At 48.7% G+C, this 70,825-nt stretch overlaps 1 protein-coding gene and 1 pseudogene across 1 annotated transcript; one reads left to right on the top strand and one right to left on the bottom strand.

Moving 5' to 3' along the window:
* Positions 1-25,803: 25,803 nt before the first annotated feature.
* On the bottom strand, positions 25,804-26,156 carry LOC116069674 (annotated as a pseudogene).
* A 4,227-nt stretch (positions 26,157-30,383) lies between these two features.
* Positions 30,384-62,055, top strand: Igfn1 (immunoglobulin like and fibronectin type III domain containing 1). Its single transcript, XM_031340505.1, has 24 exons — positions 30,384-30,412; positions 30,639-30,734; positions 32,678-32,811; positions 33,216-33,338; positions 35,054-35,193; positions 36,727-36,826; positions 38,073-38,117; positions 38,318-38,363; positions 38,945-39,122; positions 40,176-40,289; positions 41,589-41,757; positions 42,942-43,214; positions 48,909-49,033; positions 49,662-49,803; positions 50,145-50,444; positions 51,040-51,339; positions 51,864-52,037; positions 52,978-53,106; positions 55,042-55,344; positions 56,091-56,179; positions 58,056-58,251; positions 59,136-59,435; positions 61,072-61,398; positions 61,944-62,055. The coding sequence occupies exons 1-24, from the start codon at positions 30,384-30,386 to the stop codon at positions 61,955-61,957; spliced, it is 3,846 nt and encodes a 1,281-aa protein (XP_031196365.1). The 3' UTR covers positions 61,958-62,055.
* Positions 62,056-70,825: the final 8,770 nt, after the last annotated feature.

Raw genomic sequence — 70,825 nt, 5'->3', positions numbered from 1 at the left:
TTCTAGGCCAGCAGAACCTAGAGCTGTGGAGACAGAAAGCAAAAATTTTCCTAGAGGGTCACTAGGAGTGATAATGAATGGAACTCTTCCCTTTTCCACCCCTTGATTCCTGGGCCCATGGATCCTGGCTATGGGAGAAACTGTACCATATACCAGACATTGATTCAAAGTATATACTGCCTTCTGAAGAACTCTGCCCCAGCCTTCCATACATCCAGGCAGGCATGAGCTAAGAGTTCTGTCTTCACCTGAAGGCTGCTGGTGGTATACTGACTTCCAGGCATCTAGGATGAGGGTCTTAAGCCCACACCCATAGTGACATAACTATTCCAACAGGGCCATACCTCCTAATAGTGCCACTCCCTGGGCCAAACATGTACAAACCATCACAATGGTCAATGAGCCATTAAAATTTAAGATAGTAAGAGTTTTGCTGGGAAAAAAAAATTGTAAAAGTTAGTGGGAAACTTAGACCAAGAGTCAGAAGGGCCTAGAGAGGTAAAAAAGAAACTTTGAGGGTGGCAAGGGACTCCCTGAGCTGGCGGAATGTGATAAGAATATGGGCACCACTATCCAAAAGGTCCAAGTGCCACTGCTTCATCCTGTGGCTAGGTTATCTTATCTAGCAAAAGGACTGTGTAGATGTGTTAAAAAAAAAAAAAGAATTAAGGCTTTTAGGGTTGAGAGAGTATATTGAACTATTCTGCAAGGTCCTATCTAATCCGGGGGGGACCTTAAGAGAGGAATTTTCTCGCTGTAAGTCAGAGGCAAATGTGACCATATGGCTGGTGCTGTGTTGCTGGAAACAGAACATGAGTACTTTTGAGGAAGAACAAAGAAGTGGCTTTCTCTAGACCTAGAAGCCCTAGAGGTACATATACCTTGGTTTTAATCCACCGTCACTCGGGTCTACAGAGATGCAATATGCTCATGGCACTTTGTTACAAAAGCAACAGGTAAAGGCAGAGGTGGCAGGGTACATCTGCAAATAGAGGGGGATGCTTGCAAGAGAAGAGTGAACGGCTCAACATGGGTCTTATACCTTTTTTACCCCAACAATCTTAGCATGAATTTGCACATATAAGCTAGGTCTTAGAATCCGTGCTAGAACAGAGAGTCTGAGTTCCTCTCCATCCCTCCTCCTACTGTTGGTGCTCCTAGCTAGGGACTGGATGGGTGTCATCACCTCTGAACTGGGCATCTCTCATCGGCATCAGCCATATGCCCTTACTTTCCCCTATGATGCCCAACAAAGTGCATCTGTCCGGTGTCCCCATAGCCTCAGGCTCCTAGAGGATGATGACCTTCTTAAGCCACACCTGAGCCACACCACAGGATCACCCGACCTAAACAGAATAAAGCCCAACACATAAATGCCAGTCATTCACTGAAGACATGGAGTGGTCTTTGATCCATGGATTTACAAAGTTGTCACTCTGCTTACTGATGTTGGGGCAGGTGCATGGGGATCATCCTTGTAATGGATTGGGCGCCATTCTCGGATTCCTAAGTAAATGTCTCCTCTCTAGCCAAAGCAGGATTTATCAAGCATCAGGGAACCTGGGATACTGATGTGAGGGCAGAGGAGTCCTGCTGTGCAGGTATTCTCTCTCAGTGTCTCACAGAGACATTCCTCATTCTCAACAGCATCTCACCAAAATGAACATTACCAAAGAAATAATCATCCTAAATATTCTGCCCAAATTTAATAAATGATGTAGACCCTCCAGTCTATTGCCTACGGCTACAGAGTCATGCACAGCACACATTTCAGCCGTGTGCTCTCCTAGCCATCAGTCACCAGGATCGCAATGCTCATGGCCTCAGGTAAAGGTTTCCCTGCCCAGTGTTGTTTTCCTTGGCTCAGCTCCTGCCTCCGCACATATGCTTCTGAGTGTAGACAGTGTAAGTGTGAGATAACAGCTTACTTTGGAGTTCCAATTTTCTTACCCAAGCCAAATATTTGGGGCTTTCGTTTTGTGTTTTAGTTCACAGTAGTAGGCAAGAGTGCTGTTAGGTTAAGTCCATGGAATCAAATCCACAGACTGGTTCTACTTAAAGGAACTCCTGCTGGAACACAGGACCTCAGGTTCCCTCTATGGAGATTTATTTGGAATAGCATTTTTAAACATCTTCGTCTCACATCCTCTTACACTCTTTTGAAATGATTTAGAACTCCAGAGGCTGTTTGTGAGGGTTCTAGCTAGATTTTCATTATCAAAATTAAAACAGAAAAATGATAAACATTTATTTTAAAGCATACACATAGGTACCTTTTGGTAATCTGAGGGGCAGGCATGGCATTTGTTTTTTGTCACCCCTTTAATTCCTGGTTGAATGTGACAGAGCTGGCTTCTCACATTTACTTCTCCACTTAATCCTTTGTGATACATCTAATCTTGGAACACCTCCATTGTAGGATGGTAGGGGAATCAGACCCCAAAGGGCGAATCACTTCTTTGTGCTTCTAAGGGGAATATGTTCTCAACTTGTGATCTCTCTGCAAGTCCCTAGAGACTCACGGAGATCCCAGGCTACTGACTAAGGAGACGGGTGAGCTTCTGACAAAAGATGCCAGTCTCTGGCCTTTCTGAGACATGGCAGCAGTTTTCAAAATACAGTATTTTAGAAAACACACTCTTAGGAATTATATCAGAGAATGTTGCTATAAGTTGGATACAAACTGTATAGGGGAAAATGTGAATCCTATGAATAAATTAGTGTAGGAACTCTTAGAGTAAATTCAATATACATATGTATTTTGCTTTAGGACCTTCTAGATACTTCAATGTAATGAATACATTGTAAATTTCCTTCTTTTTCTTTTTCTTTCTTTCTTTCTTTCTTTCTTTCTTTCTTTCTTTCTTTGTTTCTTTCTTTTTGTTTATTTTTTTCAAGACAGGGTTTCTCTGTGTAGCCCTGGCTGCCCTGGAACTCACTCTATAGACCAGGCTGGCATCAAATTCAGAAATCCACCTGCCTCTGCCTCCCAAGTGCTGGGATTAAAGGCATGCACCACCACTGCCCGGCGTAAATTTCTTAAGCTATAGTATTACATAATAGTTTTTGGCCATTAGCTGGATTTGTTTATTTGTTTGCTATTTATTTTCAAGGTATTTCTTTGTTTGTTGAGGCAGGGTCTCACTATGTAGCCTTGGCTGTTCTAGAATTCCTTATGTAGATAAGGCTACCCTCCAACTCACAGAGATCCACCTACTTTAGCCTCCCAAGTGCTGGGATCAAAGGCCTGCGCCAGTACACCTGGTTCCTGATTTATTTTTTGCCTTAGCCTTGCTGTGTGTTTACACATGAACTCCAGCTGGATCTTTGCAGTTGGGAGGTCATGGGTGTACAGTGTCTACAGGGATCAGCGACCACATGATTTAATGGTGGGGATTGGCTACTCAGACAGCTGTAGGCCACCAGCATGCCTTATAAAAATACAGTTTGGATGGGTAGATGACTAATGCCTCCCATATTAGCTAGGTCTTGTTTTGAATAAGATTCTTTGAATTTTTCTAACTAAGCTGATGGATAGCAGCCACCAAAGGCCTAAACAGAGAAAAGCAGCAGGGAGTCCACCTCAGGAGGCCAGACCTGGAAGATTTAAGACTTTACTCCTTACAGACAGAAGGGGATATAAAATGTTTTTAGAGATATCCCTTACACATACATGTGAAGAGTTGAAGGAGGAGGAGGAGGAGGAGGAGGAGGGGGAGGAGGAGGAGGAGGAAGAAGAGGAAGAAGAGAAGGAGGAGGAAGAGGAAGAAGAGGAGGAGGAGGAAGAGGAAGAAGAGGAAGAGGAGGAAGAGGAAGAGGAAGAAGAGGAGGAGGAGGGAGAGGAGAAGTAGGAGGAGGAGGAAGGAGAAGAAGGAGGAGGAAGAGGAAGAGGAGGAGGAAGAGGAGGAGGAGGAAGAGGAGGAGGAGGAGGAAGAAGAGGAAGAAAAGAAGGAGGAAGAGAAAGAAGAGGAGGAGGAGGAAGAGGAAGAAGAGGAAGAAGAGAAGAAGGAGGAAGAGAAAGAAGAGGAGGAGGAGGAAGAGGAAGAAGAGGAAGAGGAGGAAGAGGAGGAGGAAGAAGAAGAGGAGGAGGAGGAAGCGGAAGAAGAGAAGGAGGAGGAAGAGGAGGGGGAGGAAGAAGAGGAGGAGGAGGAGGAAGAGGAGGAGGAGGAAGAGGAGGAGGAGGAAGAGGAAGAAGAGGAGGAGGTGGGGGGAGGAGGAGGAAGAGGAGGAGGAAGAGGAAGAAGAGGAGGAGGTGGGGGAGGAGGAGGAAGAGGAGGAGGAGGAGGAGAGAGGGGTGGGGATGGGCTGAGTGCTAGCGAACTGTGGCCAACACACAGAAGGAGATGTGTCATGTGTTTCCTTTTTTCTTTAACTGCTCTTCATGGAGCTGTAACAACTGTACAATAAAAATGCACATGCTGGCCCAGCTTCCTTCTCAGTGACAGAACCCTGAAAAAGTCAGCGTACAGAAAGAAATATTGACCTTGGCTCCCAGTTACAAAGTGAGTGAGCACTTGACTCCATCGTTTTGGGAACTATGACAATGTTGTTTGCCATGTCTGGGGTGGAGTGGGGCATATGATAGATCGAAACATTCCTCTTCATGGACAAAAAGGAAAGAGACAGGGAGGTTGGGAGGGAACTCATGAGTTAACTTTTCTAGCAAAGCCCTAATGCTGTGACCCTTTAGTATTAAAATGAAAACAAATTCTATCTAGATCAGTAGTTCACAACCTCCCTAATGCTGTGACTCTTTAATATAGTTTCTCATGTTGTGGTGACCCCCCCCATAAAATTATCTCCTTACTACTTCATAACTGTGTTTTTTCCTGTTATGAGTTATAACATAACTAGCTGTGTTCTCCATGGTCTCAGGTGACCCCTGTGAAAGGGTCATTTGACTTCCAAAGGGGTCAAGACCCAAAGATTGAGAACCACTGATCTAGATTAAATAATTCATCCACATAGCTGAGTGCTGTCTTCCATTTTGAGACACAGGCCATAAAGAGCACATACAAGAATGCAGTTAGACAACGGCGAAGGCAACGGATGCCTTGAACACCATAAGAGAATCCGGGGGAACTGACAGCCCTCTTAACCATGTGAAGGGATGCCCTGGGGAAGAGGGATAGAATTTGTAGTGCATGATGCCTACAGGAGACAGAGGATTTTTTTCAGTTTAGCATCAGGAAGGATGTGTACCAGGTTGTCTAAAGCAGGGATACGTGGTTGTGACTCCCACAGTTAGGATGCTTCAGTCCTGAGCAACAGCAAATAGTTAAACACAGAAAGTTAAGTGTGAAATTCATATAGCCTAAGCAATGGCCAAAGAACTAGACACGAAGAGGGAGAAGGAAGAGGCTTCCTCATGGTATTCCACAGGGGTAAGTCTGCAGTGATGGGAGGGGGCGACCTAGGCATTCCACAGGGGTAAGTCTGCAGTGATGGGAGGGGGCGACCTAGGCATTCCACAGGGGTAAGTCTGTAGTGATGGGAGGGGGCGACCTAGGCATTCCACAGGGGTAAGTCTGCAGTGATGGGAGGGGGCGACCTATAGAAGAGAGTAGTTGTACGCTCTGAGCGTGGTCTAATGCCTGTTGATTAGCAGAAAGGTCAGACGATAGACCCAAGGTCATCTCCCAAGAGGTCATCAGAAGCTGCTACTAGTAGCAGAAGAAGCAAACGACCAGCGTCCCCGCGGTTTTCACCCTTTTCTGTCCCACTTGCAAGACAATTATTGTGATTTGTGTTTTTTTTAAGAGATGAGTTTCACTATGTTGCCCAGGCTAGCTCCAAAATCCTGGATTCAAGCAATCTTTCTGTCTCAAAATTCCAAATAGCTGGTGTCATAGACTCCACCAGCTCAAGTTATTAGGTTGATTAGAAATAATATCGAGGAGTCAGAGAGGTGGTTCAGTGGTTAAGAGCACTGACTGCTCTTCCAGAGATCCTGGGTTTAATTTCCAGCAACCACATGGTGGCTCACAACCACCTGTAATGACACCTGATGCTCTCTTTTGGTATGTCTGAAGACAGCTACAGTGTACTCATATAGATAAAATTAAACAAACAAACTTTAAAAACATTTAAAAAAAAAAAAGGAAAAACCGTCGATCTCATCTAATTTATCTTTAAAAGTGATAAAAACGCCCATCTGGATGCTCAGCACTTTACTTAGCGGCACACATGACAAGTCAAAACTGTGTTGAAATACGTGTTAGTCTGGGAACAGCCCTTCCCTAGGAGACAGACAAGCTGATGGACTTACACATTCAACAAACAGGTATCGGGTGCCTACTATGTGTCAAACTCTGCAGGACACCCAGACTCACAAGCCACTGCAAAAATGGAAAGGTTAAATATTTGCCCGTGTGGACGCAAAGGGCGAGTGCAGCATGTGCTTCAGGGATAAAGTAGGTGGGGCTCTCCAAGTGAGAATTCCTTCTAGGCCAAGTCCTACCCTAGCCTCGCCTACAGGTCATCTGACACTCCATCTGTCCAATCCGGGTCACCCTGTTCCGAGAGGCTCCACCTCAATCTAGACTCCTGGGTCCTTTTGCAGCTTTGTGCAACAGGTGGCGCCCCCAGAATAAGGGCATTTCTGTCCTGGGCCAGCAGCTGCCACCTGAGAAAGATTAAGATTCTCCCACCAGGCGACAAGGCTTGTTGTGCCCGAGACAGATACGGCTCAGATTCCCAGCCTGAGGCAATTAACCCGGAGAAAAATGTGACACATCACCCGGAGCGTCTCGGTGCAGCGGGCTGCCCACTGGCTCTGGCCTTTCCCAGAGCTTGGAAGGATTTCTGAGAAGGGAGGATCCTGCTGCAGAGCCTGTGTTTTCCCGCTGTGGGGGTGCGCGAGCCCCCAAGTCAGGACCTCAGCCCATAGCGTCCCTGCCCAAAATGCAAAAGGCTACGGTCGCTGCGGAAAACCGGCTGAAGACCTATAGCAGAGTGTGCGGGATTTCTGAGCTCCAGGCGCGAGCGCTGGTGGCCTTGCGTTGCATTAGAGAGATCACCGCTTTGTGTCCCGGGATGGGGTAAGAGGCTAGGTCCTGCTGATCCCAGGAGACATAGCTGCACGGACACACTAATCCGCTGTTTTTACACATAATCACTTCACACTCAGAGATTACCTACCTCAGATTGCGTTCATAGTTGGCTGGGTCTCCTGGCTTTAAAGGCTTTCAGTTCGCGTTCTGGGGGACATTGAGAGACCAGAGGCCAGCCCAGACTCACTGATCCTAATCTCTCCAGCTGCCACTCAACCCGCCTCCCCCCATCAAAGTGTCTCTGTGGGCCCGTTTTCTCATCTGTTCAAATGGGTTAATGCCTCCTAGGCACGTCCTTATTCTGTGGGTTAAAGGAGAGAACCTTTAGAAAATTATTGGTTCTTCTGGACTGAGGGTCTCACATCCTCCGCTAGATGCTCCCCGCAAGAAATTGTGGTTGCCTTCATTCTGGCTTTCCAAAACTCTGCCCCACTGAAACCAATTTTAAGATTCTGGACTTTGCCCCATAGGTTTGCTTCCTATTTCCGAAGCATTTTGAGTTCCTCTAGTAAAGCCATTCTAGTAGACCGTGTTCCTCAGGCTGGGAGGAGCAGGAGCCTCAGGAGTTAAAGAGTCGTCATAGGGTGGCAAGGGGGTTAGGGAGGTGAGATCTTCATGAGCACTGTGTACCTGATCTGTTTACAACTTGCTGTTAATAGATGCCATTAATCATAGCCAACTGCAGCTGGCTCAGCCTGGGGAAGAGCGGCAGCCTGCCATCTTTGAGATGGACAGGCAGGAGGGAATATGGAGGAGGGGGTTGGCTTCCTATAGTTACCACGACCCATGAAAATCAGTCCCAGAGGAACATGGCATGAGGACACATGTACATATAATTGTGTCTCGTTCAGCCCAGCCAGTCTTCTACTAAATGTCCCAGCATGAATGAGATACTAACACAACGTCTGGTAGACATTATGTGCTTAGTGGATACCTTTATTTTTCTTTGTTAAAGGATATTTATTGGCTTATTTTATGTATGTATACCTTTAAGAAGTTACAGGACTATAGTCTGTATGAGTGAGGACCTAGATTTGATCCCTACCATTGCAAATAAAAAAATAAATAAATAAAGCCTGGGTGCTGGAGAGATGGCCTGGAGAGATCAGCATACCGCTGATTTCTAGCATCCATAACAGGTTGTTCACAACCATCTGTAATCCAGTTCCAAGAGGTCCAGCGCTTTGGTCTCCATGGCCATCTGCACTCATGTACATATGTGCCTTTCTATATCTATAATTAAACATAAGAATGAATTTTTTTAAAAAAAATAAATAGAGCCTGGAATTTGGAAGGCTCTATTACACTAAATATCAAGGGACTGTGGGGGAGAGTTCGCTAGTCTCAATTGCTAGAGGAATTACAGAGGAACCCTACTGTGATTTTTCTCCCATATCAGCACGAGCTGTCACTGGACAAGCTGTCACTGGGTACTCAGAGAGGTCTTTCCTGGTAAGGGGACAGTATGATATGAGCAGTCAGGTCACTGGGCTCAAGATATAATAAGTCCCATGTCAAAGAGCACACGTCTCTTTCTATGACCTCTGATGGTGACTGTACTTCTCCAAGCCTTAGACATTCTTAACACCTACCGCTGAGATCCTAGACCCTTCTTGGGTCTATTAGGGTCAAGACCAGGACCCTGGAGGACTAGATTTCCTAATACTCCAAAGACTATTAGATATCTAAATATCTGATTATTAACTTAAAGAGATCTAGAATCACAGGAAACAAAATTTCAACATGTCTGTGAGGGATTTTCTAAACTAATTGAGATGGGAATACCCAGGAGAACTGTGGGTAGCACTATCCTGGGGCCCAGGGTCCAGGACATTGGCTCTTCATCTCTTTCTGCTTCTCCACTGTAGATGCAATGTGATTACGTATGTCGCTCCTGATGCCGTGACCCCTGCATGATGGACATGTCCTGTGCATCATGGTGACCCTTCCTTCCTTATGTTGCTTCTGTCAGATATTCTTCTACAGCGGCCAGAAAAATAACTAGTAACCAGAGTGAGGTTGTGGCTGGGATGAATCTGACCGTGTTAGAATGGTTTGTGGGAAGAATGTGGGGGTAGGGGGAAGGATGGAACTTGGAGCTGAAAAAGCACTAGAGCACCACAAGCCGAGCTTAGTAGGGCCATTCTGATGGGAGTTTAGAAGGCCAGGATGTTGGAAGAGATGTAGACAGTGTGTGTGTGTGTGTGTGTGTGTGTGTGTGTGTGTGTGTGTGTACTTGTGTGTGTATGGGGGGGGGTTGCTCATGAGGTTTCAAAGGGAAAGAGGAGTGTCAAGAACTGGACCATAGGCCGTTTATGTGGCAAAGAATCTGGCTATATCTGCCTGTGTCCTGAGAACTTGACTGGGGCAGAATTTTAAAGTAATCAGCTAGTTAGTCTGGCAGAGGAGCTCTCAAGAGAAGATAGCAATAGCACTAGGCAGTAGCATGGCTGCTGTTCACTGCACTTACATGTGCCTAAGATGGCAGGACTAGTAAGGAAGCAAGATTTAAGGAATGTGTCCCTTGGAGATGAGAGGGTGGAATTTAACATTGCGGACAAGGCTGACACTGAGAAAGAAGCTCTGCTTGTTAAGGAAGCTAGCCATTGTATGAAGCCAGGAAGATGAAACTTAAGTTAGAATGGAGATGGGAGGATATTGGAGATGATAGGACCGTGGGATGTCCACCAAAGAAAGCTGTAGGCACAAAGTAACACCAACCTAAGAAATAGGATGCCTGTGTGCAGGTAAGGGTGTTGAAATTCTACTAAATCCCTTTGGAATCTTTTCTCTCTTCCTCTTTGTTTGTTTGTTTGTTCATTTCAAGACAAGTTCTCACTTTGTAGTTCTGGCTGTCCTGGAGGTCACTATGTAGACTAGGTTGGTCTTGAACTCATGGAAATCCAGCCACCTCTGCTCCTGAGTGCTGAGATTAAAGATGTCCGCCAGGATGCCTGACCTTTTGGAATCTAGATGATTATTCCATCAGGAGCTCCAGATAGTGGACAGAACTCTGCGTTTGTCTTGCTGGTACTTCTTGTTATGGATTCTTCCCTTCAGGAGTGGGAATTTTACTGTGGCACAGAGGCTCATGGTTAAGAGACTGCCCAAGTTTAAAAAAGACTCTTCACTCTCACATTTGAACAGTATTAGAACTGTTAAAGATGGTGTACTGGCTAGTTTTGTGTGTCAACTTGACACAGGCTGGAGTTATCACAGAAGAGAGCTTCAGTTGAGGAAGTGCCTCCATGAGATCCAGCTGTGGGGCATTTTCTCATTTAGTGATCAGTGGGGTAGGGCCCCTTGTGGGTGGTGCCATCCCTGGGCTGGAGGTCTTGGGCTCTATAAGAGAGCAGGCTGAGCAAGCCAGTAAAGAACATCCCTCCATGGCCTCTGCATCAGCTCCTGACCTGCTTTAGTTCCAGTCCTGACTTCCTTGGTGATGTACAGCAATATGGAAGTAAGCCGAATAAACCCTTTCCTCCCCAACTTGCTTCTTGGTCATGATGTTGTGCAGGAATAGAAACCCTGACTAAGACAAATGGATAGCACTGTTCTTTCAGAGTGTGGTGGTTTGAATAGGAATGGCTCCAGAGACTTAATGCTAAATGCGTAATGTTAAATGCTCGGCCCACAGTGAGTGGCACTATCAGGAGATTTGGCCTTGTTGGAGGAGGTGTGGCCTGATTGGCCTGATTGGGCTAGCTTTGAAGTCTCAGAAACTCAAGCCTGCCTAGTAGGTCACAATTCACTTCTGCTGCCTGCAGATCAAGATGTAGACCTCTCAGCTCCTTCTCCAGCACCACGTTTGCCTGCACACCGCCATGTTTCCTGCCATGACGATAATGGACTTAACCTCTGAAACTGTAAGCCAGCCCCAAATAAATGCTTTCCATTTAAGAGTTGCCATGGTCATGGTGTCTCTTCTAACAGCAATAGAAACCCTACTAAGACACAGAAGACCCAAGCTTGGATCCCAGTACTCATGTTGGGTGGGCCACAACTACCTGTAACTCCAGCTGTGGGAGACCTTCTTCTGGCCTCTGCAGGAACCTGCTCACAGATGGCATACCCTCATATACACATATACAAGTACATTAAAAAAAAAACTCACATAAGGACTGTGAGTGTTTATGAAGTTGGGCTGAGTACATTATAAGATGTCCATGAGCTTATGGGGACAAGGGGTGGAAAGTTATTACTTAAAAGTGATGTTTTGATCTTACTCTTGCTTCCCTCTTGATCTCTTGAGCTCTTCCCTTCCCCCTCTCTCCACGTGCTCATGGCCATGGCTGGCCTCTACTCTATTCCCTTTCTCTGCCTCTACTACCCTCTTAACTCCCCCCCCCCAATGCCCTAAATAAACTCTATTCTAAACTAAAAAGAAAAAAAAAGTGTTATTTTGGTGTCAAGTACACAAGGAGTGGACTTATGGTTAATACTGATTTTCAACTTGACAGGGTCTGTAACTACTTGTCTGTGAGAGTTAGTTGAGGTTTGAAGACCTCCCCTTGAGATGGGTGGCACCATTTCATGAACTTGGGTTCTCTAATATAAAAACAGGAGAAAGTAAACCAAGCTTCAGTGCCCAGTGTTCCGCTTTCTGGGTGCAGATGTGTGTGACCAGCTGTGTCGCACCTCAGCCGCCATGATTTCCCTGTCATGAATCAAAATAAACCTTCCCTTCTTTAAGTTGCTTTTGTCAAGTATTTCCTCACACCAAGGAGAAAAGAAACTAATACACTGGCCTAGTGTTAAGGAGATGGTAAGAAAAGACCCAAGATCTCAGGGCATTTATTCTACTGTCAGCACTCAGGGTGTACTTCAGCCAACCAGGGAGCTCCCAGGATCCATCACTTGTTGGAAGTCATGGGGAATTGTGTTGTTTTTGTTAAATGGCTATCTTCCTTTTCTATTTGTTTTTGTAGTGTTGGGGATTGAATCCAGGCCCCTTTGTTCACTAGACAAGCATTCTGTCACAGAGTGTGTATTTATTCTTGACTCTAGAGCAAGAGCAAGTATGTAGAAGTCAGGAGACTTTCCCATTATGCTGAGGAAGTCATGAGAGCAAGTGCATGACACAGATGGTTACATCGTACCCAAAGCCAGTAAGGAGAGAGCAATGAACTCTTAGCTATCGTTTCCCTTTTTATACAGTCCAGGACTCAAGCCTAGGGAATGGTGCCACCCACTTTTAGAATAGGTCTTCCCACCTGGATCATCTCTCACAGGCATGCCTCGAAACTTGCCTCTTAGAAGCTTGTTTTGTATAACTTGTCAGGTTCATAAGCAGTATTAACCATCACAACTATAGAAACCGATATGCCAAGAATTTCAATTACATGGCAAAAGTCATAGAGCAAGTATGTGTCAGAGCTGGGTTTCCAATGCAGACTCTCAGACCCACCTAGAAAGAACGGGTCTGGAGCTTTCTACTCTAGGTGTGTGCAGCCCTCTTACAGTTGATCACCAATAAACTCTATCTCCTTGGAGGATTCCATCTTCTCAGAGTCCACTTGTTTCTCCTTCTATACCACCTAACAGTCTGGTCCATGCTCCCTGATTGAATTTGGTTGTTGCACCAGGAGAGATTTGTACCAACTCTGTAGGATTAGGAGTGCTGATTAGGGCTGGTGTGATGGCTCAGCGGGTAAGAGGATAAGAGCACTGACTGCTCTTCCGAAGGTCCTGAGTTTGGATCCCAGCAACCAACACGGTGGCTCACAACCACCTGTAATGAGATCGGACAGACGCCGGTGCGTCTGAAGACAGCTGCAGTAAATTACGCCGGAGTGAGTATGGCCTGAGCTAGCGAGCGGGGACACCAGAGGTCCTGAGTTCAACAGCAACCACACACATGATGGCTCATGGCCATCTGTACAGCTACAGTGTACTCATACACATAAAATAAATAAAATAAATCTTTTTGGAAAAAAAAAAGGAGTGCTGATTAGACAGCTAGTAGGAAAATTTAAAAAGCAATATTTGACAGGGCCTCTCTGCTTCACAGGTCACAGAATGTGGAGTTCTCTTGCTGACCTCCCTGTACCTCAGTACTTCTCGTCACCTGACACTTCTTGCTCGTAATCTTTTGTCAGACCTTTAAAGTGACCCTTGCATCATCTCACACAGAGCCAGGAGTTAAGATAAGAGCCCAGTTCTCACTGCTTTTCAGAATGCCCTCTTGAACACCCAGTTGACAGCTTTCCTTTATAAAGGGGATTTGGCACAGGCAGTAAGTAAGGCACTCGTATGAGCATGTGAGTTTGATCCCCAGTACCCATGTGAAGGAGCCAGGCCTATCAGCTCACACCTGTAATCCCCAAGCTGGAGAAGGGGTTGGGGGTGCCAGGACTTGCTGGTCAGCCAATCTAGCTAAATCGGCGAGCTCCAGGTTCAGTGAGAGATCCCGTTTCTAAAATTAATGTGGTTATCAATTGAAGAAAACTCCTAACACCAACCTCTGGCACCTGCATGGGCACACAATGTGAATCTCCCCAGAAGGTTCCTCATGTTTCTTGCTCATGTGTTTCAGGGTTGACAGTTTATGAGGTCAGGACATTTTGGTAAGATGGAGTTTCTGAGGCAGATTTTCAGGGATTTGTTGGGGGCACATACAAGGATTTAAAATACACAGTTTATCTAGCCCAGAGTTCTGCAAACTTCTCTCATGAAGTGTCAGAGAGTGAATATTGTATGCAGACCACACTGCGTTTTGCAATTGTGATGGAATGTTCTGTACAGTTGAAGAATGAACTACAAGAATCATACTTCTAGTTGGTTTTTGTTTTGTTTTGTTTTGTTGGTTTTTCAAAACAGGGCTTCTCTGTTTAGCCCTGGCTGTCCTGGAACTCACTCTGTAGACCAGGCTGGCCTCAAACTCAGAAATCCACCTGCCTCTGCCTCCCAAGTGCTGGGATTAAAGGTGTGTGCCACCACTGCCAGGCCACACTTCTAGTTTTGAGTAAATTTAGTAAGTATATGGCAAACCAAAGTAAAAAAAAATAGATAGATGATAGAGTTAGATGATAGATAGATAGATAGATAGATAGATAGATAGATAGATAGATAGATATGGATAGATAGATGCATAGATACATAGATAGATACATAGATACATAAATAGATGATAGAGAGATAGATGGATGGGTGGATGGATGGATAGACAGACAGACAGAGATGGATAGATAGATGATAGAAATAGATTATAGATAAATATATGGATAGAAAGATGATAGATAGGTAGGTAGGTAGATAGATAGATAGATAGATAGATAGATAGATAGATAGATAGCAAAACTTCCTCAAATCAAATACTCAAAATATCCAGCTAAAATCAACAAAGGAAATCCCTCTAAGACAATCAGCTGGAATTCCCAGGCAGTCCAGAGTATCCCCTGGGATGAAACTTCCAAAGAAAAGAACAAAGAGCCACAGATAGAGATAACATCGGCAAATTGTCCATCCTTAAACATCCAGCAGAAACCAACTGGGAAAGTTGAGGCAGTCCTGATGGATCTTTCTCTTCATGGCTGAACTTCACAGGACTCAATCCACTTTTCTCCCCTGATGCAGGCACTTTTATATCATGGGACAAACAATTGTAACTTCCATTGGAAATAGTTTACATTCGAGCTGCTTTCAAAGGGTACAATGCTCTTGGACTAACTCACTGTTCTCTTCCCTCCTGTTACAGTTGGAGGGGCATCCCCAGACTTGGCTCTGAAGTAGAGGAGGAGTCATCTCTGCTTCCAGAATCATTTCCTCAGTGAGATCAAACAACGATTTATGAATATAGTACACATTACACAGAAACACCACTCTAGGTGATGTCAAAACAGCATAATTGGTCTGTGAGCCGTAGTTTGCTGCTCCCTGATAGGAGGTAACTTTGGATGGGAACTGTGTGGGCACTTTAGCAGGCTGCAGTCGTGTGCTAACAGTTTCTGTGTATGATGCTAACCTGGACGTGTACCAACAGGGAATACTGCCTCTCGTACACACCAGAGACCATGAGTAGACAGAAACCGATGGCTAGGATGCTGTCTCAAGAGTAAGGATCCCTGTAGATGTTTAGGCAGCTGTGTTCATCCCCTGACCTATTTAGACAGCTGCCTCTCTAGGGAAGGAGTGCCACAGGACAAACACTTTATTTTCTGTGTTAGAGCTCATAACTTCACTACACCTTTTTCTAATGTACTCAGAAAAAAAAAGTGAAAAGTAAGTCCTCACTAGCTAGTGTGTGGCTGCTGGGGAGCTCATTGTCTGGGACCTGCACTCAACAGCATTCAGGAAGTCCTTGCTAGAGAGGAGCCTTGCCGGATCATCTCCAATGGGCTGGACTTGCTCTGATTCCTTTGGGACACTGAAGCATCTACATCTTGGTGTCTTCCAACCTCAGCCCTTAGCTTAACCCCTCCCCCCTTTTTTTATCCCTCCAGTTCCTCCAGGAAGCTTCCCAGATTGCTCCCTTTCTGAAGTCTTGATTGGGGTCACTATGTCTGTTCCCATCAGATCTTCCAAGTTCTTCACCACTGTCATTGTCACACCCCTGGAATCACTGTCTCCTCTTGATGATTCTTCCTCCCTTCCTTTCTTCCTTCCTTTCTTCCTTCCTTCCTTCCTTCCTTCCTTCCTTCCTTCTTTGTTCCTTCCTTCCTTCTTTGTTCCTTCCTCCCTCCCTCCCTTCCTTCCTTCCTTCTTTGTTTCTTCCTTCCTTCCTTGTTTCTTCATTTCTTTCTTTCTTTCTTTTTCTATTTATGTGCATTGGTGCTTTGCTTGCATGTCTGTTTGAGGGTATCAGATCCCTTAGAACTGGAGTTACAGTTGTGAGCTGCCATGTGGGTGCTGGGAATTGAACCAGGGTCCTCTAGAAGAGCATCCAGTGTCATACCTCTGAGTCATCTCTCCAGCCTTCACTGTCTCCTCTGAATGCTCTCCATGAGAGCAGATTGGACCCTAAACCACATGGGGACAAGGACACCAACCCTTAGCACATTACATGGCATATGGCAGTTGCTCCGTAGATGGTTATTAAACGGTGTCAGTGTGTGAGTAACTGTTCCCATAAACATCATAGCAATGTCTCCATTATGCTCCCTACAATGTCTCTGAGAAATATGAAGGAGCAGAGGCCCTTCCTTGTCATAGAACCAAACTTTCCCTTTTATCATTGGAAAAAGTTTCTGGTTTTCTCTGAAAGGGGTGAGTGAGGACTCACTGTGTCCTTCAGATGGCTCCAGTTGTAGTTAGGGTTAAGAGCTTCATGCTTTGGCAACTTAAAGGAAGCCTTCAGCATCACCTCCCACCATTGAGGAGGACATGGGCCAAGGCTGTACTCTAGAAGTTCGGGTGACATCCCTGGGACATAGCAATGTCTCCTACAAGGCAGGAAGAACTTTCCAGATACTGTCATGTAAACCTATCAAATGCTCCTAGAATGAGGGAGAGGCAGAGATGTCTATTGTAGAGCCTGGGACATAGGTGGAAGGTGACATTGAGGACTTGGTGCCCCATCTTGTCTCTGCTTAGTAACCACCTAGGACAGGGATGGGTAGAAGAGAGGAGAGGTCTGCTCTGACCACTTCTCACCAAGCCTATCTCTCATCTCTTTGCAAACTAGCCCTCTTTTAGGCCCACCATAAGTGGCCATAAGGGCGCCCCATTGTACAGTATCAGGCTTTCTGCTAGGCATTACAGCCTTTGGTGAGATGACCTTTGATGTATTCTTGGGAGCAACCATAATGAACCATCCTGGCACCTCAGCCTTGGTTACAAGCCTTGGTTACAAGCAACGCATGTTTATTGGTATTAAAATTGAGGGCAAACAAATACAATATTTTCATTCTGTCCCCAAACCTCTGCCTCCTTGATCAGCCCTTGGGACAGTGGCTTGATTTTTATTTTTCCAGGTTTCCTTTATCCCAGAGTTTTCACAACTCCATGTCATGGAGGAACCCCCTTCCCCCACATCTCAAGTAACCCCTGATGACTCTGGCTTCTTCTTTCTCCTCTTCTTACAGGCCATACCTAGCAGAAGAGCTGAGCAATCAACTCAGCACCCAGACAGCTCATTCATGGACACAGTAAGAGGTGCTAAATCTGTAGTCGGTCAATGGCAGTTGCTACAGGCCAGATCTGTAGGGCGGGTCTGTCTCAAGTTCTGAGATCAACTTTGCGGGGCAGTGAGCTTAGCCCCAGCACCTGTAGTCCAGGGTGTCCATGCTTACTAACCTGCCCACCCCTTGCTGTGCCTCAGTGCTATCATCTGGTAACCATGTGATATGCTTAATCTGCTCTGATCTCTGCCCTTAAGGATCACATCCCCTGGCACAATCCTCAAGGCCGAGTAATTCCTGGGCAGCATCCAGACTGAGGTACTGTGGTGGAGAGCAGAGAGAGAAGAATTCATCCTCTCCTTGGAGCTCTCATGGGGATTGGGATGAGTGTGTGTGGGTGTCAAGATGTGCAGCCAGTGCTTGGCCAGTGCTCATAGGATGCTAGGGAGGCTAGAAATGGACTGAAGAGGGAGTCAAGGCACGGGGAGCTGAACCAAACAGTTTCTAACAGATGGGCCTTCTTTGAAAAATGATGCTCGACAGATAGATAGACAGATAGAAAAACAAAAATTCAGGGCTCACACATGGCTTAAGGGTAGGAAGGGGGTCCTCTGTCAGAAGGACTAGAATGTGGTACTTATAGATTAAGCTGGAATAAAACTCAACAGTACCAGGCTTTTCTCTTTTGAGCTCAGATACCGAAGAAAAGTGATGAGAAGGAGGCTCTGAGGACTTACAATTATCCTTTAAAGCATTATTATGATTATTATTATACTCTTAAGATTAAATCTCCATGAAGTCAAAGGAGTTGGTGTGTGTGTTCATATGTGTGTGTGTTCATGTGTGTGTGTGTGTGTGTGTGTGTGTGTGCATGTGGGTGTGTGCAAACATGCGCATACTCATACCCACACATATTGAACAAAGTATGGGGTTTTTTTTGAGTGAGTGAGCCAACTGTAGCAGTGTAAACTGTAGCTGAGGCATGAGTGACCACAACTGTGACACCATGAGCACCTTGGAGTCCCTGCCCAGGACAGGGATCTAAAGTGACCACCATGCCTAAGGATCACTAGCTGTTTGGGTTTGGGTTTGGGTTGGAGTTTTTTTTTTGTTTGTTTGTTTTTCAAGACAGGGTTTCTCTGTGTAGTCCTGGAATTCGTTCTGTAAAACACCTTTGAACTCTGCCTTTGAAGATCTGTCTGCCTCTGCCTCCGGAGTGCTGGGATGAAGGGCATGCGCCCCACTCCCACCCCTCTCCCACCAGCTCTCCATGTTTTAAAGAAAGAATCCATGACACGTCTTTCAGACAGGGGACCAGCTCCACTTTCTGGCTCCTTTCTGTGGCTCCCTTGCTTCTCCTCCTGCCGACCCCAGTCACAGTCTCCTCTTGGTTCTCTCGGAAGCACACGCACATCGGCAGCATATCTCACCCTTTCCAGCATCCTTCACCCTTGCTCTCACCCTTCAGCCCTGGTATCACTACCCTCACGTAGCCATTTCCTCCCTCTCCAAGAACTACCAGGCTACCAACAGCAAGCTGGCATGGAACTTGGACCCTTAGGGCCTATGGAACAACACATGCCCACAAATGCACAGCTCTCAGAGTTCCTGAGGCAGTCTGTCCCTGCTGGGCCAGTGAGCCCGCGTGGCCCATCTCAGTGCAGAGCATCTCCACCAATGCTAGCCATGGGTTATCATGTGAAAAAGCTGAGGCTCCATTTCCTCATCTTTGGGTCTCAACCTTGTGACTTACTACTCCATCATACACCACGCCCCTATCAATGTCACTCTCGTCTCCCCTCCCCTCTGCTTCTGTCTCTACACTTCCCTCACACTCTCTGCTGCCTTTGTCCAGCGGCTGCATCCCCATCCAGCTGACTCTAGCTAACCTGCACTGCTGTAGAGTCAGAACAATTGGGCTGAAGGGGAGGGTGGGGAAGAGGCCATTGGTATGTACAGCTTGCCAAGAAGCTGCCCGAATACATCTTCCTTCACTAGGCTCTGAGTTAGACTCAGTGCAGGAAACTCATGGTCGAATATGATAAGCATATGATCCTTGCCCTGGAGAAGTCTTCATCAGTGGGTTAGACAGCCCCTACCAACAATTACTCCATTATAGAATGGTAAGCTTGGATGGCAGTAGATCCTATGCCCCGCCCCCCACAGGCACTGGGCCTGCTCACCACCTCTGCCCATGCTGGTTCTCTCTCTTCCAGACGGTGTGGGCTACAGATCTACCCTCCCTCTACTTACCTCTACTTCCAATAAACTTTAGTCCAGAAGCCAGAAAACTCCTTTAGTAATGTGGTATGTCTCATCATCCTTCTGCCCAAAACCCTGCAGTGGCTTTCCATTCAGGGTCCAAGCCAAAGTCATTTCTCTAATCAGACCCTATAGTCTAATATGGCTGCCATTCACTTGCCTCTCCCATGAAACCCGCTCACTCCCTCTCTGTTCAGTTAAGTCCTCCTCATCCATTCATAGCTGGCAGGTTTATGTAAAGTGCAATTCAAACCTGAGGTCTGTCTGGTCCAAATGCCCACACCCTTCCCACTGATATTGTCTCCTTCATAAGTAGGACATTATCAATGTGTTCAAGTCATATGACTGGGAAATATCAGAGATAAGTCTTGAACCCAGGTTCACAAGATTGTAAACCCCTCATAATTTCTGGAGGATCCTGAATATCCACAGTGTATGTTAAGAAGTGATGTTGTTGCTAGTTCAAGGCACTTGGATCATAACAAGCTTTCTGCTATCTTAATTTCTACTTTGCTTGTGGTCTTGGTCTGTTTCAGCCACAGTTGGTTTAAATTGATCTCAGGAATTTAGCCAGAAATGGAGAATTATTTTGTTTAAATTCTCATGCCATCCAGGATATAAAGGCCATTTTCTTTGCTATGAAGCTCAGGCTAACCTGGAACTCACTATGTAGCCCACTTTGGCCGCACATTCATGATCTCTGTGAATATTGGTGGACAGATAGGCCCGATTAAAAAAATAAACATTTGAAATTGCATGGGGTTTTGTTGTTTGTTTTGTTTCTCTCTGCCGAGGGTTGAGATGTCTCTGTTTCCTACAGGGAAGGTGCCCAGAACCAGGATAGAAGCTGAAGAAAACCTTCATATGGCAATCTGTAGATGCACCATGAGGAGACAGAGAAAAGGCAGCAGATGAGATAACCCTTGGGGGAACCCCCGATGCTCAGCGAACCATCCCTCACTCCTGTGGGTCAGATCACACTGTACAAGGCTAGCAAATAGGTCTGAGAGTCCTGGAGAACTTCCTCTAGCAGGGGGCGGGGGGTGAGGGGAAGCACAATCATTAACTCCAGGAGAGACACAACCATGAGCATCAGTTCTTCAGGTGCTCAGTTCTTGTGGCACACTGCCAAGTGAGTCCTGGTGATCAGGGGCACCAATCAGTCACTAGGCGCCAAAGTCCTTTTCCGCCAAGGAGATTCAGCTGGCTCCTGTCAGTACCTGGCAACAGGCGTCTAACAAAGCAGGATCCACTCTAAGTTAGCTGAGGAACTCCCTGGGTACTTTCCAGAATTAAAAGCTGGGAGGTGGGAGGGGGAGTGTTTTAGGAAAGGGGAGAAAGGGACCTAAGAGAGGGGAGCACACTGTGTGTCTGAAATCAACCAATGCAGGCTGGGCAGCTGGACAGTGCCGCAGTAAGGGTATCAGAGAGCTAAACAAGGCCTTCCTGCCGTTGACAACCAGCACCAACAGTAGTTCTCTGATGGTGAAAGATTCTCTCTCTCTCTCTCTCCCTCTCTCCCTCTCTCCCTCTCTCCCTCTCTCCCTCTCCCCCTCTCCTCCCCTCCTCTCTCTCTCTCTCTCTCTCTCTCTCTCTCTCTCTCTCTCTCTCTCTCTCTCTCTCTCTCTCTCTCTCGTTTTTATACGTGGCCAAGGCCCCGCCCAGAGAGTAGAGGCTGTGTGCTTGGCTCCACCCCCAGTGGTCCTGCATCACTAGTTGATGCTCATGGTACCCTCACTTCCCCTCATCCTACCAACAAAATGGGGACAGGAAACCCACCTCCTGAGGAATGAGCCATACTTATGTGACACTGCCACTCAGGGCACTTAAAACCACACATACTGACTTATTTGTCACTTTAGGAGGTGTGCTTCAGCACTTGTATGAAGTCAGAGGGCAGCAGGCAGGAGCTGCTTCTCTTCTTGCATCATGTGGGTTCTGGGGGACTTGAACTCAGGTCATTAGGCTTGGCAGCAATCACCTTTACCCCCTGAGTCATTTTGCGAGCCCTCTGTCAGGTGCTTAGCTTCTGACCTTTAATAGCTTTCAGATCTACCAGACCTTGTCATCGCTCACTGGACTCTGAAAACAGGTCAAACCTTCTCTAGAATGTTGGGTTTGACTTCTGTAAAAGAAACCCAACATCCATTTCCAGTCTTGACTGAGAATAAATGGGTGGTAATCAGTTATAGTGAGGGCACACATGCTAAGAATGAAAGAAAACAGGAGTTTTAATAGCAAGACCTCCCGCTTGCATCTTGCAGAGCCTTCTATATCCCAAACGCACTCCACATTCTCACTCATACTTCACGGTGGCTCACCTAGCATTTGTGTTGGGGATATTTAAATATTTGATGGACTTTAATTAATTTGCCTCTCAAATTCTGAAAGGGTAGTTGGCCCCGCCTTGTTTTGCCAAACCACTACCAGTAGAAAGCCTGCTCTCTGCTTTGCCCCTTTATCTTTTATTCTTCCGCTGCCAATCAGCTCTCTCTTCAGGAGCTAGGAGGGATGGCTTGGGCAAGCCACTTGGAAGCCTTGTGACTATAGGATTATGTGGGCTGAGTCAGGAAAGGGTTACTCCATCGATCCTGTATTCTCCTTCAGGCCTACACCTCGAGGATTTGACCGAGTACATTTCTAAACTGAATTTCTAATCACAGTGTAGTTCCATTGGGTCCTATTGTTTCCTAGTAATTATAATTCCCATTTTCAGACAGACAGACAGACAGACACACACACACACACACACACACACACACACATACACACACACACACAAAGTGGAAACTTAATTAAGGGTTCTTTGGAGAGTCAGTTGTGTCAGTTGGTGTTTTGCTGGGGCAGACACATGAAGGAGTGTTTTCCCGAAGCAGACACAGCACGTGAAAGAACACAGGATGAAGGAGTCTTTGCTAACGACACCTGTGTATTGGTTTGCCTTACATGCTCTGTTGAGCTCCATGTGTCGTAACTTCATAGAGAGAAATGCACCAAAAAAACCTTCTGGTGGTGGGTTGGCGGCTTCTTGCTGCTTCCTCTAACTCAGGCCGATTGAGAGAGTGATGCTAGCTAGCTCAGACAGATTCATGTGGAGTTTTTGTTAAGGCAGACTCACGTGCTGAGGCAAGGCCCGTGGAGGACACATGATATTTGGAGGGCGTGTAACTAGGACTCAGTGGACTGGGAGAGGGGCTTGCTTGTAGAGCTAGCTCGGCAACGCTTCTTGGGCTTGAGTCTTTGCTGATCTTTGCTTCATTAAGAGAGAACTCCTCCTAGCGTCCCTGGTGGTCTTAATCCTCCTGCTGACTCCTGCCAATTCGGCAGAGGCCTGCCTGCTCCTGCTGGCTCATGCCACCGCTGCTGCTATCCCTACTACTGAACTGGACTGCTGGTGTATCCAAGAAGAGTTTTCGAGTGGATTGAGCTGCTGACTTGCAAACTGAACTGCTGGTTTCCTGACAACGCAGATGGGATTTGCTCCAAAGAACAATGTCTAAACAAGTATCCTAATAACCTTTGTTTTCCACTACCTCTGGTGGGTGGTGGGTCAGAAGAGAGGTTAAAGCATTTAAGAACCATCATTAAAAGCAGGATTGAGAAAAATTTAAGCCTACACACGCTCGGCAGTCTTGTTATACAGAGCCGTTACAGGGACCTTCTCCCCTTAAACATCACAGTTACAGGCAGGTCTCTACATGTCTCCTGACATAAGAATCACAGAGTCGTCACCACGCAGAAACTATTCTTTAACACCAAGTGAGAGTCAGGCATGTCACATAGAGACTGTGCTTGTTAGTGCCTTTGTTTGGGTTTCTATTTTTGTTTTAACTCAACACAAGCCAAAATCATCTCATAAGAAGGAAGTCAACTGAGAAACTGCCTCCATCGGATTGGCCTGTGGGTATGTCTGTGGGGCAATTTTTTCATTAATGATTGATTTTGAAGGGCCAGCCTACAGTGGGTGGTGCCATCCCTGGGCAGATGGGCCTGGATTGTATAAGAAATCAGGCTGAGCAAGGCATGAAGAACAAGCCAGTAAGCAGCACTCCTCCCCAATCTCTGTTTCGGTTCCTGCCTCTGGTTCCTGCCTTGAGCTCTTGACCTAGCTTCCCTTCACAATGGACGATGACTGTTAAACCAAACAAACCCTTTGTTCCTCCAGGTTGCTTTTTGGTCAAGGTTTGATCAAAGCAGCAGAAACTTAACTAGAACAGAAAATCTCCAAGTTTCTCTTTTCTCCAAGAACTATTTTCAACTCAATGAACAAGAACCCAATCCCTCTTGAATGGGCTTTTACTTTAAGGTGAGAAGAGAACCAATCAGCACAGGCCCTCGTTTAATGTTCTTACATGGGTAAAATCATCGGGATGGCAAGAGCTCTGTTACTTTGCATTGACTATCAAAGTCCACACTGGAAAATCTGAAAATGAGTGGGCAGAGCCGAGACAACATTGGGCAAGCATCTTTCCTCTAACCCATGGTGGAAAGAGAACAACCGAAGGAGATAACAAGAGGTCCCAACACCAAATGCCTTGCACAGTTATACACTGTGCATGTTTAATGCATTTCAGTTCTGTCTTGGTTTCAGAGAATAGCTGTGAGAGTCAACCACAGCAGTAACAGATGTTTCCCGTGGTGATCTGATAGTGAAATTGTGTCTCCTCAGACAGCAAGTATCTGCCTCTGACATCACACACAGGAATTAGAGGACTCTCTTTTTTATCATGGAGGGGTCCTTCTATCTTCCAGCTCTTGCAGGATGGTGCTGTGCCTGAATTTCTTAGTCAGGGGACTTAACTTCCAATGGCATAGCTTCCCCAAAACATAAGAGACCCAGTCTTTCCTAGCCGGCCCCCTGCTGAGTCCTCAGCCTAATGTGTCTCTGGTACCCAACACTAGCCAGAGCTACAGGGCCAAGCCGCTGGACAGGGATAGGGTTTCAATCTGATCTCTAATACCAGCTGCCTGTGGCTGGTCTGCTGGGAATCTGGGAAGTTGGTGCCAGAGGAAAACCAGCTGATCCTAAAGGAGAAGCCATGGTGGAGGGGCTTAGGGGATTGGGTCATGGAATCTCTCTCCCATGATCCTGGGTCCCACCTGGTCAGCAGGAGTGAAGGTTCCCGATGACAACACATGCCCTCTCTAGGCCTCAATTTTCACACCAGCTCCATCAGTCCACAAGCTTCAGACCTTCCTTGAATGTGTATCCAGGGTTAAGTACAGGGGTTGGGAGTCCTTGTCCTTCCCCTTGGCACCCTCAGTCTATTATAGGAGATGTTGCCTCTGCCTTCAGGAGTGTCAAGCCAATAGATGGAGACAGGGCAACGTTACTAGAGGGCTTTTTCTAAGATGGTGTATTTTATTTTTCTGCTTATGCACCTTTGTGGCTCCTCAGCCATTCTTAAATGAATACCAAATGCCACAGCGAAGTACAGAGGGCACCTCATAGCCTTCCTTATGAAGCCCACAAGATAGATGCAACATTGAGCTCTTTCCTACTCTGGAGGAAGAGAGCTTGAGGCTCCTATATGGTATCTGTTAAACAAGTGGTTGACCAGGACTCTCTTCTTTATAAACGGAGCTCCTCTGTCCAGGATGGGACAGGGAAAGAGTATAAAGCTTCTCTTTATTACTGGGGCTCTAGCCTAGGAAAAGGCTCTGTTAGTGAAGATGCCCTGGGGTAGAGTCTTGTCCAAGGAGAGAAAGGTACTTTCTGTCCCTTGTGATACTCCCAGGACTTAGGGAGACCGAGCATGCCTCTAGGACCATCCTGAGACATGAAACGCAAGTGAACGGATACAGTCATGTGGAAATGTCACTTGATATGAGGATCACAGGGCAAGGACAGTTAGCCTTTCAGACAGGAAGGAGAATGAAGTCAGGAGACAGGTCAGCTTGTTGAGTTGGAGAACAAGTCAGGTGAGGAGGGGGTCAGTGGGCAGAAAGGCTTTGAATGCTATAGAAAGCTTTTATTTGTTGTACACTGGATCCTCATGGTGGGGGCGTGAAGAGAGATTCCTCTGCAAACTTAGCCCTGGTGGAGTTTGTTTCTAATAGTCTGTCAGGCTGGTCTGCTGGGCCAGTTCCAGAGATCAAGGTTCCCAACTCCCCCACTCTTTGTCTTGGCTGTTTGTTTAATGCGTTTTATGCATTTATTTTTATGTCTCACTAGTTCATAGTCCAGCTATCCTGGGACTATGTAGACCAGGATGGCTTGAACTCACAGAGATCCACCTGCCTCTGATTAACTATGTGAGCCATCAAGCCCAGCACCTAGCTCCCCCGTTCTTATCTGCCTTGGGTTCACTTGTGTTTTACCCAGTTCATCCAAATGGCCTCAGTGCTTCTCTTCTTTCCCTTTCTCTTCTTTTCTTGTCTTTTTTTTTTCTTTTGGCCAGTCAGTCTTGCACTTTATTGCCGTTGTTGTCTCAGGTCTTGACTGCATACTCGCACAGTGGGTACAGCCGCTCCTTCTGCTGCTGCTTTTTGGTCTTCGACTTCTCTTCGTGCTTGGTGAGCTGGCAGCAGCACACGGCTCTAGTCTTCTTGGGTTGCAGGTCCAGGGGCTTGTACTTCTCGCCCTTGTAGACTTTCCTGAGGTTTTCCTTTTGAGTCTGGTTAATGACAATGAGGACTCGTATCTTGGAGAGCTAGGACTCAGTGCTGCCTATCACTTTGGCAACGTGAAGCTTGGGACAGTTCCACCTTCAGATGGTCCAGTTGTTTCAACAGCTCCTCCTTCATCTTGCCCACCCAGGTCCCAAGCCTTAATCTTAGCCATTGCTGCGTTGTTCACGGCTCAGCCTCAGTGCTTCTTATTCAACATCCCAAGCACATCCGGATCTAGTCCCTCTACCTAATGAAGCAGTTTTCGAGGTTGCTTCAAGTGTAATCTAGCTAAGAACTGGGTGAGGATTCCAGAAGCCTCTCCAGCAGTGCCTCTGGGTAGCCTCCTCCTCCTCCTTCTCTTGCACACCCAAAGCCTCTTGTGGGGAGGCTGACGTACCAGAGTGACAGGCATGTTGTCATGGGCATGTTGCATGGTTGCCATGACGTCAGAGTGGGCTCCACCCTCATCCCAGTTCTAGGGGAAGATGGTTCAAGGGCATCTTCCCAATAGACTTGTTCCTCTTGCATCATGGTCATGGTGAATGGGGCGTGGCTGATAGTCTGGTCATAGAGAGGGGAATGATGACTTCCTAGGAACCCCAGAGACCTGCTCTCCTGCTTCCTGCCCAGGGGGAACCTCTTCTGGTGTTGATGTGGGTGTGTTTCCCCAAGAGCCCCCAAAACTATTTTCAGTGGGTTAGTCCCATAGCTTCAGAGAAGCCAGTGACAGGAATAAAGGAGAGGATGATCACTTCCACCTGTCCCCAGTATCCCTGTATCAGCCCACAGGCAGGAACCAAGCATTAACCACCAAATAAACCCTGTCACAATCCATGAATGGCACAATTACATGGTAAGGCATTTTGTATTTGTGAGTTAAATATAGCATTTGGTTAAATGGAAATATTTATGATCACTGTCCATTTGTAAAGAAGGCTTAAAAATGAGAAGCCAGAGCCTTCTCAACCAGTGGTAATTCCTGGTATAGTCCCCCCACCTGCCGCCAACCCCTTTGTTTTTGCCAGGGATGGAACCCAGGGCCCTGTACAACTAGGCAACTCTTCAACTCCGAGCTTCATTTCTAGTCTATTTTAGGAGACTTCTTTAATGATGGGTTCACCACCAGATACGGAGGCTGCAAACTGGAAGTCCTTTATCTTTTTTTTATCTACTTTTCAAGGTTCTAAATATCTGGTCCAGGGGCAAGAGTAGAGGGATCCAGTTGCCTCGTTCACATTCCTAGCTGTGGGACAGTGGGGATGTGGTTTAATCACACAACCTCAATGCTTCCTTCTCTGCAGATTGGAGGTAATATATGTCCATTTCATGTAGGCTACATGAAGTAACCAGTATAATGACTGTCACGCATACACTTGGGGACACTGCACTGTGCTGTGATTTTATAGGAATGGGCAAGGGTCTCACAAAATGATGAGCTATATACAACATCAGCAATGGTAGCAGCAGAGGTGGCTCATGCCCTGTGTAGCCGGGGGAGAACAAATTACATCCTCAGCCTGATGGAGACGGAGGGAAGCAGGTTTCCAGAATGACTTCATCCCAACCAGGGAGATTCACGTGTCTGCTTATCCCTTCTCCCTGCCAGGTCCTGGTACTTGTCTCATAAAGGGAGCTATAGCTGCATCAGATCCTCAGAATTCTACTTGAGAGTGTACCCTTGGCTCACCAGCTATGTGATCTTTGTGTCTAGGTTCTCTCTTGTCTTAAGAATTTGTTGTGAAGGGTTAAATTAGTTAATATGTTTTTAATTTTTTTAACTTGTATTTATGTGTATATGTGTTGTGTGGCCATACATTTATGGGGGAGGGGATCACAGAAGCTGGAAAAGGGCATTAGACTCCTCAGAGTTGGAGTTACAGATAGTTGTGATCCATCATATGTGGGTGCTAGGATTCAAACCCTGATCCTCTTCAAGAGCAGCAAGCACTCTTAACCACTGAGCCTATCTCTCCAGCCCCTAGATAATATGTTTAAAGATGCAAAGGACTGTTTAGGATGCAGCAAGAGTTCTATGAAGGTCAAATACTGTCCTTTTCAAGTGGTTGATGCCCTAGGAGGTCCTGTCCAGCTCTGATCTTCTGTGACAGTCTACACTGCTCTAATAAACGGTCCACAGTGGTCTCACCCCTCCTATAAACTAGAGCAGAGACCCTTCCCCTGCCTATCCTTTTTGGGGGTGAAAAGCCCCCCCCATTGAAGCCCTGAGATCAGTGAAGCTTGCTTGGCAAGGCCTTTTTAGTAACTCTGTGTCTGAAAGCAGCTTTGCAAGTATGAAGGTATCCTTGGGGTCTCCAAGGGCTTCATTCCTTTGAAGCCACGTGGGATTCATTACACTGAGGTTGGCTTGATGCTGGGCTGGACTGAGACAGGGAGGTACACTACCCTGGAGTGGAGTTGGGAGACAGGAAAGGGTAGATGGTTCTCCGGAAGTGGTAGCCCCAGAAGCATCCCTGACAATGACCTAGGAAGGATGGGTGTGAGGCTCTGGGGATGACGGTGTTTCCATCAACTCTCCTAACTCAGACTTCCCGGGAGAAGACTGTGGCGAGCGGAGTCTTGAGCATGAGCTCAGGCTCCAGCCCATGACGTCATCTGTACAGGGAATACATGGTTTTCTACTGCTCATGAGAATCCAGCCCTCCCCTTGTGTGTGTGTGGGGGGGGGGGAAGGTGTGTGGTATGTGCTTTTAAGCCTTTAATTAGAACTATGATTTTTTTTAAAAATCCTCTCAATGGACCCACGAGGGTGAGAGAAGAATGTGGAGCACCCTTGGTCAGCTCATTGAGCTGAGCAAAGGCATTTATGCCATAGCATAGAGCCATGATAACCCATGAGTCAATTTAAACTCTCCAAGTTACGTGGGATTACCTGCTTTTCAAGTCTGTGAAATTCACCCCAAAATGACAGGACCATTGTTTGGTAACACTGGTATGTCAGAGACCCTATCATCAATTCTATGCTATGGGGGTTAAGGGGCTCCAAAAGGGAACCTTTATCATGCCCGGGCCTCTTGTTGCTTGCCATATAGTACATTTATCTCTTGTGGAGATAGGGCAGCTTTAGCTTAGAAGAAGAGTAGAGAGCACATGGAAATCCTCTGCCTTATTCTCTACTCAGTGAAGGCAAAGACTTGGAGGATATAGTATATATATATATATATATATATATATATATATATATATATATATATACAGTGAGGTGGTGTGCCACCAGCAATAGTGGCAAAGGTCACTAATGACATCTGTGTATAGAAAAGTCACTGGGAAGAGAAAAGGTCACAAGTCTAGATCTGTTGTCTTGAGTGATAACCAGGAGACTCCAGGAGGGGCTGGTACTCCATCCTCTCCTTTCTGGCTGCCAGCAACAGGGAGAATGGTCAGTGTCTTGTGCAGGGCCTCCTGTAGCAGTTGGTGCCTCTCGCTTTCCATCAACCTACTGAATGTTTCTGCATATCATATCCGAGCATAGGATGTGAGGTCAGGGAGATTACTTGACTCATGTTGTTTCTTGGAGACCCAAACTTCCTATCTTGCTGCAATGACAAGGATCTAAACGCAATGCAGTGCCTAGAGCAGAAACATTCTTGACACAACTCCTCTTAAAACACGGGAGATAGAGGTTGCTCTGTAGTGAAGACCAACTCAAGAGCATTCCTAGGCCCCAGAGAAGAGTGCATCGGCTCCCTGAGGACCAGCAGAGACATCTGAAATAACAAGGATTCTCTCAGGCTCATGGCCCCTCTCTCCACCTTTTACTGTAAGCTGGAATGCCAGGGGCCTACGGAACTGCCACCCTGAGAACCAGACTCCACCTATTATCTATTTTCCTCCAGCTCCTTCTCCACACAGCCAGAGTGAACACTTTTTTCAAGCTCAAGTTGGATTCTGTCATAACTCAACAACCCTTTTCAGGTAGGCTAGGATCCTAGAGTGCCTTCTGGACCCTACCTGTGCAGACTGAGCTGGGGCAGCCTTTCATAGCTTCCTACCTTCAGGCATCCTTGGTTTCCTCTTGGTTCTTTTAGAGCCTGTTCAGTTTGTAACTGCATGGTCACCATCTTTCTGTCCCTATTAAACTTCATGAGGGGAAGACTCATCATTTGCTTAAATGTGTATACCCAGGGCCTAACAGTACCTGAGGCTGGGGCTTAGCCTTTGAGCTCCACACTTCAGCCTCCCTGGGTCTTGTGACTCAGTCTCAAAGTCTGTTGACTGTTTGGTACCACTATGGGATACAATTATCAAAAGGACAGTGGCTTTATGTATCAGTGTGACTTACTGTGTCAAGGGTCCCAAGGGACGAGCTTAGCTAGAAAAACCTGAGGCTGAGCAATGATGAGAACACCCCCACTCAAAGGGATCAAATAAATGAGGCACCATGGAGCAAACGTACCCTCAGCTGATCGGGTAAAGAGCTTAAGACGCTCCAAAACATGAGCGGGACCAGTAGATGTCCCAGGACCCTTCCATATCCGGCCTTTTCCCCCACTGGTCCCTTAGCCCTGGGGGCCTTACCCTGCCAAGCCTGGGCCACAGGAGGAGGAGTAGGTGGGGTGAGTGGGAGGGGCAGAGAGAGCAAGCAAGGCGCCTGCAGTGACCTACATCTGTTCCAGCTCTGCCTGTCCACCGCCAGATCAGACGGCTCCGGCTCCGAGTCCCTGGCAGCCAGCAGCAGCTGGAAACAGAGAAGGAAGAGTGTGAGGAGGCTAGAGGCTGGTGGGCCATGCAGGTGAGTGATACTGTGTACCTGGCTGTGTACCCGGTCTGGGCCAGTCAGGGAGGGAGGCTCTGGGCTGTGCTCTAGCTTTTCTGAGCAGGAAAGAGCAGGCAATGGGCATCAGACAAGCCCCGTGGATATTTGGCTGACTGATCACAGGCTGGGGAGCATTTCTGATCCTTCTAGGGGACCACAGTATCTCTGGAGTATCCCAGAGGAGGGAATTTCAGCAGGTCCTATCCAAGTGGTTCTGCCCCTGGCTCTGATTTTTCCAGGCACTGCCTGGTAGAGAATGTTATAGGACAACTAAGTTAAAAATCTTACTAGCAGTTCAGATTAGCGACCTCAAGGCCAAAGCAGCTGAGAGGAATCCTGTTTGGTTGTTCCTTTCTGTTGAGAAGCTGAAGGTATCAGGGACCTAAGCTGTCAGAACGGAACAGCTTCTAGGGCAGCAGGTGAGAATTGTAGGTCCTGGGAAGAGTTAAGGGAGACACAGCCTGAGGCCCCCAACTCAGAGTCTGGTTGAGATAGGCTAAAATGAATGCTTTTGAGAAGAATTAGGAGTCTTCCATAATGTGGGAATAAATTATGAAGGAAAGAATTAACCACCCCCTTTCCCATTCCTCCTAATTAAGCCTACATCCCTCTGTTCTCTAGCCAGACATGCCTCTCCCTCATTACTCTTTGCATTTGTTCTTCTTCTAGAGTATTTCTGAAGTAGCATGACTCTGGACCCTTGAGCATCGCAGGCTCTTACATCATTGGTTCTTAACTGGACCTGCAGGAGGCGAAGGTAAGGGACTCGTATCTAGATTACTTGACGTGGCAAATAGATATACAATCTACTAGAGCTCACGGTGATGGCGACTCTGCTGTGTTAACCTCGTGTGGCTGGGTGCCTGTGTGCTTCTGTCTATTCAATACTGACCTGGGGGAGGGGAGAATGGAGATCTTGGCGTACCTATCCCCATTTAGTGTAGTCAGCAGAGCCTTACCCATTGGAGTCGTCTTCTTTCCTGTCTACCCTTGTGACTCCTTTCAGTGCAGTGACTGGGTCTCCTGTGGTACTTGTGACCGCTCCAGAACGCAGTTGGCACATGGTGACATTCCAGCACACAGGGGGGCATGACTAGGCTGCACAGGGAGCCAGAAGGACCAGTGAGTGGGCAGTTGTGCAAGAAAGTACTGAATTTGCTCTGTCATGTGTGATTCTATATCAATGGCTGAGTTTTTTGGGCAGCAAGTACAGCACCCCCAAACGGAATGGCTTGGCAGTGGCTCAACCTCTCAGGTGTTAGGGAGGATTGCTGAAGGATTCTTATAAGTCTTCCTTTAACTCATTCATGGCTTTCATCCAACCCCAAAGCTCATCCTATTCCTTGCTGTAAAAGGAAGTTGGAGGTGAGGGGGTATGATAGTGAAAGTGTTTGGAAAAAGCTGGGGCACACTCCTGTTTACCTGACCCTGTAGTTCACAAGTTCAGAGGGCAGTGGGTGGGTTTCTGATGATTTTATTGGCTTGGGGAAGAGAAGAGCTTCCGAGTTATTAAATCAGGGCTCATCCCCACAGACCTTGAGATTTGAAGGATTCCACACTGGGTAAAGATGGAGAGGAAGAAGGCTCCTGGGCCCCAGTAGAAAAGCTAAGAGATTGCTGGAGAATTTGCATTCCAAATTTGGGAAGTCACTATTGCTGAACAAGATTCCTGAATGAGTTTGACCCCCATCTCTGAATGGGGACAGGCTTGGGTCCTACCAGGAAACCAGGCCAGCAGTAGATTATACACACCAGGCACCGTGGTCTCCTTTCCTCGGGAACTGGGCAGCACCTGCCTCTCTGAAAAATTTGTCTTGTGGAGTCACTCTAGGAAATAGCAGGAAATGAATCATTTTCATTTTATGGGTTAGACAACTTTTTAGGGGCATCCCCTACCCGCCCCGCAACATTCACCTTAGATCATGGCCGGTGTCCCTGGTGGCATGGGAGGGGTGGAGTGATAGCAACGTGGCCTCTCATAAACAACTCATCTGTTGCCCTCAGGAGATCAGCTTCCACTCAGAGGAGCACAAAGAAGCTGGGACTATGGCTGGTAAGAGAGCTAACTGCCCCTCCATCCCACGTTGTTGTTCCTCATGCGGCCGGAAGGCAGGGAGGAGGTAGAGCCCAGCGCTCCTTGGGAACACACCATCTCTGCTTTTCCAGTGTGGGCTTTGGAGTTTGCTCTGCTTAGCTGAGCCTCCACAGGAGCTTAACTCCTGCTTCCTGAAGAATGGCCCTTTCCTACCCTCCTTTTCTCTAGCAACACACCCAGAGTCTTTCTGGGGCACACAAGCAGAGAGGAACCACCAGATAAGAGCTCCACTAGAAAGCTTAAAGCATTCTTCACAGACAGCAGGTGGGCAGGACAAGCCTACCTTGACTGCTAGAGAAACTAGGGACCTGGTTCTCTGACTTACTGGGAAGAAGGTCAAGATGAACTCCCACTTTCTGCAGGAAAGGCCCCGAAGAAGTCCTCCATCCCCGGAGTGAGCATCAGGCAGCTGGTGGATGAGATCCCAGAAGGCTGCAGCACGCCTGATTTCAAGCAGAAGCCTGTCACCTTGGCTCTCCCAGAGGGTGAGGCCCTATTGGATACTGCTGAGGGAGTCATGGCTCCAGCTATCCCACTCCCTAGAAAGCACAAGGGTTGGCCACCTAGCCTTTCTGGGTACCTAGTCCCTCCTATGTCCATCACCTATTATCTACCCTTCCTCTATTCAAGTGACATCTGTCTGTCTGCCGGGATACCTAGGAGGGACAGGAGCCTGAGGAGACTATGGGGGAAAGGAGTGAAGAGAGTCCACGTTGTGCTGATGTGGGGGAACAAGGGCTGGCCAATACTAAACAGGGAATCATGCCCCCGGGTTCTTTTCTTTCCTCTCCTTGCCTAAAATGTCTTCTACAGAAAGAGGCTAAAAACTGTCTTCTCCCTGGTTGCCAGTAAAGTATCTGCTCTGTAAGCTTGAGGATTTAAGTTTGGTTTCCTGATATCTACATAAAAAGCTGGACACTGGGGTACACACGGTTTGCACACTGGGGAGAAAGAATTAGCAGGGCTCCAGGGCTTTGTTGGACAGCCTGTCTAGCCAACTGAGTTTCATGTATTGAGAACCTGTCTCAAAGAATTAGTGGAGGGGGCTGGAAAGATGGCTCAGTGATAGGTGACTGTTCTTCCAGAGGACCAGGGTTTGGTTCCCAGAACCCATGTCACTGCTCATACCGCTCATAACTACGGGTCTAGGGGGGATCCAATGCTCTCTTCTGGCCTCTGAGGGCATCATACACAAATGATATTCAGACAAACATTAAGGCAAGCACCCATAAACATAAAATAAAAGTGAAGGAAAAACAATTATTTTTAAAAGTGGAGCATGATTAAGGAGGCACTGGACCTCTGCTCGCTCTCTCTCTCTCTCTCTCTCTCTCTCTCTCTCTCTCACACACACACACACACACACACACACACACACACACACACCACATTTCTTCCAACCTTACCCTAAAGGGCCACATGTCTAGTGGCTCACAGGCCAGTCTAGGCTCAGGAGCACCATTGTAAAAGGCCACAGGAACCTACTTGGAATTGGTGTTCCTTCCTTAGCAAAGACCCCTACTGTAAATTTTAGTTAACAACATTCTGCCATCAGAAAAGTAATGCCACCATATTATGCTTTTCTAAATCTGAAACAAGGTCGCAAGACAGAAGGGAGGGCCCTGGGACCTTCAGGCTCTGCTGCTGAGATGTCTCTGGCATGAGGCAGCAGAGCTCTGTGAGGGCAGAGTAACTCCCACTCCATTTTGTCCTGCATAGAACTGTAGGTTTTTTTCTAAGGTTAGAATTTTATGTCTTGGCACCGGCTCCTTGAGTACAAGCCATTGCTTTCTAAGATTGTATTGCCCATCCTCCTAGATGGGGGAACCAAACTCATAAAATGTCATGCACTTCCTTGGTTTGGGAGAGCCCTTAGCCTACACACACACACACACACACACACACACTACTCCTGAAGAAATCCAACTCCCACTCCATCCCTGCTTACCTCCCCCACCACAAACCACCCAGCCCCATCTTTCTTTTGGGGACACGTGATGGAAGTCAGGCCAGCACTGCTTCTGGGTACCTGGAAGCTGTGGTTTCCATCTGACATTATGAGTCCCGAGTAAGGGGATCAAAACCAGGTACTTCTTTTGGAATACAGAGCTGGATGCCTACGACAGGCAGGATGATGTAAGTTTAAATCCAAATAACATATGTTACCTCTCTACCCCCACGTTGCTTCTTCTTGCCACAGGAAAAAATGCCATCTTTCGCGCAGTGGTCTGTGGAGAGCCCAGTCCTGACGTGTACTGGCAGAGCACCAAAGGAGACCTCAGCAACTCCAGCAAGTACCAGATTTCCTCTGCTCCTGGTAGAGAGGAGCATATGCTGCAGGTGAGCCCTGCGGTCGTTTCGACCCATGATTCATGGGTCTCTTGCCAGTCCCTTAAATTCTTAATGGCATCAAGCCCCTAAAGAAAGTTCCCACCGTTGGTTCTATTAACTTCCACCCATAGTTCAAGGTCTCCTAAGCCAGGAGAGGCCCTGGTGGATTTGCTGTTATCTCTCTAATACTCAGGGGACAACCTGGACCACAGCCCCAGGCCTACAGTTTTGTCTTTGGAAAGCTAGTTATTTGCCTCTAACTGTCTCCATTTCTTCACCCATGGAATAGCATAGTTATAGTACTAAGTATAGTTTAAGGAATTATAAAGATTAAAAGTTCACATAAAGTGTCTAGCCAGTGGTTCTCAACCTGTGGGTCTCAGCCCTTTGGGGGCCAACCAACCCTTTCACAGAGGTCAGATAGCCTGCATATGAGATCATTACATTACAGTCCATAACAATAGCAAAATTACAGTTATGAAGTAGCAACAAAAAGGTGTTGTGGTTGGGGGGTCACCACAACATGAGGGTCAATATTAAAGGGTCATAGCACTAGGAAGGTTGAGAACCACTGGTCAGGGTTCCTCCTGCCCCTTAAACTGAGTGCAGACAGCTCCTGACTTACCATGGTTCCATTTGCAGTTTTTGATCTTGTGTTGATAGGAAAGCAGTGTGCATTGAGTAGAAACTACGCACTGAGTTTTCAGTTTTTCAGTTTGATCTTTCCATGGGTTAGAAACATGCATGTTTGAGCCTCTCTGATCAATAGCAGCTATCTTCAGCCTCCATCAGTCCAAGGATAACTGTGTTCTCTAGCATGTTGTGTTCACTGACTTACATGAGGTATTTAACTCTCCTTTAAAGAATGAACTTAACCATCCTGACCAACCACAGGATTTTGGATGTGCCATCTCACATTGAAGTAGGCAAGGCTACGGCAAAACTTAGTAGGTTAGATGTACTAAATGCATTTTCAGTTGATAATCTCTTCAGCTTAAAGGAGATGTTCTGGAATGGACCCTACCACCTGTCAAATAGCATCTGCACCCTTAACCAATTGTGGTTAATATTAGTAATATTCTAGACACTAACCGTGGACCACTCACAAGTGTCAGGCCCTGAACCAAACATTTATCCCAGAGGATGTGAGTTAATCCTGACCATTCTCTGCTTTTTAAGATATTCTTATCTCCATCTTACAAGTGATGAAGAAATTAAAATCCACAGAGGCCAGGGAACTTGCCCAAGGTCCCATACCTAGTAATTCATGGCGGACACCATCTTCAATGCCAGAATCACTTGATCTCCCCAAATGCAAGCTCTTTCTGCAGCCCATATTGCCTTTGATGGCAAGAACATCTGCCCTCTGTGTGGACCCACAGTTTGTTTTGATGCCTGCATTTCTTGATAGAGACTGTGAGTTTCAGAGGGAAAAGCTAGGCCTGTGCATCCTCGTACTCCTAACACACAACGGTGTGTAGCACATGGAGTAAGTGCAGTAAGTGCTAGCTCCCTTCCCCTGTCCTCGGCTTCGCTCCATAGATCAACAAGCTGACTGGAGAGGACTCGGATCTGTACCGCTGCACTGCACTGAATGCCTACGGAGAAGCCACGTGCTCAGTGAGGCTTACCGTCATCGAAGGTGAGTTTGTCCCATGGGCCCACAGGGTGGCAGGAGAGGAGAGAGGACCCAGAGGCTGTTGCTATGGTTTCCCCCATCTCTTGCAGGAGCCCTGGTTCCACCCAGTGGCCCTCGGCACACCTTCAGCCACAGCCTGTAGCAGATGCTCTGAATGGGGCCAGGACCCAGATGTTGGTTTCTGGCCCTGCATCGTCTACAAAGTCAGTTTTGTTTCCCACCTGGATCTCAGTTTTCCCACTCTATAAGAGATATTTTGTGTAGGACTATATTAGAGGGGGTAGACCAGAACACAAAGAGTAAATCCTATCTCAGACACGCTTGGTTTGGTTTGCACGGTGTTTGAAGATTCTTAAAGTTTTGAGTTGTGATAATGGGAAGGTTGATACCTCTACCTAGAGAAAGCAAGCCTAGGCTCTCAAGTAAGTTGATATTCATCTTGTCTCTAAGAATTCAAAACATCCTAAAAGAAGTCCAAGAAATAAAGATACTAAAATTATTTCACATAGTAAGAAATTCTGAGATTGGAGTCCAGGGCTCAATTACATCTCTGGGCTGTCACAGGAGACCAAGTTCTTGTCTCTCTGCTCTGCCATCCTTAGCAGGCTGACTGATTACTGAAGATCCGAACTTATTCCACACTCAGGCAGGAAGAGAGGGGGAGGGGAGGCCCAAGTACATCTGCCTCTCTCATAAAGGGAGCGAAAGCTTAAGACTCAAAAACTGGGAGCTTTTTGTTAACATGCCATTGGCTAGAACTCTGTCACGTGATAGCTGTTGCTTGCAAGGGGAAAGTATGTACTGGCTTTCCCTAGACCCTCCACTGGAAGCAGATGGCAGAGAAGAGGATAATGAATGTCTGTGGGAACAGTGAAAAAAAAAACAGAGTCTGATGTATTTGGCGGCTTGGGTCCCCTCCTCTGTACTGGCAACTCTCAGATGCTCTTTGGATGCTCTGAGTTTGCTGTGGTTGTCGGTGGTTGCTTCCCTCATCCCTGTCAATTTCCCTGTAGATATGTGAGTGAGCCTCCCCTTCATGAAATGACGCTCATGGTGAAGCTTTGAGGTATCAAAGCTCATGGAAGTCCCCACCCTCATCTCTTCCTTTTGCTGTAATGTTGTGCTTTAGAATAGGTGGGTGGCCAGGGCTCTGGGGCTTGGTCCTTTTCCCAGGAAGACCATCCAAGTGTCTTGCTTCTCTCCCTGTCTGTCTGCATCACCTCTCTCCTCTCTTCCTTGGATGGTCCAGTGGGTTTTCGGAAGAACCGAAAAAGGCAAAAGGAACCTCAGGAGGGTAGGTAGAGTGGTTGGAACACGCCTCTGGGGACCTTTGCATGTTGTTCCCCATCTGATATAACCACATACACATGCATACACTTGTGGGCATTACCAGAAAATGAAAAATAAAAGCACCAATCATCCCTGACACATACAACCTTTCTTTGGATCCTAGACATCCCACCTAGGATTCAAGACTTATTCCTTATTTTCTAGACCTCAGGAAGGAGCTGATGGACTTTCGGAAGATGCTGAAAAAGAGGTGGGTCTGGTACTATCCAGAGGATTTTGGAAGCTCATATGGTACCCACCTCATCTCCTTTCTTGAAGCTGGGCTCACTCTAGACTTCTGATATAAGAAGGGAGCTAGACTACCATCAGTGGATGGGAGGATGGAAGAGCACAGAGCTATACATCCTGTATCTGGCCACTTTAAATCTCTGTAGCCTTGAGTTAGTCTTCTTTCCCCTTAGTCCCATCTGCAAAATGGAAGGACCCAGTTGAGCAGTAATTTAAAAAAAATAATAATAAAAGGTTTAAAGCAACAGAACAATTCAAGTCTATCCTCGCTTCTACTCAAAGACCTCTTACCCAGAAATCAACACCACCAATTTTTAGGAGCCCAAAGTTTCCTATAAGCTGATGCCACAGGGTCAGGCTTGCTTCTTCCAGTCTCTTCCACTTGAGATAGTGGTCCACGCCAGAGATTTCAGTCTCTGTGCCTGCCCTTCAAGTACTCGGAGCACAGCTTCCCTAAACCCATTCCGATTGCCAAGGTCATTGGGTCAATACCTGGGACATCTCTGACCTCCTGGTCTCTGACCCACTTGCCTTGATCCCCAGGGCCCCACCTCCAACCCCTGATAAAAAGATGGAGTCTGAGCAGGTGTGGCAGCTGTTGATGACTGCAGACCGTAAGGACTATGAGAAGATCTGTATGCAGTATGGTATCGTTGACTTCCGGGGCATGCTGCGCAAGCTGCAGGAGATGAAGAAGGAACAGGAGGACAGAATGGCCCAGGTATTCTGGCCCTGCCCCCATCCCCCACCTGGAGCACAAGATCTGGAAGAGCCTCACATCTGGAGATGGCTCTGGAGAGTCCAATATTGTAGACAGTCTACCTCCACCTAGCCCCACCGAGAGGTCCTGCTAAGGATCCAGCCTTCTAAGCTTGCTCTGGGTTTTGATACTAGATCTGATACTTACTGAACTCTGAACTTTAGAAAGGTTAGGGCTTCAGTGTCTTGATTTCCTCCTATGTAAAACAAGGATTCTAGCACAACCTAACCTGTAGGGCTGAGAGAATAAGTAAGAGAATGTTTTTATAGCAATTAGCCCAGAACCTAACAGATAGTAAGGACCTAATGAATGTCCCCTGTCATCCTTGTCATCCTTGTTATCATTGCCAGATCTGGGGCCTTATTTCTAGGACTCTGATTCCAGCATCTTACAATCTACATAGGAAGTTCCTTCTTATGTCTAATGTGACATAAGTCTATTTTTTTTCCTTCTGGGGTTGATAAGCAGTTTTCATTATTCAGAAGATGGCTTTTTATCAAAGGCCTCAGCATTTCTTTTAACCGTTCTTAGCTGTATTAACACAGGGCCTAGCACACAGTTTTGTTTTATTTGAATTATTTATTTTATTTTATGTATATGAGTAGCTGAAGACCCTGTAGCTGTCTTCAGAGACAGCAGAAGAGGACACCAAATCTCATTATAGATGGTTATGAACTACCTTGTGGTTACTGGGAATTGAACTCAGGATCTCTAGAAGAGTAGTCAGAGCTTAACTGCTGAGCCATCTCTCCAGCCCCCCCCCCCATCCCTTAGCACACAGTTTTGTCTGGTGATGTTCACCTAATGTTTATTAGCAGGAGAACAGATGAATGGACACCCAGAGCCATCTCTAGGTTTCCTCCCTCACCTGACTTCCTATCATTGAATTTTCTTCCTTGAGGGTTTAAGTATCCTCACTTGAGGACCTCCATAAATTCCCACTCTTCAGGGACATTGCAAGCCAGGGCTGAGAGCAGATCCTGCACTCCTCTAACGGGTTTGTCTGCCCTCTAGTATGTCAGTGCCATTGCCAACTTGAGACACATCAAGGTCACCAAGGAAGGGGTCGCTACGTTTGACCTGGAGCTGGATCTCAAGAACCTCGAGAGCAAGATTTACCTGTACAAGGTGAGGCTAGAGGCCCTGACAGGGGTTGCAGGTCCTGGTAGGGAAGTGGTGGATCCCATGGAATCATCTAGAACACCCAGGTGGTAAGCATTCACCCATGGTGTTCCCAGAGTTAGGTGATGCTCTGTGTGAGCAGTTTCCAGAAACCTCTTCTCCCTCCTTGAGCCAGTCCTGTCACTCTCTCTCTCTAATGCCAGAGCAGGGGTAAGAACAGAGTTCTGAGTACATGCCAACCATGTAAAGCCAGGATGGGTATGTGGGGTTGGGGGCTGCAAACATGCATCCCTTCTGCAGCCAAACTCACCCTGGCTCCACCGCCTCAGGATAGACATCTGTCCTGTGCCTCAGCTTCCTGATTTTTGAAATGAGAGGTCAGAAGAGCTACCTCATAGAATACTGCAATGCCCAAATGACACTGCATGCATGTCTGCTCTTGGGACCCGGCTCCTCCCACCTGTCTCTTTTCTTCCTTGCTGCCCTGTTCTTGCTGCTTGGCCTTGTGTCTGTTCTCTCTAGCTGCTCGTGTGTCTGGTGTGCTCATGTCTGACAGCCGTGTGGTTAATTCTCTTATCTCATCCAAGTGCTTCTGCTGAGCTCCCCGCTCTACCCTGGCGCTTCTGAGACTGTTCCTCTCTTATCCCTCTTCGTTCTTCTTAGTTTTACTTTTCCATATATGAATTAATGCCTTGTTTAGTGCTTATGGTTTCTCTTTCTCTCCCATGGGTTTTTAGCTTCCTCAGGTCAGGAATCCTTGTTTATTGTAATATCTCAAGTACCTGAGATAGTGTCTGGCACACAGCAGGCAGCTGATAAATGTTAGCAATTGATTGTCAATTCTCAGCACATAGCAAATCTGTATATGGCTTAGTAGGGATGAGTATATGTATAAATGACTACATATTGTGCATCCCTGAAGACATTCTCTGAACATTTTCCTGGGTGATTGAATGACGTGGTCTCAGGTCATAGGATTACTTCTCCTGCTAATACACAGGTCTATGTTACAACTCTCTCTTAAGCACAACTTGTATCAGCAAATTCAGATGTTTCTGCATAAACAGCATAGTTTTTTCCACTTATGGGAAGAGGCCTGGACATCCTTAGAACATATATTTCCACCTACCTCATGACCCATCCCTCCACATCCACGCTCTGCTCTCTGCCCTGATCCCACAACCCCACATATTTTATGGTTCTAGGATCATGTTGTCTTTGACCTGAGCCAGTAACCAGATTGAGGCTAGGATAGGAGTCTCTTTGGACCCACTGAGGCCCTGAACCATCCTTTCGTGGCTTCAGGATGGTGAGATGATCCCCTACGGTGTTGATAACCAGACCAAGCACTGTCTGAGACGGCTGGGGAAACGCTACCACTTCCAGATCCAGGACCTGCGGCCGGAGGATGCTGGCCTTTACCAGGTCATGGTGGAAGATGCTGTGGTCTTCTCCACAGAGCTAGAGGCCAGCAGTGAGTGTTCTTTATCACAGAAGTTTGCATAGGGGAGCGGAGAGGGTCCATGCTGGTGTTATAGAGGGGGATACATGACACGAGGTGGCACTGCAAAGACAGCTAGGAGGAGGGATACAGCCAGATCCTCCTGGTACCCAGCTGGGCTCTACGCAGTGATTCAGGGACACAGTCATAGATGACATGCCCCTGCCCACAGACCTTCTGTTGCAGCTGATTGTTTTCAGATCAGACCCAGACTTTGCCCTTTTGCTACAACATCACCCCTTCTCCCACAATTCTCAAGGAAGAATTTCCACCCGGGCCAGGCAGACCCATGCAGCCCAGGCCTCTTCTTGTCCTGCAGCTTGTGTTCCTTCCCCACCTTCTGCCCCGTCTTTGAACTCTGCCCTCTATGCGTGGGCTCCTGTGTCTATACCATCTATAGAGTACCTGGCCGGGGGCCTCTTAGAAGGATGGGGGAGATCTAGAGGAGAAAGCCATAGGAAGAGAGATCATCAAGAACAAGGCTGAACCAAGGCTGAAGAACAAGTAGAGAAAGGGTCACCCAGCAGGCCTAGGATTCTAGCATGGGCTTTGAAAGCTCAGGAACAATGTGACATGGGCAGAGTAGCGTGGCCTTCAGAGTGGGCCACCTCTTAGCTATCAGGATGGGACACGTCTTTTTTTTTTTTTTTAATTTTTTTTTTTTTTTTTGACACAGGGCCTAGCTTATTCTAGGCAAATACCAGTCCCCCAGTTGTTTATTTTATTTTGAGAAAGGCTCTCTCTAAAGCTGTCCAAGCTGGTCACAAACCCACTATGCTACAAGCTGGCCTTGAACTTGTGACTCTTCCCTCAACAGCCTCCCCAGTAGGATTATCTATTGATATATACTGCTATACCTAGATCTTTTAATTTTTTAAGCCTCAGTCTTCTTATTTGTCAAAAAGAGAATCTAAGTTCTCTCGGCGACCATAACATGATTCCAACCCGACATGTTCTGTGTGTATGAGGGTACCGATGCTTTCAGGAAGGACCTGGTGGTGGCTGCAGAGACTGAGGAAGCAGATAAGTAGACAAGCCGACAGGAAGGTTATGGCAAACTACTCTGGACTAGGTTTCTTAATTCCTAGCCCCAGTGTTCAGACACCCCCGTGTCACGTAACAGAGCGGATACATCCTCTTTCCTGTTTCTTTGGCAGACATCCCTCCCAGAGTGGTGGTCCCATTGGCAGAGGCCCGCTGTGAGGAACGGGGTGATGCCGTCTTTGAATGTACCCTCTCCAACCCCTGTCCCAATGCGATCTGGCATTTCCAGCACCGGCCACTGCGGCTCAGTGACAAATATGAAGTATTTGTGTCCCCTGATGGGCTAACCCACCGGCTGCTTGTGAAGGGGGCCAGTAGCTCCGATATGGGCCTCTACTCGCTGAACACTGGGCTCCATGCCTCCAGTGCCTGGCTGGTGGTTGAAGGTGAGTGGACATGTTTCTGGATTCCCTTGCCTTTACCAAGACAAGGACTCAGTACAGACGGGAAGGCTTTCTTCCCTTTGTCATCTGCTCTGGGTACTTCTCTCACTCAGAGAGAACGAGGAAGGCTCCTTAGATCTCTTCTTGATTGAGTAGAACACAGCCTCTTCATGGCCTGCCAAACCCGGCTGTGTGTACTCTTAGGGCTACTCATGAGTCTCAGATCCAGGATGACCCCCAAGACACAGGCTTTATGCCAGTGGCCCACATTTAATGTGGATGAGAAGCCCTGGGGTGAACCAGGAAATGCCCTAGTCCTCTCAAGCACTGACATCTCAGGGCAATATGATCCCCAGAAACTGCGAACTGGGCAGAGGTGAGGCAGACAATAGGACAAATGGGTCTTCTAAAACCCACAGCAACTTGATAAATTCTCCATTTTGACACAGTAAGCTTATGGGCCAAAACTGCATGACCCATGTGGCAGGATGGGGTGGCTTGTGGATATAGGCCTAGGGGAGGAGGTGATGGAGTGATGGATGTATCTACCAATGAGCTGAAACATCCTTGGTGTTTTTTTTTTTTTTCCCTCCAATGGGGCTGGGGGTGGGTGAGGGCTAGGCAAAACAGCCATGTCAGACAGGTGCCTTGCCCTCATTTAACAGGGTCTTTTCTCTTGTCTCTCTATGGGCTAATGACCTCTGTGTAATTAACATCTCACGGAAGGTGGGAAGGATAAAGGCCCTCAGACCACAGATACTGACCACCGGCTGCAGTCTCCAGAAGCTCTGGCCTCCGAAGCGGAAGACTCTGGGGGCGTCAGCATCAAGGGAGGGCAATCCAGAGAGCAGGGTTCCCCCGAGGAGACTAGTGGGCCACAGCTCGCAGCAAGCCCAGACAGGGGTGCTTTTGGCAAACGTGGCTATCCCTTGGTGGTGGATGAAGACATAGCTAATTCTATTTGGGGAACCGGGCAGGACAAAAAGAGCTTTCTGGAAGGAGAGCAAGGCAGGGTCACTCTTCCAGGGGACAGTCGGCCCCACAGAGAGAGAGATGGTGGTGGAAGCCTTCCCAGAAGGTTGCATCTCCGGGTTGGGGACACAGGATCAGATTTGGGCTTTGTGGAGAGAGGACAACAAGAGCCTGGTAGAGACGACAGTGAGAATGGCAGATGGGAGACAGCAGGAGGCTGGAGGGCTGGCTCCAGCCACCCTCAGGACAGAAGGCTTGAGAGCAGAGGAGAAAGACAGGAACACAGAGAGGGCCATGGCAGTGGACTAGACAGATACGGCCAGGGACAACTCCGCGACCCTCAGCTGGGAGCTGGGGCAGGGCAGAGGGAGCTGTGGGGATCCCAGTCTGATGCTGAGGGGTTTCAACTGAAAAAGGAGGGGACAAAAATGTGGAGTGATCGTCTGGATGTGATGGAAGGAAGGGGTGACCTGAGAAGGGAGGGGGGAGCAGCGGCAGGGTGGGCTAACGGAGCCAGCCTCGGGGACACTCAAGGAGGCAACAGGGCAGGAAGTCCTTGTGTCTCTGAGTTTCCTATAGGAGAAGCTTACAGTTCCAAGGCAGGCATGGGCCCTGAGTGCTGGGGCGCTCAGGCAGGTGGAGATGCTGGCCATGGAGAAGCTGGGGTGTCCTGGGAGGAGGGGGGATATCCAGGACAGACATCTGCTGGCAGTGACACCCAGAAATCATCACTCTTTGGAGACAGGAAACTTCCGGGGTGCAAGCGTCCTGAAGCCAACGCTGACGGTTCTTTCCAGGGCGCAACAGGTGGTCATGGGATTGTGGGGAGGGGCTACAAGCCTGGCCCCGAAGGCCCAGACGATCTCAGGAATCAGAAAGGTGGCCTACAAGAGTTTCCGGGGAGGAGTGGTCAAGGCTCAGTTGGAGCCTTGGGCAGGACAGAGGAAGGTTCCAGAAGCCTCCAGTTTTCTCAGAGCTGGACAATGGGACAGAGGGAAGCAGGGAGACCAGAGTGTGAAAACATGGGTCATCAGGATGACACGTGGTCCAATCTCAGAAAGATAGGGGCCCACTGTGGGTCTGGAGTGCTGGGGTCTGGTGGGAAGGAAGAGAGCATGGGCGGTTCACAAGTGGCTGCCCTGATGATGTCTAGTCAGAGGGTAGATGCGAGAAACCACAGGCTAGTTACATCCCCGGGCCTGGGTGTCCAGAGTTCAGGCAGAACACTGGGACACATGGAGAGATTAAGAGACCCAGGAGCAGTGGGATCCGAAGAAGAGTTCTGGAATGGGTCAGGGAGGTCCGGAGAAAAGGGGTCCAGAGGTGGGATGGGCTGTAACGATGGCTTAGGAGGTCCAGAGTGGGCGGAGTCTAGGAATGAGGAGGGCTGGGAGTGTTCTGAAGGGATGGCTTCTAGGAATGGAACTACTTATCGTGATGGGTACAGGATGCAGGAAGGAACAGGGTCTGGCCTTGATATTGGTTGCAAAGCCACCTGTGGGGCACCTGCGGAGACAGAGTCTGGGGAGCGGGGTACTTGCAGTCATGACTCAGGGGTGCCTCGGGGGTTGTGGTCTGGAAACAAAGGGCAGTATGGTCCTGCAGGAAAGGTATCTGGAAGAGAGGCTTGCCTCAGAAATGGTTCAGGTGGCCTTCATGGAATGCCCATTAGTGAAGCTCAGCATAAGGATGTATTTCAAGGTCACGGTCAAACAGGCCGTGTTGGAAAGTACCATGATGCCCGTGGCTTAGGGAGTTCTGGGACAGTGGGATCTGTGGGAGGAGATGGTATGAGAGACTCTGGAACCGCGGGCAAGGTTGGAGAGAGATATACAGAAGCAGAACCAGGGCACTCTGGAGGATTAAGTGCTAGGGATCACACTGGAGATTATGAGAACTTTAGGGAAGGAAGCTTTGGCAATGGCACTGGAGTTCCGTTAGCCACTGGACCAGGGTCTCTGGACAAGGGAGGAGATGAAGAAAGGATCAGTCTTGGTGCCAGGACCTCTGCAGTTGGAACTGGGAATTGGGACAAAGCCAGGCACCCTGGGGCACCCTCTCCTCATGCTGAGGTGGGTTCAGAGGGCCACTGGGCTCAAGTGTCTGGCAATGCGTTAGGTTATAGAGATGGGTCTGGAATTCCAGAGCCTTGGAGAGCTGGTGACAGAACAGCTTATGGAGAAAAGTCACAGAGTCTTGGGCTTGAAAGAACAGGACCCGATGGTGAGGTGGTACTTAGGGATAGCTCGTCAGGTCTAGGAGGAACAGGACCAGCAAGTGAGACAAGCTATAAAAGTGTAACTTGGGGCTCTGGGGCCGTGGGTTCAGGGTGTAAGGTAGATTATAGGAATAATCTTGGGTGTTCCAGGATTATGGGATCAGAGAGTAAGGCAGGTTATAAGAACAACATTGAGAGTCATGGGGTCATGGAATTAGGGGGTCCGACAGGCTATGAGAGTGGTTTAGGAGCTGCTGAACTTATTTCATCGAGGAATGAGGCAGGTGGTTTAGAACATTCTGGAGACATTTTGTCATGGAATAAGGCAGGTTTAAGGGATGGCTTGGGAGAAATAGGAAGAATGGAATCCAAGAGTGAGGTTGGTTATAAGGGATGCTCAGCGGGGCCTGGGAAAATGGGGTCAGAGAGTAAAGTGCACTTTGCAGACGGTTCAGGGGGACTAGGAGGACCAGGGTCACTGGCTGCATCCAGAGAACATGAATCTGTGGGCCTTGGGTCAGTTTATCAGGGAGCAGCAGAGATTGACTCCAGGGATAGTGGAGAGAAAGGCAGAGGAATGGGGCTTGCAGATGTGACAGGGCCTGAGGTGGGCTCTGGGATAGCTGGAATGCTGGATACTACAGGTGGCATAGCACACAGGGACAGAGCTATGGACCCAAAGAAGCTGGGGACACAAGATAGGCCACATGTCTTTTCAGGTGGGCAGGGTACCAAGAATAGTCTTGGGGGCTGTGGATCCTCGGGAATTCCTGGAGCCTTGGGGGCTGTTGGCTCTGTGGGGAAAACAGGTATCAGAGAATGGAAAGATGGTTCTGCATTCCCAGGGTCTCTCAGGGACAGAGGGACTCCCAGTGGGGAGGGCAGATCTGTCGACCAAGCAGGAGTTAGAGGGACATCTAGGCTTCTTGATAGTAGGGGGACAGTGGAGGATGGGAGTGGGCCAGGGGTAGTTGCTCTGGAGTCAGGAAATGATTTTGACTTTAATGAATCAGGTCTGGGGACAACAGGAAGATGTAGAGCTGCTGGCCAGCAGGGAATGACACCTCAGGAATATGGAGGCTCATTGCTGAATGGCAGGACGAGGGGAGCAAGTTCTGGAAGCTTGTCAGGGGTAGGGCAGGCAATAGACAGAAGATCTATGGCTGAGAGAGAGACCAAGGTAATGTCAGGACCTGACGGTGGGCAAGCCACGAGCCACACTCAGGCTGCAGGCTGGGGAGACCAGGTTCAAGGCAGCTTCAGGGCTTCTAGCTCACTGCAGGAGAATGATGGCATTTTCAGAGAAACCCATGAGGGACAAGGAGCCTTCAAGGGCAGGAGCTGTGAAACTGGCCAAGAGGCTGCTGGCGAATGTCAAGGACCATACTCCTTGGAGAGCAGAGGCTCAGAGTTTGTAGGGGGCAGGGCTGGTTTTACAGAGAGCTCAAGTGTCCCAGGTAGAAGGGATTCCACCAGCGATGGAGATGGTGTCACATCAAAACCTCAGGAACCCTGGAATGAATTAGATAGCCCCTTAGGTAGAAGGGACTTCAAAAGTGTATCAGGAGGAATCCAGGAGCCAGGTTTTCAGCTAGGAAGAGAGCAGGGAGAAGGACAAGGATACCTTCAGGAGTCAGGGTCTTGGAAGGCTGAGATTGGCAAGGTCCAAGGATCCAGGACCTCAACAAAGTCTGAGAGTCAGGGAGAGAAAGACCCTGGCTGGTCAGGCAGGAAACCTGATCCCCGTGGAAGCAGGCATCAGGTGCAGTCTGGGACTGAAGTTGCATCAGCAAAGAGAGTGACCACAGAGGGGGCCAGAGGTCTGGGGCCTTGGACTGGCAGTGAGAACAGAGGGTCTCTGAGAGAACCTTGGAGTGAAGACAGGAGGCGAGGCCCCCACAGGCATCTTGGCAGCAGGAGAGATACCCAGGAGGGCAGGTCAGATGTCTGTGGCCAGGCACAAGATGCTACCCAGAGCCCCAGATCCAGATACAAGCCTGGCACTGGCTGCTCTTCCTCGGAGGCCCGAGGTAGGTACTCCCAGCTGGTGGCTCCTGTAGGGTGGAGCCAGAGGGTAGAGTCCTTGGACACTGGGGGTGCCTACATGCCAGTTCTACCTTCAGCACAGGAACTCATCCCTACCAGTGTCTCTGTTTCCCAGAATCCCTTGCAAATTCAGGGAGCAGCCCCTCCTTCCCTCTCCTCGTGCAGAAGGGATCCAAGCTGTGTGAAACTCAAAGGTCTGCTTGGTATTAGCTCTTGAAACCCCACGTCCAAAGTCCCAGAGTATTAGCTTGCCTCTGTGACTCCAGATGTCTATCTGTAGGACTTGAGGGTTTGTGGGGGATGCTTTACATCTGCTTACACCCTCATCTGTGTTCCAGCCTAGGGAAATAAGAGGCTGGGCATTGGGTCTTGATAAGCCCTGTGGGCAGAACCATAGAGGCTCCCCAGGATTCAATACAGGCCAAGGTTGGGCTTTGGGGACTTCCTTCGTGTCTCTCTAGGCTCCATGGACCACTTCTCTCAGGGTCTGACTGATACAGAGGTGCAACTGGGGGAAGCTGCCATACTTTCCTGTACCCTTGCCCGTGAGCTGGGACCTGGCACCTGGTTCAAGGATGGAGTCAAGGTACCGACACCTCATACCTCATAGTCCCTCTTTCCTAACTAATGGGATTGGGGAACATGGCAAAGCAGAGAAGTAGATGGAAGAGATTTTATAGGAGTCTTCACTATATTTCACTATTTTACTGATGTTTCTACTCTGGGAGACATTTAGACACCGGGTGTGTGGTGTGTTTTGAATAAACACATTATGAATGATGAATGATCCCCTCCCATCATCCTCTCTCACGAGTTCCACTCATCCTCCAAGGTCTTATACAGGCACATTGGTCTCATCCTGACTGGCTGGGCTCACTAGTCTCTCTGAGCAGCCTCTCTGGGACCCATCAAAGGAGTCACATCAGGTGGCACAGCATGGTGGTGTCAGGGAAGTCTAAGTCCTGATCCCTGCTCTGCTGTTAGCAATCATGTGACCTCGGACGAGTTGCTCATCTATAAAATGGGCCTCCCAACAGCGCTGATCTCGTAGGGCTGATTTGAGAGTTGACGGCCAGCTGGGTTCACTGGTCTCTCTGAGCAGCACGGAGAGGCACGGTGGCAAGTGGTAGCGACCATCTAGTCCACGGGGCAGTTATTAGTGCTGAACTGGACAGGGTGGGAGTGGCTGTCTCCATGGTGACCTTTGCCTCCAGCTCACTGCCCAAGATGGAGTCATCTTTGAGCAAGATGGGCTCACACACAGACTGATCCTCACCCACATAGAGGGGACCCAGGCTGGAAGATACACTTTTGTAGCCGGCCGCCAGCACAGTGAGGCCAGCCTGACCGTGCAGGGTGAGGCCCAGCCCTTCCCTGCCCCATAATCTCTGTACCAGGTGAAAAGGCCCCTCTGTAGAAGCCCTGAATCCTTGACATGTCTACAATCTTCCCAGTCTATGAAGATTGTTTACGAAGCCAACCCATGCCTTCCCCAACCCAACATCTTATCTCCTTCCTTACCAGGAAGTTCTTGGTGAGGTCTGACCCTAGTCTTTCCTGCTTCAGACCCAGCCCACTCCCTTTGCTAGTCCTCATGAGGCGGGGGAGGGAGTTCCTTCTCTAGGCTCTTCCTTTGATTCCCAGCGGCCCAGTGTTTGGTCCTCTCTGATTATTTTACTCCGTTTTTTTATCTCCAGATCCCCCCACCATTGCTCCAGACGTGACCGAGACACTGAGAGGGCCACTGGTGTTCAAGGCTGGGAAGCCAGTCACTGTGAAAATTCCTTTCCAGAGCCACTTCCCCGTTCAGGCCACCTGGAGGAAAGATGGGAGTGAGGTGGTGGGTGGCAACCACAAGGGCACCCAACTGGCTCTGGGAGATGGCTACACACGGCTGTGCCTCCCCAGTGTGTGCAGGAAGGACAGTGGCCGGTACAGCGTGACGTTGAGGAGCGAGGGAGGCTGTGTGCAGGCTGAATTCACACTGCAAGTTATAGGTGCTGACCTTGTCTGTTCTCCAACCAGGGCCCAGGGTTCTGGGGGCCCAGGACAGGGTCTGGGGATGGACTGTGCTAGCCTCGGTCTTTCATTTGCATGAGAGTAAAGATCCAAGCCACCCCTACTGGTCCATTTCCCTGTCCCCAGACTGCCTAGGAAGAAGAGATAAGCCAAGGCCAGGTACAGGCTGGTAGAGCCTGCTGTGCGAGCTCTAACACAACAGAGTCTGGGCAAGATGAGTGGAATGGTGACCCCTAGTCTGTACCAGCAAAGTCAGATTGCCTATATGAGAGTGCTAAGCAAGAAGCCATGCTGGTCACTGAATGGGGCTGGGTATAAGCTGCAGGTTCCATGGTACCTCCTAAGGCTGGACTGAAGGAAGTAGAGATCAGAGACACCAAGAGACATTTGGAACCTACCCATGAGCTCCACCTTGCCTCAGCCTCTGGCTGCGTCAGGAATCGTGTGTTTCTCTGGGCTGTCCACCCCTTTGTAGACTTATCCAAAGATAAGTAGACTTTGTAGAGGGGGTTAACTGCCCCTCCCACTTTCTCTGACTCCTCTCTCCTCCTGCTTCTCCCCATGGGTCCTCAGACAAGCCTCAGCCCCCACAAGGACCCTTGAAGGTTCAGGATTGCCACAGAGCAGGTGTCTGCCTCTGCTGGCTACCCCCGAGGGATGATGGGGGCCAGGTCATACAACACTATGTGGTGGAGAGGCGACAGGCTGGAAGGAGCACTTGGCTGAAAGTGGGCGAGACCCCACCAGACAGTACCAGCTTCACCGATGCCAGCGTGGAGCAGGGCAAGAAGTATGCCTTCCGTGTGCGGGCTATGACCTCAGAGGGAGCCGGAGATGCCCTGGAGTCTGAGGAAGTGTTGGTGGCTTCTGAGGGTGAGAGAACAGATGGCATTTGGATACAGGACTCCTCTGCTCTCTGTGCCATGGCGGGAGTACAGCCTGAGGGTCACTCGCTATGCTTGGGGGATGGGAATGGGGTGGGACTTGAGGCCTTTGTAGAGCACAGCGGACACTCCTTACTACAGCTCCTTTTGGAATTTGGTAGCCCTTTACGGTTCTTCGAGGCTGAGACACACAGCCCCCTTCTCTCAGGACCTGCATATTGGTCAACATTATTCTCTCTCACGTGTCCCTGTTTTGGAACAAGCTATCAGAGGGTGAGGTTAAGGGATCTCAGAACCGGCTTCAACTAACGCTAGAGAGCATTTTCAGTTCTGTCATCTCTGTCCCAGAGCAGCCAGAATAGTGTCCCAGGGAAAACTGACTCAGCACCAGAATGCTTCAGAAGGCAGAGTGTGGCTGTGCCCCTAGATTCCCCATGCCCTATCCCCACAGCCCTATCTCCCATGAGCTGGTGCTTGCCTCAACCTCCACTGACTGGCACGCTCTGCCCTCAGCTCTCCCGGGGCCCCCTTCTGCCCCAGCCATCCTGTCAGCCTCCAGCCAGAGCATCACTCTCACATGGGGGGCACCCCAGGGCCCCGGCAGTACCCATATCCTGGGCTATCTGATTGAGAAGCGCAAGAAGGGGAGCAACACCTGGATGACTGTGAATGAGCAGCCTGTGTCTGGTGAGTTGGTCTGAGGGCGGCTTCTCGTTGACCCCATTCTGAGTTGTCTTAGAGCCTCTCCTGGCCACAGAGTCCCTTGGTGTCACTTGTGCAGATCAGCTTAACATAGTTGCTATTCAGCTGGTGTGGTTTTGTCCCCATGGTGGTGGTGGTGGGGGGAGCATTTAGCAATGTCTAGAGCTATTGGTAACAGTTATAGCTGGGTGGAGAGTACGTGCTCTCTGCATCTTGTCTGAAGAAGACAAGGACGCTGCTAAACATCCCACTCCCGAGCCCCAAAGATTCATCCAGCAAGGTCTATCGGCAGAGCTGAGCTTTAGGACCCCTAGGGCAGAAGTCTCAGACTGGAAGCCAGAGGTAAAACTCTCCTCCCTGCTCCCCTCACGCACACTTCAGGCTTTGGCCATGGGCAACCCACTTCCTCTGTAGATCTCAGCTTCCTTGCTGATCACACGAGCGGAAGTGACCCCAACCCTCTAGTTAGCATCCTAGAAACTAACTGCCTCCAGAGATAAGAACGGATCTGGATGAGACTGAGGCTGAAGCAGGTGTGAAGGAAGCCGCCGCAACCCTGTGCGTGGCTGTGCTCTGTGTGTACTGGAAGCCCAACACCAGGCTCAGAACAAACTGTCAGGAGTCCTGTAATGGCAATGCCACTTGCGAGTTAAGGCTGCTTGGGGACCATATCTTCACATCTCTAATGTCACCATTTAGTATTTAAGTATTATGAATCCGAGACATCGTGACCACCTAGCAAGGCTGAGGCAAACCAGACGGGATGTGGATGAAAACCTTTCACCTCAAAAGCAACTCTGTCACAGCTGGTTGGTGCGATGCAGGAGGGCTGTGCTTGGTCTTCTCCTGAATATTGGAGTGCTGAACTAAGTCCCCATTTTCTGGTCCCACCATGGGAGACTAATCTGGGATGTGGTGTTCACAGAAAGGAGATACACTGTGGTGGATCTGCGACAGGGTTGTCAGTATGAGTTCCGGGTCACAGCCATGACTCTGTCAGGCCCTGGAGAGCCTGGGCCTCCATCGGATGCTGTCTTTGCTAGAGACCCTATGAGTAAGTAAGGCACCAATCCAGGATGTTGGGGAGGGATGTGCATGGGGTAGCTCTAAAACTGTGGGACAGAAGTTCACAGGTCAAGGGCAGTTGGGAGGGAGATAATTCTAAAGAGCTGGACGTCAAGGTTGAAAGGCCCCTGGGATCTTAAAGGGTCTAGATTGGAATCAAATGGGTCCAGGGGCCAGGCGGGAGGAATGAGAACATTGCAAGATCATGCCAGGTACTCTTTGGCCTCGGGGAAGGTCAGTGTCCATGCTAGCCCAGTGGTAGCACCCATTCACTAGTGGAGAGTCTCATCCCTGTGGAACTGGTAGCAGGGGAGCTTAGCTTCAGTTTTCCATCCAGTTCACGCTGTTCATCACATGCAATGGGGGCCAGTATTGCAGGAGGAGCTAGGTGCCTCTACTCCAGCCGCTGTCTTTGGTGAACAGAGTCTAGCCCAGCATTTGCCTCTCTGAGGTCTCAGCAGCATCAGAGACATTGAAAGTCATTATCTGGACAATAGAAACGGCAAAAGATTTGTCACTAAAAATAGGTATGACAGCAGCGTCTCACATGCCCATGCCCCACTTGCCTAACTTTGATCCAAACCCCTGATTCAAGTAGAGAGTACTCTTCTTACGAAGCCCCTATTAAATGCTTCGCTCCAAGGCATAGAATTCAGAAGGCGTTGCTCTGAGCACCTCAAATGAGCCTGCTGATGACTTACCATCAAGGTAGCAGAATCAAGGTACTTGTAGAATCAGCTGTGTGACGGACTACTTGTATAAGTCCAATAACAACAGAACATTCTCCAAGGGAGAAGGGAGGTGAGCTGGCCTGTGTGTCCTTAGCTTGCAAATAGAGCAAATCTATCCCGTTTCCCTGGTGACTGCTGGCTCTCTCATTGGTGATGGGGATGGAGGAAACAGGGTGTGCAGTGTCTGCAGCAGCCACAGCAGTCCACCTTATCTTCTAGACCCTTGTGACGGAGCAAAACCCGTAGACTGGAAATGTCACTTGGGCCACTTCTTGTAGAGTCTCAGGCCATGCGTAGTGGCACACCTCTACAATCTAACTCCAGCATTAAGAAGCTGAACAGAAGTAGACACATATTTCATATAGATAGAAAGATAGATAGTAGATTATGTATAGAGATATAGATAGAGAGATACATAGATAGATACATAGATAAACAGATACATAGATACATGGATAGATGGATAGATAAATACTTAGATAGGTAGATACATAGATAGATACATAGATACATAGATACATAGATAAGTAGGCGGGAAGAAAGGAAGAATATCTTATTCTGCCCCTCAGAACTCTTGAATTAGGATCTGTGTTTTCAATAAAGTTCCCAGTGATTTGAGTACAAATTCAAGGCTGGGAAGCACTCCCCTAGACCAGTGATTTTAAACATCCATACATGTTTAGAAATACCAGTGATCCTTTACCAATTCTAGTGCCTTTGGGGCTGGTATCTCACATACAGAATATTTAATATGCAGCCAGCCTTGATAGCCAGAGCATCATGCTGCAGTGCAATATCCAAATCTTACACACACACACACACACACACACACACACACAAATGACTTTTCCTTGTCCCACAGTCCTCATGGGTAGGCAGTACTGCTGCTGTTCCCATTTAACAGACGAGGAACGAGACATCTGTGCTGGTGTTGTCCCCAACTAAGAGTTATAATCCAGCATACAGATGTAGAACTCCAGCCCCCAGACACAACGGAACATAAAAGGTTCTCAACTAAAAATACCAGCTGTCAAGGATTGCAGAGGTTTGGCATGTTGGTGGGTGAGCTGAGGAGGTAGGCAGGGGCCCACAGTTCTTCAGAAACCTCTAAGTGAAAGAAGCCCAAGTCTTTGGTTGGAAGGCTCCTCGGAGGAAGATGACACATTCCTGAAACTTCCGTGGTGCTTGCCCAGGACCTCCGGGGCCTGTGCGGGACCTCCGGGTTATAGACACATCAAACACCAGCATCACCCTGAGCTGGATGGCGCCGGATGCCCAGGATGCTGACGAAGCCCAGGGATATATTGTGGAGGTGTGTGGTTCAGACAGCCATCAGTGGAGCCCGTGCCATGTGGGCACTGTGTCGGGAACCACCTTCACAGCCAAGGGCCTTCGGCCGCAAGAAGGCTACTTTGTGCGGGTGACAGCCGTTAATGATGGGGGCCGGAGCCAGGCCACTGCCCTGGACACATTGGTTCATGCCATGCCTGCCACTGGTGAGTGTCACCCCCTTTTCCCCACCCTGAATCCTATAGACCCTTCCTGAGAGGCACAGCTATGCAGCCATCAGCTGTCCTCTTAACAGAGGGATGGCACTGAGCACTGAGCTAGGTGGACCCCTCTCCGAAATGCATTTTTATTACAGCTCCAGAGATGAAAACAAAGGCCTGAGATGCTTCACCCAGGGTCTCCCCATTGTTATGACACAGAACCATGATTTAAAACAAGTGACACTGAGGCATGGGCACTGCATAGTTTGAGACAGCAGATACCCCAGCTCCCCATTATTGCAAGGTGGATTGTGTTACCCCCTGGGTCTTAATCTCGAGAGGCAGATCCTTTGAATTTGTGAGCTGTACCAATTCTCTCTAGTTGCCACTGCAACAATAGGAGACAATAAAAAGCAAAGAGCTCCTGAGTCCAGAATCTTAGACTCTTGTCCTGGCTCTTTTAATGGATATAATTAAGAAGGTCACTCCCTGACTCTGGCTCATGGTATTCTCACCTCCAAACAAAAAATGCAGTTTCCCCACCCTTCCACACTAACCTTCACCTTCCCTGGTGGCAACTTTGATCATGCCACAAGACTGCCCCTGTCAGCTCCAGGCCTTTCTCCCCAACACGCCTTTCCAAGCACTCTCTGTCAGGCCATTACATTGGTTCAGCCTTCTCTCTGCATCCTAGGTGAGCTAGCTGTAGGTCAACTGTGGAGGGAGGTGACAAGCCATCTTGTGTGTTCTAGTCTGTCCCAGGTTCCTCATAGACTCCAGCACAACAGATACACTGATGGTCAAGGTTGGGGACAGCATTCGAGTTCCTGTCTCTTTCGAAGTGAGTATGCCTGAAGCAGTGTGTGACAGGCATGGGGGTGGGGGTTAGTGCTCCCTGAGCAACCAGGAAACTAGACAATCTGGAGTCTTCCTTCTTCCTCATTATTCTTTAGCCTTAGTCATAGACTTCTGCTTGTCTCGGGAATCGGGCCGAGTGTGAGGTGGGTAGGAAGGAAAATGGTTCTTGAAGCCAAGCTGGCGTTTGGCCTCTTGGATGCCATGCTGCTCTCTGGTGCAAGTGTACAGGGGCTACACACCCCCCTCTAATGGTAGTTTCTAGTATTGCACCTCCAAATTACAGCATCTTCTCTCCCCATCTTAGTCCAGGAACCCAGGGAGCCAGCAGGGTAGATGATCATTTTTGCTTTTAGAATATATATATATATATTTTTTGTGCAAGTGAATGATCAGAATCTGACTCAGGATGATCCTCAGCCAGTGTCAACACCACACCCCTCTATGTTCAGTTACTAGTGTGGTACTAAAACCCAGACTGCCTGATGCCATCATCGCTCACCGATTTGACTCCTCTCTGTGTTTTCATTTCCTCGTCTCTCACGTGGCCCTGAGTTCTTCAGTCCCTTCCCTAAGCTTACCAAAAGGGCTGAGAAAGTGATGGTAGCCACTTGGGCGCTGTTCTCTGTGCTTTCCACATTAATGCCTAAACCCCTCGGGACGCCCCCTCCGGGCAATTTCCGATTAGCGTTCTCAGAGTGCACACGTTGGAGGGTCCCTTAGGCAGTGGGCAGCAGCAGCAGCCTGCAACTGAGGAGGCTTTCCAGCCGAGAGTGGTCACTGTTACATCACAGGCCTGAGACTCAGATATAGATCCCTCCAGGAGATCAGATATGCAAGCTGGGGACCTCCAGACAAAGGACTGACCGCTCCTGCTGCCACCGCACAGACCTCAAGAGGGAGGGGAAAGACAGGAAAGGCAGATCGGCTCCTTTGTCTGGAGGATTTCTCTGGAGTTATTGCCTCCTCCATATGCTGCCCCTGACTCTCTCATGCTGTCTCTCCCAACGATCCCACAATGCCTCTAATGCTCTCCAATCTCAAGGCCCACCATGCTGCTTCTGGTATGAGGCATGACCATGAGGCTCTATCATCTATTTCCTGCAGCCTCTCTGTTGCAAGAATTCCCAAGGCAAGCTAGGGAGGGAATACTCTCTTCCCAACTCGTTTCTTCTCACACCTACCAAGTACGCTCCTGTGAACCCAGAAGCCGCTGCACCATCCTAACGGTAGCTTGCCCATTCAGTGAAGTCTAGATGTCTGTGTGGGTGTGAGGCTGAGGGTCAGAACCATTTTCTGAGCCTCCCTTCCTGTCCCAGCATCCTTCCATACCTACAGGCTAGCCCCACACATCCTCACTTCCATGGGAGCCTATTCCTTATAGATCTCCATATGCTCAGGCGCGTCTCTTCCCACCTGAAATGGTCCTTCTTGCCCTTATGCATCAGGCCCAGCTTATATAGTTTTCCTTTTACAAAATTTACTCCATAGAGAACAAAGATCAAGGAGGAAGGAACCACAAAGGACAGGGGGCAAGAGATGGGTGATGGCCTTAAGGGAAGAAAGAAAAAAAGTTAGCATTTTTTTTGAGCATGTGTGTGTGTGTGTGTATGTGTGTGTGTGTGCGTATACAAGAGTGTGTATGAGAGAGAATTGTATGAAACGAAAGCAGAAGGACTATAGCAGTGAATATCAGGAAGATTTAGTGATAACTATGCAATAAAATGTCATCATTAAATCTATTATTTTATATGCTAACTACATAATTTATTTGAACAGACACTTAAAAAAAACAAAACAAAAACAAACAAACAAAAAAAAAACCTTCCTCTTCTCAAGTTGTGATTGCTCTTGGTCCTCAGGCTGCCCCCATGCCAGAGGTGACCTGGCTGAAGGACGGCTTGCCCTTGCCCAGAAGAAGTGTGACCACTCTGAAGGATGGCCTCACGCAGCTTCTGATCCCCGCAGCTAGCCTCTCAGACTGTGGCCGATACACAGTGACGGTGAGGAACCTACAAGGGAAGGAAGCTGCCCACAGCTTCTTCATCAGTGTGGCAGGTGAGGCCGCTCAGCTTGGAGCTCCCACCAGGGTGTGACGGCTGCCCCTGTCCTGGGCGTAGCTCATTGTGTTGAGTAGTGTTGAGTATGCAAGGCGACCACACTGCTGAGCCTACACGCTTCATGGCCCAGAAGGCCCGGTAGAAGGAGAGTCCCTGAAAACCCCATCATTCTGACTTGGAAATACCACATCCTTACTTCTTACCTGTGGGTTTTTGTTGTTGTTGTTGTTGTTGTTGTTGTTGTTGTTTGGGGAGGTTGTTTTTGTTTTTGTTGTTTGTTTTCCTGTTGTTGTTGTGTTTTTTTCGGAGTCCAAGAGCAAAATTGGCTCCCAGCACTACATCCCATGGTGAAGGACACTATGGGAAGAATCTGCCCATGACCCTAGTGCAAGTTAAGATTGTCCATTTCCTGCAGTGACTCTCATTCCCCAGCCCAGAATGTTCAGAAACGAAGGAAGACTAACACCAGGCATTTGTGATTTGATTCTATGAAAACCCTAACTTCTGTCCATGTCCTGTCATTTTAGCTCTAAACAAAACATGAGTTAATAAGTAATTTTTTTTGGAAGTCATTGGTGGTGGTGGGTACCTATAATCCCAAACATGGGAGACTGAGGCAGAACCCAGAGTTAAGGCTAGCCTGGGTTAATGTGGGTGAAACCCTACCTCAAAAAAAATTTTTAAAAAGAGCATTCTTTGGGGAATATTTTTCACCATGAAGAGATAATTGTATACCCAGACTTAGTTCCCTCTGCTCCATCACCTGCCTGACAACACTGTGTTCTGTAGGACCCCCCCCCCCCACAGGAGAAGACGCCAGTAGAATTTCTGTGGCTCCTCTGCAATATGTCTTCTCTGCTTTCTCCCCCACCCTTCTCTCAGCATGCCCACAGGCACCGGGGTCCATCTACCTGCAGGAGAATGTGCCCGGGACAGTGACGGTCCAGTGGGAACCCTCTCCAGATGAAGCTCAGGGCATCCCCTTGCATTACACAGTACTGATGCGGTCCTCCTCTCACGGATCCTGGCATGAGGTGGCCGACCGTGTCCGCACCAACCGCTTCACCCTCCTAGGGGTCCTCCCTGGCCATGAGTACCACTTCCGGGTGCTAGCCAAGAATGAGCTGGGGGCCAGCAAACCTTCAGACACCAGCCAACCCTGGTGTACCCCCAGGCAGAGAGGTAAGGGTTCCCCAAAAGGGAGGGAAGGAGGGACTTAAGTGTCTGCTTCTGTGCTTTGTGTTGTGGAATGTGTGGAGTTGGGGGCCTTCTGCTTAGCCAGATAGGTAGTGCCCCTCACCTCCTGCTCAGTGCCCACTTGTACTGGTGCCCACTGCACTGGACTCAGGGTGGGCCCCCACTTCGATGAGCAGAAAGAGGCAGGCTGTGAGTACTGGACTGAAGGGAGCCTTTGGGTGTATTCTGAAAAAGAACAGCAAGCAATACTTTAAAAATAGAAGTTAGTGTTTCTATTAAAACAAAGTATATTTTATAAATCGACTAGGTGTAGATCTTTAAAGGGGTCACTAGAAAAAAAAAAGGATTACAATACTGGCTGGATCATTTTAACCTCTATAAAATACAAAAATATCTAGAAAGTGCTACACCAAAATGTCAGCTATAGTCGTCTATTAGGAATGAGACTTAGGTTCTGATTTATACACAATAACTCTTTAAGTTCTTAACCATTTTTAAAAATCCAAACAAAATTTTAGGAAAAGGATCAAAACAGGTTGTGCAAATGAGCTGTGGGGAAAGACTCGGCTTCCTGGGCCTTCAGCAGTACCATGGCCTCTGTATGCCTGGATCTCAGGATCCCAATCAGGCCTTCAGCAGTACCATAGACTCTGTAAACCCAGACCCCAGTCAGGCCTTCAGCAGTACCATGGACTCTGTAAGCCTGGACCCCAGTCAGGCCTTCAGCAGTACCATGGACTCTGTAAGCTGGACCCCAGTCAGGCCTTCAGCAGTACCATGGCCTCTGTAAGCTGGACCCCAGTCAGGCCTTCAGCAGTACCATGGCCTCTGTAAGCCTGGATCCCAGTCAGGACTTCAGCAGTACCATGGACTCTGTAAACCCAGACCCCAGTCAGGCCTTCAGCAGTACCATTGCCTCTGTAAGCCTGGATCCCAGTCAGGCCTTCAGCAGTACCATGGACTCTGTAAGCTGGACCCCAGTCAGGCCTTCAGCAGTACCATGGACTCTGTAAGTGTGGCCCCCAGTCAGGCCTTCAGCAGTACCATGGACTCTGTAAACCCAGACCACAGTCAGGCCTTCAGCAGTATCATAGACTCTGTAAACCCGGACCCCAGTCAGGCTTTCAGCAGTACCATGGCCTCTGTAAGCCTGGACCCCAGTCAGGCCTTCAGCAGTACCATGGCCTCTGTAAACCCAGACCCCAGTCAGGCCTTCAGCAGTACCATGGACTCTGTAAGCCTGGATCCCAGTCAGGCCTTCAGCAGTACCATGGCCTCTGTAAGCCTGGACCCCAGTCAGGCCTTTAGCAGTACCATGGACTCTGTAAACCCAGACCCCAGTCAGGCCTTCAGCAGTACCATGGCCTCTGTAAGCCTGGACCCCAGTCAGGCCTTCAGCAGTACCATGGACTCTATAAGCATGGACCCCAGTCAGGCCTTCAGCAGTACCATAGACTCTGTAAACCCAGACCCCAGTCAGGCCTTCAGCAGTATCATGGCCTCTGTAAGCCTGGATCTCAGTCAGGCCTTCAGCAGTACCATGGACTCTGTAAGCGTGGACCCCAGTCAGGACTTCTTTGCTTTTTAACCATCCTTCCTTCTCCCCGGGAATGCACCACAGACAGGTTCACAGTGAAGTCTCCAACGTACCAGGAACCTGACCTGAGCCAGAAACCCCGCTTCCTGGTGGGTCTGCGGGCTCACCTTCTGCCCCAGGGCTGCGAGTGCCGCATGACCTGTGCCGTGCAGGGCTCACCCCAGCCCCATGTCACCTGGTTCAAGAACGACCAAAGCTTGGACAGAAACCCTGCGGTATACAGTACTGACTTGCTGGGTGTATGCTCCCTCATCATCCCCAGCGTGTCCCTTAAGGACAGTGGCGAATACAAGGCTGTGGCCAAGAACCCACTGGGACAAGCTGTCAGCACAGCCACCCTCATTGTCACAGGTAATCATGGCTGCCTGGAGGGGACCAAGTGGGAACAGAAAGGAGATCCAGAGGAGTAGCCTCTGGCCTCAGGGAGCCCTCAAGGGCCTGGCTTCTCAAGTAGACTCAGATGGTGTACCATGAGACTTAGATCTCTGCCTGCATCTGTGAGCATTCTAGTATGTATTTAACCTGACCACCACAGAACTTCCTCGGGTTTGATTTGCTCAATTGTAAAATGAGACATTGGCTACTTTAGGGGCCGGCACGACCCACCTTAGAGTCCCCGTGTGGGCGGGCACATGTCTCAGGATGAGACATAAGCCTCTTGCTCTGCAAGTCCTTTTATTACTGTGTCACATAGGAAGAGTTAAAAGACCATGCTGACTCTCTCAGCGGCCATCTCCATTCATCAAGGTGAATAATATATGCCAATAAGAAGAAAAAAAAAACTTTGGTGGCACTGGTTGAGCCCACGCCCAGTGTTGCAGAATCTTCACAATGGGATAGGTGTGAAAGGGCCCACTGTCCCTTCAGGATCTACTGAAATATTCCTTGTCTTACAGAATCCAACTCCTAGGCCACTTGACCCAGAATGCTAGCCTTGCCCCACCCCACATCTATGAGATGGATGGCAGATCTCTGAAGCTTTGCTGCTAATAGCCACACTGGCCTGGGAGCAGTCCAGAAGGACAGTGGCCGTTCCTGGGTGAGACAGGAACAAGGGGGCTTCTGATGATACGTGACCAGAAGGGCTGAAGTCCTTGAAGAGGAAATAGAAGAAGAGTGGAGGATGTGGTCTTGAGCTGGATAATGGCTCAGAGTGGCCCTGTTACTATGGATGTCTTTGTCCTGCATCTCTGGACGGAGCTCTAGAGAGAATGGTCCGTGGGGTGGAAGCTGAGCTTACTGTGACCACAGGAATAGAAAGTCATAGAGGGCAGAGGACCTGGGTGAGGGCATCAAGGATGGGACTTGAGGGCTGTCTGTACTTCATTAAAACAGCAGACCATGGAAGGTGAGTTCTTTGCGGAGTAAGCTGGGGCTGGTTGGTTGAAGGGAGCAATGCCTCTGAGTGGAGAATGCCTGGGCTCACGGGGGAGAGTGAGTCAGAACAGTGTTCATCTGCAGCAGGGCAGAAAAGCCAGGGTCAGGGAGACAGTCCGTGAGGCAGAGGCTCCCGTTTCCTGACTCATGCTCTCCACACACCTCTGCCCTGCAAAAACCCTGGGACCAGCAGGGACTTAAGCCTCCGTAAATGCTGTGTGCAGAGAGACTGCGAGCCAGATGTCCCTCCCTGGAGCCGGCAACATTCTGGAATGGAGGAGAATTCTTCTGCTATCTGTTCTGGGGGGAAGAGGGGGCGCGGAGAGGGTTCCTGTCAGCAGAGCTAGGAGACTATCAAGTGCATAAAGATTTGATTCTCATTCCATATTCACGCACCCAATTTCTCCATAGCTTCCCTGTCCCACGTCACAGGTAGGATGGGCCCATCTCTATGTGATCCACCGCCATCAAAACCTATAGGCACACCTGTACACTTGTATACCTATAGCTGTACCCTCCTGTAGGTACAGTCCTCAGGACACCCCAGAGTTCTGGAGTGAAACCGCAGTTTCACGAACTGGGTTCTCTCAGCCAGGAGGGAATAAAGGACCTGAAATAGAGGGTTTGAAATGCAAAGAGAAAACACGAAGCCAAGTTGAAATAGCCTAATCAAGACTTCACTTTTTCTACCCCTTTGATGAACTGCTTTGATGGCTTTAAAGCAGCTGAAGGCTTGCAAGCCCTGACTCTCATCACTGCACCCACCAGACTCTGCCTTGCTATATATAAATCTTGCCATATTGGCTTTCAAGAGACACAAATAAGCTCGCCATTCACTTTTTCTTTCCTCCACTCCTGTGTGCTGTTGGTACCTTGGGGGCCCAATCTATCCATCAACATAAGTCATTTGGATAACAGAGCCTCTTCTACCTTGTAAAAACAATATTTGTTCTACTATGGGTCTCTGTCCCCACCTTTCCTATGAATGCAATTTCTCCAGCCTGGTGAAATGGCCATCAGGCTCCACTCTCCCAAGCCCAAGTCTCAGTGACATCTGTCCTTCCTGTGATGTCTTCTGTTCCTGACATTCATGAGACCCTGTGCTGTTGAACCAGTAGCCTGTCTTGTCAGCTAGCTCTTGGTTTCATACGAGCCATAGCATTTTAGATGCAGAGTTTCCCAAATTGTCAGTTTCCTATATTGGATCATAACTATACTCCCGTCTACATGCTGAATCATGGGTTTCCCTGCCTTTGTTGTTGTTGAAGTTATTTTCATTTCTGTATGAATGTATATGTATACGGTGAGTATGTGGGCGCCTGCTGAGGCCAGAGGGCAATTTTTATTGCCCATAGCAAAGTCCACGCAGCTGCAGCCAGTGCCTGCTTATGACATGTTACTTCTAAGAACTGGAATATATTCTCTAGTCCTTCCACCATTTAGGGACATTCTTCCCCTCACACTGCTGATCTCATTTACTAAAAGGCATAACACTCCATACTACATAGAGAGCCAACCTGGAAATCCCCACAGCAATACCCCACCTTCAGATGGAGAAACCTTGGTTCTGTACCTTGTTAATAATAGCAGAGGTGATGCGATATACCTCGTAAACTCCCCAGCCCTGTGGTGTCCATCCTCAGGCAGCAAGCACTGCAAGGCATTTCCTGAGGAGTCTGTTTCTATTCGGGACAGAGAGGGCAACAGCTAGGCAAAAAAATGCTTCTGCCTAACTCTAGCCTGGGGAACAGAACTTAACTGGAGCTGCTTACAGGAGCATGGACACTTGTAGTGACAACATTGCAACAATCATTACCTACTTATGTACTCGTGAGGATGGGGTTTCATACACCTTTGTGCCTGTGTGCCCCATGAGCCTTGTGAGCTCTTCCTCCCTTCCTCCCTTCCTCCCCCTTTCCTTCCTTCTTCCCTTCCTCCCTTCCTTCCTTCCTCCCTTCCTCTTTTCCTTCCTTCCTCCCTTCCTTTCTTCCTTCCTTTCTTCTTCCCTTCCTTCCTTCCTTCCTACCTTCCTCCCTCCCTTTCTTCCTTTCTTCCTTTTTTCCTCCCTTCCTTCCTTCCTTTCTTCCTCCCTTCCTCCCTTCCTTCCTCCCTTCCTTCCTCCCTTCCTCCCTTCCTTCCTCCCTTCCTTCTTCCCTCCTTTCCTTCCTTCCTTCCTCCCTTCCTCCCTTCCTCCTTTCCTTCCTTCCTTCCTCCCTTCCTTCCTCCCTTCTTTCCTTCCTTCCTTCCTTCCATGGCAGAAAGTTAGCATGTCCAACCCTATGAGGGTCTCATGAGAAATCATAGCTGTTCAATATGGCCATGGCTATGCTGTGCTCAAAGGCCCGAGTTCCACAACACACACTACTCAAAGAATCTAACAGGAATCTGGATAAAAGAATCTAACTCAAGGCAGTTTGTATTTCCACAAACAGCAGAGTTCAACTAGAAAATATCACTTTAAAAATATTACCACTTTTGGGTAGGAACAAATACATGAAATGCCTAAGGAGTCTATTGGATAAAAGATGAGCCAAACCCACATGGAGAAATTATAAAACTTTACTTAGAAAATAACGCATGAGTAAATGAATGTGCTATGTTAATGGATGGGAAGCTAGTATTATAAAGACAGCGGGGTCTCTATAACCACGTTGGCATTGCTATTTCCCCCACAGCTGAGTGGAGGAGTGCCATTAACAATTATAATCCTCACAGCCCAGCCTGTGTAGCTATTATCCCAACTATGTCTATCCTATAGTTAGGTACGTGCAGCCCCTGCTCTCTGCCCTGAGCACTCCAGCTGCCCCTTGCTTTAATCTCTTCCTGGACAGACTCCCAGTGTCTCAGCGGAGACAGGGCCACCATGCACTCCCAGGGTGGTACTAGGTAAACCAGGCATTCATCTGTTGTGTTTTGTAAAAAAAAAAAAAAAAAAAAAAAAGGAGTCCAGGGATATGCTTAATGGAAGGACGGTATGATGTGGGGGAAGGGGGTGCCTCTACCGGCCCATGCTAAGTCGTCCTTCCCCCTGAGGGACCAGCCACATAACGGTATAGTCTAGAATAGTTTATTCAGGGCATGGGAAGGGGAGTTGAGAGAAAGGCAGAGATAGAGAGATAGATAGATAGATAGATAGATAGATAGATAGATAGATAGATAGACAGACAGACAGACAGAGAGAGACACAGAGAGACAGAGACAGAGAGACAGAGTGAAAGACACACACACACACACAGAGAGAGAGAGAGAAAGAGAGAGAGAGAGAGAGAGAGAGAGAGAGAGAGAGAGAGAGAGAGAGAGAAGATAGAAGATAGGAGTAGAGGCAAGCCATGAGTATGTGGAGAGAGGAATGGGGAGAGAAGGGGGAAGAGGGAAGGGAGCAAGGGCAGGAGAGCAAGAGAGCAAGAGAGAGAGGAGAAGACAAGTAGCCCCTTTTACAGTGAGTCAGGCACACTTGGCCGTTGCCAGGTAACTGTGGGGCAGAGCCTAGGCTAAATGCCAACAGCATCTTCCATCAAGTTCACGAGAAGCCCCTGCTCGGGATGGAGGTGGGTAGCTGGAGGACAGGTAGACAGAAGTTGGTGCAGTCTCCGATGGGTGGAGAGGGATTGGGTACTGCTGCACAGTCCTGGTTTCAAATGGCCTCTTGATTGACAGTATATAAATATCTTTTCAACCAGAAGGGGGCCTGGTAGTTCACTGTGCAGTGACGGGCAAGTTGAGTGCCGAATGGAAGTGGCCTTGAGCCATCATTCCGAGCAACGCACATAGCCATTACGATGGGTGCTTGGACTAACATTACCACTGAGGTCAGAGAACGACTATTGGGAGTGGATTCTCTCCTCCTACCATGTGGGTCCCAGTGATCAAACTCGGGTTGTAAGGCTTGTTAGCAAGCAGCTCTACCTATGGCATCATCGCGACAGCCCCTTGGCATTAGCTTTGTTCAGAGTCCTGAGCTCATCCGTTCCTGACGTTTGGTCACAGCTGTTAGAAAGAGCACACAGCTGGCCTGTTGTGGGGGCACACATCCAGAATTACAGGAGGATTGCAAATCTGAGATTGGCCCAGGCTAGACCTGGTATCAAAATACAGGGCTGGGGTGGGGGGCGGTCCAGATTAGTGGTAGGATGTCTGCTTGGCATGGTTCAGGACTGAGATTCGCATCACAGAACTGTAAAAGTATACAAAACCCACAGTTGGCTGGGTGGACAACGCTGTTAGTTTCCGAGTAACTGTAGAGTGGCCATGTGTGTGGAAGAGCTGCTCTCAGGCACTGAGTCTACTGCGGATCTATGTCTGTGTTCTGGGTTACATGGAACCGTGGATCAAAGAGAAGAGAGACTTTGCCGATTCAGGGTTCTCAGCAGCAGGGGACCAGCCTCTGAAGGTGGGAAACACTGACAGACCCATAGAAGCTCTTTTTATTGTTACACAAAAGGCACCTTTGCCAAGTCAATTTCCGAATTCCAAAACTCATCTGGCCTAAGGGTTATCTTGAAAGACCCATCACCGAAGCAGTTCTTAGCCATTTGCCAGGCCAGCCTCCTCAGACTATGGTATGCACCTTAGGGACCCTCGGAGATGGCCCTGGGTTGCCTTCCCACGCTGCTCCGAGGATGAACAAGGGCCTCCCCCTGCCCGCTGCGCTCCCCTATCCATGCAAATGCTGGTGGTGACAGTTCTGACAGACTAAAGGAGACGTAAAGGCCAGGCTCACTTCTAGCCTTGTGGATGTTTGCCCAGCCTCAAAGCCTGCCCTCAAACTGTCCCCTTAATTTATAGATTGCCTCAAGCACTGGGTACACACTACTCACTGTGTTCTAAGCACTTCTCAGTTGTTGACGGAAGCTTTAGCCTGTGCCCTAGATGGCCCTAACCTCAAGGCACACTGGCCAGAGGCCAAGCAGTTTCAGGACAATTGGGTCAGTGGTGGCTTAGATAAGCACAGGGAGCCACAGGAAAGCAATGTGGGACATCGAATTCACATTGAGGAATCAAGAAAGGCTTCCTGAATGAAGTGGCCCCTGAGCACAGCCTTAGAGTTCATGTTGGTTAAGACGAATCTCCGAGTCTGTGTCCAGACCAATCTTCCTATTGGCTGGGTGAGCTAATGTAAACCAAAGCCAGGAGCCTTAGGCCTGCCCACAGCGGTAGTGGAGGACCCGCGTGGTTCATAGCACGGTCACATCCATCTTCCCAGAATGCCATACCGAGGGGAATGTTAACACTCTGAAGGAGCAGACGGAGCCCTTCCCAGCTCTCACCAGGCAGAGCACACCTCCACACAGACAGAGCCCTTCCCAGCTCTCCCCAGGCAGAGCACACCTCCACACAGACAGCCCACCGGAAGGGTTTTGCATCCTTTGGAGCCAGCCTCAGTTTGCTGGAGGACAGGGATAATTGACCTTTGAAAATGTATAGCAGCTCCCTACTCTGCCAGTCCACCCACTTTGTCCTTTTATTTCAATCCTTAGTCAATGGCTCTGGTCTCAGAAGACTCCATCATGTTAGGAGGTAAGTCAGGGCTCCCCTGTCTCCGTGGAAACCCCCTTCTATAGCACCAGGACCACAGACAACGCCTAAGCCCTGGACCAAGACCTGAGGTCTGGAAGACATTGCCAAATTCCCACTCCGGTCTGCGTCTGTTCACTTTTCTGGACTAAACCTACACATGGTTCCTCCCTGCTTCCTCTGCGTCTGAAACTGTGGGTGTGCAGGGACTGGGCCTTGCGCCCTCCAACATTTTATGCCTGTCTTCCTATGAATGTGCCCTCCTGCCCAGAGCTGGCATGGACTTACCTACTGCCCTGTAACAGGCACTTTGCCCAGGATGCTTGTGACCTGGGCATCTGGTGGCCACCGAGACATGCTGGAATGGTTATGAGAACCACCCAGCAGGGGCCTCTTCCCAGCCTTTGTGTGACAAAATCACGCCTTCAGGAGAGGAGCATTACATAGGGCAGGAAAACGGTAAACAGTGCATGAGGCCAATACTCAGGGGTAATAATAAAACAAGGGCAGAATCTCACAGAACCCACGAGGCCATAAGATAACAGTAAAACAAGTCCTAGCCAAAACCTGGATCACAGCCTTGGTGCCGTAGGTAAGAGCGCCCTCTGGTGACCAAGAAGGGACTGTAGCTTCGCAGGGGTGAGAAAAGGCTCTGAAGGGAAATAAATGCCAGAGGTCCTTCCTGGAAGACGGAAGCTGGAACAAGACTGCTTCCCTGAGTACAAGAAGACTGCTTCCCTGAGTACCCACCTACAGTCTGTCGGTCTGCTTTAAACACGGCCCCCTAAGACCCTAGGGCCCCATTCAGTCTTCTGTGAATATTGAGGGTGGGGGTGGCAGCCAGCCTTCTGCTGATGCAGCAGTTGGTCTCTAAGCCTGCCAAGTCTACACAATTAGGCATGAGCTCAGGACAGTCAAGGAAACAGTGTAGTCTAACTCCCTCAGAGAACAAATAAGACCCAGAGAGGGGAAAAGTCCTTGCCTGGAGTCCCACAGTAAGCGGCAGAACACACCTCCCCTCTCCAAGCTAGTTCCGGTTTTGCGGCTCAGAGTTCCCTGACTGCCTTGGCTAATCCTGGCTCCATCGTGACTGGTCGCATTGCCTTGGGCAAGTTAGTTAATGTTGTTGAGCTCAGTTCCTCATCTGCAAAATGAAAGTCCTAGTCGAATCTTTCTAGAGTTTCCGTGAGGGTCAACGCTGCCTTTCTGTCCACCCCCATCCCTCATCCCAGGGCGCGCAGGCTTAGGGCAGTGTGATCCAGCTCTCTACTATCGCGGAGGAGCTTCTGAAGCTGGTGTAAAGTTGGCAGACAGGCCACAGTATCACGAGGCCACCAGGGGGTGCTATATGCCTTACAGTTGAAATAGAGAGGTTTTTTTTTTTTTTTTTTTTTTTTTTTTTTTTTTTTTTTTTTTTTTTTTTTTTTGGTTGGTTGGTTGGGTTGGTTTGGTTGGGTTGGGTTGGGTTTTTCGAGATAGGGTTTCTCTGTGTCGCCCTGGCTGTCCTGGAACTCACTCTGTAGACCAGGCTGGTCTCGAACAAAGAAATCCGCCTGCCTCTACCTCCCAAATTCTGAGATTAAAGGCCTGTGCCACCACTGCCGGGCAATAGAGAGAGGTTCTTGATGTCTAGGGTGACAGACAGATGGGGAAAAGGATATGGGAACAGCTTGAAGAAAGGGGCACAAGATGGAGATAAAGCTGGAGCTCTGGGTACCAACAGATCGCTGTTTGTTTTCCATAAGCCTCTTTGAGGAGAATCATATGTTGTCCTCATGGGTCCTGTTTCTGGCCTGGAGAGAGATGTCTCCTTTCTCGGCTCCTGCCTGTTTGCCGTCTGTCTGAGCAGTCCCCCATTCTAGGGTCTTCTGAAGGTTGGAGCTTGGTTCTGAGTATCTACCAGAAGAGACCGAATACAGGACAGAGGACAAGCGTGGAGACAGCCTGGTGCCATCTGCTTTTCCTGATGCCCCCCCCCACACACACACACACTTGCTTAGCTCTCCAAAGTCTCCCCTGAAATCCCTCCTTTCTGCTTCCATCCCTCAGGAATCCCAGATTTCAGACTTCCTTCTCTACCCCTGCTGGACATACTGTGGAGAAGACAGGAGACCAGAAGCGAATCATATACACCATCTCCCCATCCCTTCTTGCTCAAGGCCCAGAGCTGGGGGTCGGGGGGAGGCTTTCTGAGGGGGATGGATGGGCCCACCTGGGGCCCAGTGAGAGTAAAGGTCCCTAGAACCTCAGCTCAGATGACCTTGATGAGACTGCAGAATCCAATCAAGGGACAAGATGACACTAGACACGGCTGGAAAGCAAAGTAAGAAGGAATCCAGGCTTAACCAGGGGCTCTGGCTAGGATCAGCATGGGGCTCCCAGAAAAGACATTCACCCTGGAAGATGGAGTCAAACTAGTCCTTGCCCATCTCAGCTTGGGGAATCTGGTGGGGCTGGCCAGGAGAAAGGAGAGACATCTCAGGGTGCGGTCTCAGCTGCCAGCAGTTCTGTCATACTCCAAGGACGTGATGTCCTGGGTGAGGTGCCTGGGATGTGGGGCACAGGCTGGGCACAGGCTGGTGAGGGAGGGGCCCAAGGGAGAGGCTGGGAGTGATCTGCCACAGCTGCCCTTGTGGAGTAGCTGAGCTGGGAGCTGCAGGCTCCGGCAGGGGACTGGGCCAATGCCAACTCAGGGTAGCCCCTTTGGCTAGGTCTATTATCTCATATCTTCCCTTGCCCTTCCTAGTCCCAGGCTCCACTAATCAGGGCTACATCCAACCATCCAGTATGCTACCCCTGGCAGTTCTCAATGGATAACTCCTGCCTCTGTGGGCCTTTCCTCAAGCCAGGAAACCCACGTCCATGCCTCTGTTCCCCCACATCCTGC

The sequence above is a fragment of the Mastomys coucha genome, unplaced genomic scaffold, assembly GCF_008632895.1.
Source record: "Mastomys coucha isolate ucsf_1 unplaced genomic scaffold, UCSF_Mcou_1 pScaffold1, whole genome shotgun sequence".
NCBI classification, from domain to species: Eukaryota; Metazoa; Chordata; class Mammalia; order Rodentia; family Muridae; genus Mastomys; species Mastomys coucha.
This window is presented reverse-complemented; position numbering and strand designations above follow the sequence as displayed.

Bases quoted from the DNA above. Each gene is read 5' to 3' on its own strand.
- Igfn1 (XM_031340505.1), top strand. From the start codon at position 30,384: ATGGAGCAAACGTACCCTCAGCTGATCGG. The intron at 50,445-51,039 runs GTGCTGACCTTG...ATGGGTCCTCAG, and splicing joins ATTCACACTGCAAGTTATAG to ACAAGCCTCAGCCCCCACAA. The intron at 52,038-52,977 runs GTGAGTTGGTCT...TGGTGTTCACAG, and splicing joins GAATGAGCAGCCTGTGTCTG to AAAGGAGATACACTGTGGTG.